Consider the following 60,948-nt stretch of genomic DNA (forward strand, 5'->3'; position numbering starts at 1 on the left):
CTGCACTGAACCTGAACCTATGGCATGCTCCTCTTGGGGAAGCTAGAATTGGAAAGTCTGGAAGAGATTGAGTGGTTTGGCTCTGAAATAGGGGCCACTTTCCCCTCATTGAGTGCCTGACCACATGGACCCCAAGTAGGAGACCCACTAGCCCCATCTTCTCCCCTTGGCAGCCCCACCCTACTTTTCTCACAACCTTTGGAATGGTCAGTTGGTCGCAACCAATCTGGGCCCATTCTAGAGTCTTTTTTGGAAGGATCTGGAGAAAAACCAGGCAACCTCAGTGGGAGGGGAGTAGCTGACAGGTGGAGGTAGACCATAGGCAACATCAAATCTTTTATAGATTTGCCCCCAGCTCTAAACTGGAGGAAGCCAACACTTATACACAGTGGGTTTCTCCCATGCACACCCAGGCCCAGTATACACAGATACAGTGAGTAGTGTGGTAGCTCCAGACAGATAGCCCAAGACTGGTTACACACATCTGACATCAATCTGTACTTGAACCCTGCCCAAGTGGACCAGAATGAACAGAACCAGTGGTGGGATATAGACCACACCAGAGACAAGCAAAATGGGATTCTGACAGGAAGCAGACCCTACCGGGAACAACACCTCAGGGGGCAGCCCCTGCACAGTGACTCATACACTGTGATCAATGTTTATCCTTATACTTAGTAAACTCCACCCACAAAAAAGCCAACAGCATTCAAGACTCAACTATAACAGGGTGTGTAAAACCCACAAGAAATATTCCTGCAGCACTGAGGTTTGGTGATCTAGAAGATTGGGCCCTGAACCCAACAAGACACCTTCATCATAAAACCATCGTAAGAAGTTTGGGAGTCATAGCAGATATACTTCATACACAGACAATATGGAGAGACAAAGAAATATGCCCCTAATCATGCAGTGGTTCTCAACCTTCCTAATGCCGCGACCCTTTAATACAGTTCCTCATGTTGTGGTGACCCCCAACCATAAAATTATTTTCGTTGCTACTTCATAACTATAATTTTGCTACTTTTATGAGTCGTAATGTAAATATCTGATATGCTATAGGTTTTTTCTGATGGTTGTGACCCACAGGTTGAGAACTGCTGTCTAATGAAATGGAAGCAACCAAAATACCAGATGCAGAGTTTAAAATAATAGTTATAAGGATGCTCAAGGTTCCAAAAGAAAGAATTAATGGTCTCAGTGGAAATTTAAACAAAGAGATAGTAAGCATTATGAAGGACATAAACACCATAAAAAAAGAACCAGAAAGAAATGAAGAATACACTGGAAGGAATCAATATCAGGTTAGATAAAGCATAGGATTGGATCAATTATTTAAAGAACAAGGTAACAGTAAGCACTCCAGCAAGGCATAAAAAAAGAAAAGAAAATTTTTTAAAAAATGAGAAAAGTCTAAGTGATCTCTGGAACAACATCAAGAGTGACAACATCTCCTCATAGTGATACCAGGAGAAAATAATGAGCAAGTGTTAGAGAACCTGCTTGAAGAAATAATGGCTGAAGACTTCCCTAACCTGGCAAAAGAAAAGGGCACAGAAATTCAGATATCTCAGAGTCTCCATCATGATGAACCCAAAGAGGCCCATACTAAGACATACTAAAGACAAAGAGAAAATCTTAAAAGTAGAAAGAGAAAATGATCAGTTACCTACCAAGGAGCTCCCATAAGGCTGTCAGTTGAGTCCTCAACAGAAATACTTCAGGCCAGAAGAGAGTGGCATGAAATATTCAAAGTGATGAAAAGCAAAGAGCTGCATCTAAGACTACTCTATCTAGCAATGCTATTGTTCAAAATTGAAGGTGAAATAAAGAGCTTCCTATACCAAAAAACAATAACCAACAACTAAGGAGTTTATTACCACCTAACCAGTATTGCAAGAAATGTTAAAGGGCCTGCTTTAAGATGAAGAAAGAAAAAAAAAGAAATTGAGAAAGAGGGACACAGGTATAAAGAATAAAATAGCAATAAATAAGTACCTATCAATAATAACCTTAAATGTAAACAAATGCTCCAATTAAAAGACAAAGGGTAGCTGAATAGATAAGAAAACATGAACCAAATATATGATGTCTACAAGAGACCACCTCAGAACAAAACATACACACAGACAGAAAGTAAAGGGAATGAAAAATATATATATTTCCTGCAAATGGAAACAAAAACAGCTCGGGTAGCAATATCTTTATCAGAAAAAAATAGATTTGAAAACAAAGGCCACAACAAGAGATAAATAAGGTCACTACATAATACTAATGGGATCCATACAATAAGAGAATATGCACCCAACAAAAGATCACCTAAATATATAAAGAAAATCTTGGTGGACATTAAGACAGAGATTGAAAGTAATACAGCCATAGTAGGGAATTTTAACAACTCAATGACATCAATGGATACATCTTTTAGACAATTAAGGCAACAGCAACTATAAACAATGCACTGGTTCAGATGGATTTAATTGTTATTTACAGAACATTTCATCCCAAAGCAGTGGAATATACATTCTTCTCAAGTACACATGGGACATTCTTAAAGATAGACCACATGTTAGAACACAAAATAAATCTTAACCAATTCAAGAAAATTGAAATCATATCAACCATCTTCTCTGACCACAATGGTATGAAACTAGATTTCAATCACATTTTTAAAAACTGAAAAACATTCAAACACATGAAGACTATATAGCATGTTATTAAACAATAAATGGGTTAATAATGAGATCAAGGAAGAAATCAAAATTTACCTGGAAAGAAATGAAAACAAACACACAACTCCAAATCAATGGGACACAACAAAATCAGTCCTGAGGGGGAAGTTCGTAGCTCTACATGCTTACCTCTACAGGAGAAAAAAATCTCAAATAAGCAATCTAAACCTACCCCTAAAAGAACAACAAACAAAGCCCAGAGTAAGTAGAAGAAAGGAAATAAGATTAGAGCAGAAATAAATGATTCAGAGACTTAAAAACATACAAAAGAAATGGTTCTATGAAAAGATAAACAAGTTTGAAAACCTTTAACTAGACTCTTCAAAAAAAAAAGGGAGAACCCAAATAAATAAAATCAGAAATGAAAGAGAAGAAGTAACAATGGATACCACAGAAATACAAAGTATTATAAGAAAATACTATGAACAACTATATGCCAACACATTGGACAATCTAGAAGATATGAATAAATTCCTAGAAATTTGCAATCTTCCAAAACTGAATTAGGAAGAATCAGAAAACCCAAATAGACCCATTACATCTAATGAAATGAAGCAGTAATCATGAAACTTCCAGCAAACAAAAGTCCTGGACTAGATGGCTACACAGGTGAATTTCACCAAACATTCAAAGAAAAACTAACACCCATCCTTCTCCTTCTCAAACTAGTTCAAAACATTTCAAGAAGAGGGAGGATTTCCAAGCTCTTTTTACAAGGCCAGCATTATCCTAAGTACAAAACCAGATAATGACACTACAAAGAAAGAAAATTATGGGCCAATATCTCTGATGAACATAGATGCTAAAATTCCCAACAAAATATTCACAAACCAGATCCAGTAATACATTAAAAAGACCATACACAATGATAAAGTGAAATTTATTCTGGGGTTACAAGGTTGGTACAATATTAGTATATCAATAAACATGACACATCACATAAACAAAATAAAAAATTATAAACCACATGATTACATTAATAAAAGTGGGAAAAAACATTTGATAAAATATAGCACCCATTTATAAATTAAAAATAAAACTCTCAGCTAAGTCAGAATTAAAGGATCATACCTCAACATAATAAAGACCTTATATGACAAACCCAGAGACAGCATCATGCTCAATGGGAAAAAAAATCATTTTTCCTTAAGATTGGGAACAAGATGGGGATGTCTGTTTTCACCACTCTTATTCAACCTACCCACAGCAATCAGACATGAAGAAGAAATAAGAGGTATCTAAATTGGAAAAGAGGAAGTAAAACTCATTATTTGCAGATGGCATGACATTGTACATAGAAAAGTTTAGAGGCCATCAAAAAACTACTAGATCTAATAAATAAATTTGAGAAAGTAGCAGTACACAAAATTAATATTCAGGAATTGGTGCCTTTTTTATACACCAACTACTGGTCTGGTGCATGGATTCATGCACATTGAAAGGAAATTAATTAGAAGAAATATTTTAATATCACTATTTACCTTTCCCTGTAATAGAAGTGTCAACCAAATTCACAATCGACAATGACAGATCGAAACACATGCGTGTGATTGGCACCAGCGAGAGCTTTATATGTATTGTGCATGTGAGAGTCAACATTTATTTTTAAATTGCCTGTGCACGTCATATGTACTGGCCAGTTGGTTGGTCAGACAGTTGGATGGACAGTCAGTCACTTAGCATTTTATATATATATGGATAATGAACTATCAGAAAGAAAAAATAAGAAAAGAATCTCTTTTACTATTGCAACAACAAAATAAGGTACTTAGGAATAAATTTAAGCAAGAAGGTAAAAGACCTGTACTCCAAAAATAATAGGACATTGAAGAAAGAAATTAAAGAACATACAAAGAAGTGGAAGCATATACCATGTTCATGGATAGGAAAATTTAACATCAGTAAAATGTTAAACTTCCCAAAGCAATATAAAGATTCAATGCAATTTCTACTAAATTACCAATGGCATATCTCACAGATCTAGAACAAATATTCCAAGAATTACTATAGAACAAAAATAAGACCCCAGATAGCCTTAGCAATCTTGAGAGAACAAAATTGGATGTATCACACTACCTGATATCAAACTATACTACAAAACTTAATAGTATTGGCACAAAAACAGGCATATGGATCAATGAAACAGACAAGACAGTACAGAAATAAACTTCACAATTTTATTTTCAATTAATATTTGACAAAGGAGGCAACAACATATAATGTGATAAAGACAGTCTCTTCAATAAATAATATTAGAAAAATTGGACAAATACATACCAAAAAAATGAAACTAGACCACCAACTTACACCATGCACAAGAATAAACTCAACATGGATTAAAGACTTAAATGTAAGTCAGAAAAACATAAAAATCCTAGAAGAAAAAAATGCAATAAAATCTCTCGTAGCAATATTTTTGCCAATGGGAAGCCAAGAAAAAAATAAACAAATGGGACTACATCAAATTAAAAAGCTTTTGCAAGCAAAAGGAACCACCAACAAAATGAAAAGGGAACCCACTGAATGGGGGAACATATTTGCCAATAATACATCTGTTAAGGAGTTGATTTCTAAAATATATAAAGAAGTTATACTACTCAACACCAAGAAGACAAACAACCCAGTTAAAAAAATGGGCAAAAGACCTGAATAGACATTTGTCCAAAGAGGACATTCAGATGGCCAATAGACATATGAAAAAATGCTCAATGTCACTAATCATCAGAAAGATACAAATTAAAACCACAGCAATATATCACTTCATGCCTATCAGAGTTGATATCATTGATAAATCAACAAACAGAGAATGCTGGAGAGGTAGTGAAGGAAAGGGAGCCGCCCCGTGCACTGTGTTGCCAGTGTATTGTAAGATGCTGAGAGGCATCTCTGCCCTCAATCCACTAGGTGCCAGTAGCACTTCACCAGTTGTAACATCCCAATAAATTTGTGGGAGTGAAGATGGGTGCAGCCACTGTGGAAAACAGTATGGAGTTTCTTCAAAAAATTAAAAATGGAAATGCTGTTTGAACCAGCAATCCCACTTATGGGAATAGATTAGAAGAAACCTGAAACACTAATTTGAAATAAAATATTCATAGTGGCATTATTTACAATAGGTAAGATCTGGAAACAGCCCAAGTGCCCATCAGTAGATGAGTGGATAAAAAGCTGTGGTACATTAACACAATGGAATACTACTTGACTGTGAAAAAGAAGGAAATCTTACCTTTCGCAATATCATGGATGAACCTAGAGAGTATTGTGCTAAGTGAAATAAGCCAGTCTGAGAAAGACAAATACCATATGATCTCACTTATATGTGGAATATAATGAACAAAATAAACTAATTAACAAAATAGAACAAAGGCATGGATACATTGAACAGACTGACAGCTGTCAGAGTGGAGGGAGTTTGGGGGAATGGGTAAAAAAAGATAAAGGGCTTAAGCAAAATATGTATATATATATGACATATAGAAATGGACAACAATATGGTGACAGGCAGAGAAAAATGAAAAGGGGGTGGGGGAGATGGAAGTGGGCAAAGAGGGGATAAGTAGGGACAGAAAGAGACTTGACTTTGTGGTGAGTGCATGATGCAGTGTGCAACTGATGTTTATTGAGTTGTACACTTGAAACCTGTATGGTTTAATTAACAAATGTCACCCTAATAGATTTGATGAAAAATAGCTTAGGTGGAAGTTCCCTATGTATAGAATATTAACCAAAGGCCTGAAAGTTTTACTTTCTGTTATGGGAGAAATACTCGAGGCATGTATAATCTGAGTATGCAGAAGCTGAGCTACAGAGCCCAACATTTGACAGTGTAAGGCTAGACCTGAGGTGTGTGAGAAGGTTCTTGTTGAAGAAGGCAAAAAACTACTTATCCCTGAATATAAAACCTACCTTGATGCTTAGAGTGGTCACAGACCAGGACCTACAGCATCAATATTCAGTAGGATCTGGTTTCAAATGATGATTGTCTAGCTCACCCTAGACCAGCCAATCAAAATCTACATTTGAACAAGATTCCAGATTCATGTACATTTTGATGTTGAGGAAGTTCTGGTCTGGAATGGTATTTCTCACCTCTGCACTGTTGACATTCCTGTCGGATACTTCTTTGTAGTGGGGCTATGCAGTGCATTGTAAGATGTTGAGAGGCATCCCTGCCCTCAATCCACTAGGTGGCAGTAGCACCTCCCTAGTTGTCACAGCAAAAAAAAATTTCCAGACTTTGCTAGGTGTTCCCTAGAGGCAAAATGACCTCTGGTTGCCAACCACTGCTCTAGAGCAGAGAACTGGAAACATCTTCATGGAGTTCCAATCAAAGCTCACCCCTTATTCAGTTCATAATTTTGAGCAGATCCCTTCACCCTCTAAATGCCATTTCTGCAAATGTAGAATGAAGTTCATAATAGTACAACCTCAAAGAATGGACTCTTATAAAAATGAAATAAGACAATCCACATAAGAACCTAATTTCAGTCCACGGTGTATAAAAAGATCTGAATATTATCTTATAATGAACAAACATTATTGAAGTGAAGCACGAAATGCCAACCCTTAATTTGTGTTACAAGCACGAATCTCCTAACTGACTTGTCAAAGGCATCATGCAGCCAAGGATTAAGGTACCATGGTATTATAGCAAAGGAACTTCCTTGTCTCTTGAACAAGGAAGAGAGAGATAGCAATTTCTAGAGATATAAAGAGCTGTTGCTCTCCAGCTTTCAATACTTTAGAGGTCCAGACAGGTTCCTCAGTCTCAGATTTGGAGAAAATACTAACATAAATTTGGGGAAAGGTGCAAGGAGGTTAGACTCTGGAAGGCAGGTGAGTTTGTGCAAAAACAAAATTAAGACTGGATTCACCTGACTTCTAATATGGTCTACTGGGAATACGTCAGGACAAAATGTTCTTTCTGTCCAGATCAGTGCCCTAAGGGAAATGATGTACTCAGAGGGGAGGTAACAATGGAAACAGTATCTAATGAGCAGGTATAGGTAGCTGACAATATCTTCTCTGCTGCATGTGCAACCTTGATCTGGAAAGAACATGGTTGCTGCTTTGGATTCCTTAGTTGTTGGAGACCAGTGCTTCACTCCTTCCTGCTCACTTGACTGGGGACAGAACTTCAGTCTCCATCATCGACCATCAGGAGGAATTTGGACTGCCACTTAGAAATTTTTTTCTCATAGCCTCATCCAGGTGAGTCTGAGAGCCCAGTAGGTACTGAAGGAAAGGTTCTGAGAGAATGGAAGGTGAGAATTTCTACCTGAGGTCACCTGAGAGCCTAACCAGCCTCACCCAGAGCCCAGAGATTGCCATTTTTGTTCACTAATGAGTTTAAAAGTTAACATATTTAATATTTTAAAAAGAGAAGGGTTCATTGGACTCAACAATACAAGGACCATTGTTGACAATTACATGGTGGGAATGGAAGTCCAGTCGGATAAGACTGAGGATGGAATGGGGGCCATATCATGGATGAACCTGTGTTCATTCCATTGTGTTAATGTACCAGGGCCAGCCTCATAAAATCAGAACATACACGGGAAGTTTTGAAGTTCAGGAGAGTCGGAAAACAGTATTAGATGTGAATGTGTAAGTAGTGAAGTGAGGGCATTTAAATTTTTTTTCAGGTGGGGTGTATTTGAGCAAATTCTGTATTTATTAAAAGGATCCAGACCAATGTAGGTAGAGTCTATCTTGCAACACAGGATCTTTCAACATATATTTCACAGTATCTCTCATAAGGAACATTACTTTCCAATTATTTTATTTCCTGGGAGGCTGGATATATTTTTTAATTTATAGCCATTTACTTTCTACATTGAAAATTGTCTTTGGAAGCACATTGTTTTTTGTTTGTTTTATTGAATTTATTGGGATGACATTGTGTAAGTACTTTGTTTTCATGTATTGGGGTCTCAATGTTTTTATTGGTTTTTATTGCATTCTTTCAAAAAAAATCACATTTTTTCACCAAGTTTTCTCTTTTCCATTCAATTTTTGTATGTATGTAAAGATGCATTTATGGCATTATGTGAGGGTTTATACATTTTGTATGCTCAAATCTATCCGTTGGTCACATTGTGTTCCCTCATTGCTTTTAAACATTGAAAGCTCTTCTGCATTCTTAGTAGTAATGAATCATTGTGGCATCTAATTTCACATCTTTTTGTTATTTCTACCATTTTTTGTTTTGTGATTAGAACTATTTTCTGAAATAGCGATCATCTTCTGTGATGTTTTGAAAAACATTCTTTTATATTCAACTGAAGATTACCTATATCTTTTTCATAAGTATGATGAGTCCATTTATGTTTATATAGGATGAAATTATAACTTTAGATACTGTTTCCTCCACTGTGTTTTAAAGAATATATTTTCCTAGTCTTTTATCTCCTTTTACCCATTTCATCTTGACTTATAGATGAATTATTATGATTTTCTTTCAGCTGTTCATATTATATTTTTATTCGATTTTATTTGAACTCACTATATATAACGTAGGTTTATTTTCCCTACCAATATTTTATTTCATTAATTCCCTTTTTCTTAAAATTTGTTTCTATGCAAATGCACACCTTTGTGAAAACATATCAGTGAACAAAGGAGGTGAAGTCCCTGCTCATTTGACCTTACATTAAGTGGAGAAGGCCGGGTGCAGTGAAGTAAATGTGCGTATGGTACAATGTCTTCAGTTATAAACATATGAAGAAAGGGGATAGATTATCTGGCTTGTGTAGGACTTTATAAAGTATGATTTGGGGAGGACTTTGTGGACCAGAACAAGGTCTAGAGTGTAACCATTGGGTGTGTCACAAAAGAGAGAATATCCTGAAGTTCAAGAACAACAAAGGAATGATGCCACAAAGGAAAGTAAGAGAAGGGCCAGCCTCATCTACTATTGGGTCATATGAAAACATGAAATAGATGCAGGAATAATGATCAGATCAGGAGGTGAGGGGGTTGCAATGATGAGGCCAGCGGAGCAATAAAGGTCCAGTCAGCGTGTGGCCTCTTGAGCCCTAGGTAACTTCAGCACCCACACTGGCTGCCTCTTCTCTCTAAACTGGCTCTCTGCCGGGTTCTTCACTCATTGTTTTCCTCTCCTTTGCAGGAACTGTTATCCTTTTAAAACGATATTTTCCTTTACTGCATTATTCCTATTTTTAACATGTCTCATAGTATATGCCTTTTCCATTGTGATCAGGCATATGTGCACATGCAAACACACAAATATACATGAATGTACACACAGAGATAAACAACGAGAATTATCACCAGTGACACCTGTATATTTACTAACAGGAAGGAACTGTGGTAAACTTTTGTAGCTATTGACCAAATATGTAGACCACATTAGGGGGATGGACATTGCTGCCCTCTCTATTTGAGTGAGAATATTAACATTTAGAATGAATTGGTTGTCTCTCCAAATTCAAACAGCTAACATGTGGCAGAGCCAAGATTCAAAATTCAGTGACATACCCCAGCCAGCGTGGCTCAGGCTCAATCCCAAGTAGGGGGCATGCAAGAGGCAACCAATCAATGATTCTTTCTCATCATTGATATTTCTAGCTCTCTCTCCCTTCCTCTCTGCAATCAATAGAAATATATTTTTAAAAATATATTACATAGAAACAAAATTAATAAAGTGCAATGAACAACTTTTGGACAAGGGATTCCCTGTGACTTGAAATTTCACATCAGCAGAAAGGCCACCTCATTTGCCCACATTCTCTGACACCATCTCTCATCGCTCCACTCTTACTCATCCTCCCGCCCTCCCCCATGCTGGCTCCATTTTGAACCTTGAATATCTGAAACAAGTGTCACCCTCATGGACTTTGCACTGGTTCTTTCACCTGCAGGGCATATGCTTCATAAAAAAACTATATGTCTCCTGCTTTCTCTTCCTTGAGCTCCCTGTTCAAATGTTATCATGTTCTTAGGTTTCCCTGGACTCACAGTAATTACACCCACATCACTTTCATACATGCTTTTTGTTCCCTCGTAGCATTGTAACTGTAGCATTTCCACCATGTTAGTTATGCCCTTTTATGTGAAAATCAATTTTTTATTCCTAGTCATGACCACCAGCACTTGGTACAGGCAATGATACACAAATTTCAGGATTTCTTTTTCTGGGATTTTCAGAGAAACCAGAATTACAGCCCCTCATATTTGGGCTTTTCCTCTCCATGTACCTGATCACTGTGTTCAGAAACCTACTCATCATCCAGGCCGTCAGCTCAGACTCCCACCTCCACACACCCATGTACTTCTTCCTCTCCAACCTGTCCTTGGTAGACATCTGTTTCACCTCCACCACCGTCCCAAAGATGCTGGTGAACATCCTGAAACAGAGCAAAGTCATAACCCATGTCTTGAATATCTGAAACCAATGTTATCCTCAGAACCTTTGTTCTGGCTCTTTCCTCAAACAGTTTTCTAAATAACCTCATATCTCCCACTCTGACGTCCTTAAGTTCTCTTTTCAAATGCTGCCTTGTTTGCAGGTCTTCCTGAACTATCAGTAAAAAATAACACTCATCCCTTCTCTTTTAAACCTACTCTTTGTAGGTCACCTGACACCATCTAACATTATATGGTATTTATTTTCCATATATTCTTTCACCACCATTATATTCTAGTGAGTCAGCATCCTACACCTTTTTCCTAGAGATGGTCAGTACTCAACATATATTCCTCTAGGACATGAAAGCATTTCTCATTAAAACTGTGAACTACATGACCTCCTTGGGGAAAATAGTCTGAATGTACTTAAACTCCTAAATCAGAGATGTCACAGGGCATGCCTTAAAGCAGGGGTTCTCAACCTCTGGGTCCCGACCCCTTAAGGGGTCGAATGACCCTTTCACAGGGGTCGCCTAAATACATCCTACATATCAGATATTTACATTACGATTCATAACAATAGCAAAATTACAGTTATAAAGTAGCAATGAAAATAATTCTATGGTTGGGGTCACCACAACATGAGGAACTGTATTAAAGGGTCTCAGCATTAGGAAGGTTGAGAACCACTGCCTTAAAGGGTATGATTAGTACTATATATATACTGATTACATTACCACAAAATATAAATTGCAACATTTCAATGGTAAGTAACGCCCATTTATATAAAAATTAATTATAATATTTTTTTCATTCTTAGTCATCACCTCTACCACATGGGACCAGGCAATGACACAGGTAGTTCAGAATTTCTTCTTCTGGGATTGTCAGAGGAACCAGCACTGCAGCCCCTCATATTTGGGCTTTTCCTCACCATGTACCTGATCACTGTGTTGGGAAACCTGCTCATCATCTTGGCTGTCAGCTCAGACTCCCATCTCTACACGCCCATGTACTTCTTCCTCTCCAACCTGTCCTTGGTAGACATCTGTTTCACCTCCACCACCATCCCAAAGATGCTGTGGAACATCCAGACACAGAGCAAAGTCATCACCTATGAAGGCTGCATCACACAGATGTATTTTCTCACACTCTTTGGAGGTTGGGACAACTTCCTTCTAACTGTGATGGCCTATGACAGGTATGTGGCCATCTGCCACCCACTGCACTACACAATCATCATGAACCCCCAGCTCTGTGGACTGCTGGTTCTGGTGTCCTGGATCATTAGTGTTTTGAATTCCTTGTTACATAGCTTAATGATATCGAGACTGTCCTTCCCTGAGGAATTGGAAATTCCCCACTTTTTCTGTGAAATTAAGCAGATGATCAAACTTGCCTGTTCTGACACCTTTCTTAATGACACAATGATGTATTTTACAACTGGGCTGTTGGCTGGTGGTCCCCTGGCTGGGATCCTTTACTCTTACTCTAAAATAGTGTCTTCCATATGTAGAATGTCATCAGTTCAGGGGAAGTATAAAGCATTTTCTACCTGTGCGTCTCACCTCTCAGTAGTCTCCTTATTTTATTGTACAGTCCTAGCAGTGTACCTCAGCTCTGCTCCTACCCGCACCTCACAGTCAAGTGCAATCACCTCAGTGATGTACACCGTGGTCACACCCATGCTGAACCCGTTCATCTACAGTCTCAGGAACAAAGACATAAAGAGGGCTCTGAATAACTTCTTGAGGATGTCTGGTATAAAAGGGACAATTGTTTTGGGGCTGAAAAAGTGTCCTTGATTGAATGGCTCAACACCTTCAAACCAGAAACTGTGAGTGATCATGTGGAAGAGAACTGGGTCCTTCTGTTTATTACCTGGCATGTCCATTTTTTGTATTCAACCTCTGTATATAAATAATTCACTTTATCAAGCTTTTGGTATAATATATAGACAGTTTTCTGTTTTTACCATTTTTATACAGTCTCAAAGTTTTTCTCAACCTTGCATCAGAAATATTTGGAAATTTCAATATCTTTCATGGGACAACTTGGATTTCTCTAAAATAATTTCATCTCATGTGACATATATTATGCTAAGCTATTTTCCTCTGGTTTTCCTGAAAAAAATAATCAGGGTTGTATTACTCATATGGACAAAACTACATGTGGCATCTAAGGACATTTATTTAATTTTATTGTACAGAAAAATATGAAACCAGTTTTCACTTTGCATCTGTCATTCATTTTTACATCACTATCTCTTCCCAATAATGTAGATTTTAAATGTTGTTCCATTTAAGTCTCAGCCTATTGATAAAAAAGATGTTCATGATAAATGCGTGGGGCACTCACGGGGGCCTGGAATTCTTGTGACACTGACATGAGCCAATGTTGCGGCTGAACCAGCCCTTGTGGTTCTTATTATGCTTGCAGCATGCACCCAAGCAGCAACCTTCAGAGAACCTGGTAAAAGCAAGGTTCATTGTTCACAAATCCTGCTCACACACCCTGCCTGAAGTCCACACAGGAGGTCATGGGGAGAGAGAGGGGTTATGGGGAGGAAAGAGGAGGACGAGGAGGAGGAAGAGAAAGAGGGAGGAGAAGGAAGAAGAGAGAAGGGGGGGGAAGGGTAGGAGAGAGAGAACACAACTGTGGTCTCTGCATCTATTACAGTCCAAGGGCAGGATGAATAGAGTTTCAACGTTTCACTCTTTCTTGGTGAATTTAACACTGAAGAGCAGGTGTTAGCGTGTGAAAAGTGAAAAGGAGAGTGGCTCCTGAGGTCAGTTATGTATGTTATCCAGGGCTTTCCATAAGGAGAACTTCACAGGGCAGTTGGCCTGGGTGCTTATCTCATAGCTGTGTCACAGAGGTGGCCATATGTTTATTCAGCATGGCTATCTTTCAAATGAATGCCTTGGAAATTAAGAGTTCAGTGTCAGGCAATTACACTACAAACATGCTACTCTGCTTTATAATGGTCTCCTGGCTTTATGGTGTAGTCAGCTCAGTGTCCCCAATTCCTACTATAGACACTGACAAAAATTGACTATCAAATGTATATCTACTAGTGAAGTCTACATAGAAAGGACAGTTTTCATCAGTTAATCTAATATGGCTTTAATGTCAGAGATGACCTGAAATATGAGGAAGCAAAATTGTTAAGTACTAATTTTGTTACGATGCAAAGTATTGCTATTTCATGCTGTACTCATCGAAGTGTGGAAGATTGATGTTCATGTATAAGGGCCTTATTGCATTAGGGTCAGTGATTGGTTAGTGTATTCTTTCCTTGAATTATATTTTCTTTTCTGCTTGAAAATTCCAGTGTTGTCTACAATTATGACTCCCCCATAGCTCTAAGCAAAATACTTCTCCTTTTCTAAATTTTGTCATGTGGACGGAAAAAGCACCACATACGAAAACTGAAAATCTCAGGGGGGAGGAAGGGAGCTACACAGTAGCCTTAAAAACTCAGAAACCTAGTGCAACCACATAAGATGGTCTGAAATTAAAACTTCCTAACTGAAAGCAGGTTATAGCAGGCAGTCATCGCCTAGGCTAGAATCTCTCATGACAAAAGTCAATCTTTGCCTTAATGAAGAAACCTATTGTCCTTTTTTATTGTTGACAGTATTACAGGTGTCCCCCATTCTCCTCTTTGCCCCCTCTACTCAGCACCCACCCCACCCTAGGCCTTTGCCACATTATTGTCGGTGTCCATGTGTTATGCAAATGTACATATATGTTCTTTGGTTAATTCCTTCCTGCCCGCCCCCAACCCCATTTCCTCTGCCATGTGTCAGTCTGTTCCACGTATCCATGTCTCTGGACCTATTTTGTTAATCAATTTATTTTGCTCATTATATTCCACATATAAGTGAGGTTATATAATGTTTTTCTTACTCTGACTGGCTTATTTCACTTAGCATCATAATTTCCAGGTCCATCCATGCTGTCACAAAGGGTAAGAGATAGTTCTTTTCCACAGCTACTTAGTCTTCCATTGTGTAAATGTAAACTACAGCTTCTTCATTCACTCATTTACTCATGGGCACGTGGGTTGTTTCCAGACCTGAGCTATTGTAAATAATACTGTTATGAACATAGGGGTGCATATATTCTTCCTGATTTGGTGTTTGGGGATTCTTAGGCTATATTCCCAGAAGTGGGATCTCTGGGTCAAACAGCGGTTTGATTTTTTTTTTTTTTTTTTGAGGAAATTCCATACTATTTTCCACAATCGCTGCAACAGTGTGCATTCTAACCAGTAGTGTCCTAGGGTTCCTTTTTTTCCACATCCTTGCCAGCACTTGTTGTTTGTTGATTTGTTGATGGTGGCCATTCTGGCAGGTGCAAAGTGATACCTCATTGTAGTTTTAATTTGCATCTCTCTGATGATTAGTGACCTTGAGCATTTTTTCATATGTCTGTTGGCCATCTGTGGGTTCCCTTTGGAGAAGTGTCTACTCAGGTCTTTGGCCCAATTTTAATTGGGTTATTTGTTTTCCTGGTGCTGAGCTGTATAAGTTCTTTATATATTTTGGAAATTAACCCCTTACCAGATGGATCATTGGCAAATATGTTCTCCCATACAGTCGGTTCCCATTTCATCTTGTTGATGGTTTCCTTGGCTATGCAGAGCTTTTTGGTTTGATGCAGTCCCATTTGTTGATTTTTTTCCTTTGTTTCCCTTGCCCTAGGAGATGTATCAGCAAAAATACTGCTACGTGAGATGTCTGAGATATTACTGCCTATGTCTTTTTCTAGAATTTTTATGGTTTTGTGGCTTACAATTAAGTCTTTTATCCATTTTGAGTTTATTCTTCTGTATGATGTAAGTTGGTGGTCTAATTTCATCTTTTCTTTGTACCTGTCCAATTTTCCCAAATCCATTTATTGAAGAAACTGTCTTGCTGCATTACATGCTCTTGACTCCTTTGGCAAAAATTAATTGACCATAATGACGTGGATTGATTTCTGAGGTCTCTGTTCTGTTCCATTAATCTATGTGCCTTTTTTTGTGCCAGTACCATGCTATTTCAATTACAGTGGCTTTGTAGTATAGTTTGGTATCTGGTATTGTGACCACTCCAACTTTGTTCTTCTTTCTCAAGATTGCTGAGGATATTGAGAGTCTTTTTTTGGTTCTATATAAATTTTTGGAGTATTCGTTCTACATCTGTGAAATATGCTTTTGGTATTTTAATAGGAATTGCTTTGAATCTATAGATTGTGTTGGATAGTATGGACATTTTATTTTTTTTTAATATATTTTATTGATTTTTTACATAGAGGGAGCAAAAGGGATAGAGAGTTAGAAATATCGATAAGAGAGAAACATCGATCAGCTGCCTCCTGCTCACCTCCTACTGGGGATGTGCCCACAACCAAAGTACATGCCCTTGACCAGAGTTGAACCTGGGACCCTTCAGTCCGTAGGCCGCCGCTCTATCCACTGAGCCAAACCAGTTTGGGCATAGCATGGACATTTTAATGATGTAAATTTTTCCAATCCATAAACACAGTATATGCTTCCATGTGTTTGTATCTTCCTCTATTTCTCTCTGCACTGTCCTATGGTTTTCTGAGTACAGACCTTTTGCCTCCTTAGTTAAGTTTATTCCTAGGCACCTTATTTTTGTTGTTGTTGCAGTGTAAATTAGATTGTTTTTAGTTTCTCTTTCTTAAAGTTCATTATTGGCGTATAAGAATGACACTGATTTCTGGATGTTAATTTTGTATCCTGCTACTTTGCCTAATTCATTTATTGAATCTCATAGTTGTTCGGTGGAGGCTTTAAGGTTGTCTATGTACAATGTCATGCAAAATTGAAGATGTCATGGGAAAATTGGAGAGATACATGCAAAAAAATGAAACTAGACTACCAACTTACACCATACACAAGAATAAACTCAAAATGCATAAAAGACTTAATTGCAAGTCGTGTAACCATAGAAATCTGAGAAGAAAACATAGGCAGCAAAATCTTAGACATCTCACATAGCAGAATTTTCACAGATACATCTCCTAGGACAAGAGAAACAAAGGAAAAAAATAAACAAGTGGGACTACATCAAACTAAAAAGCTTCTGCACAGCAAAAACAAACAAACAAAACCACAACATCCTCAAAATGCAAAGGGAACCCACTGTATGAGAGAACATATTTGCCAATAATACATTTTGTAGGTGTCAATGGTAACTCAATGACACTTACATACAACAAGTATTGGCAGGGATGTGGGAAAAAGCTAATACTGGTACACTGCTGGTGCTAAGGCAGACTGGTACAGCCATTATGGAGAACAGTATGGAATTTTCTCAAAAAATTAAAAATCAAACTGCTATTTGACCTCATGGTCTCATGTCTAGGAATATATCCTAAGAATCCTGAAACACCAATCAGAAAAAAATATATGCACCCCCATGTTCATAGCAGGACAATTTACAATAGTTAAGATCTGGAAACAGCCCATGTGCCCATTAGTAGATGAATAGATTTTTTAAAAAGCTGTGGAATACTATGCAGCTTTTAAAAAGAAGGACTTCTTACCCTTTGAGACAGCATAAAGGGACCTGGAGAATATTATGCTAAGTGAAACAAGCCAGTCAGAGAAAAACAAGTATCACATGATCTCACTTATTGGTGGAATCTAATGGACAAAATAAACCCACCAAAACAATAGATCCAGAGACATGGAAGCATGGCACAGACTGATGGATCTCACAGGGAAGAGGGTAGGAGGGGAGGGCAGAGAATAACCAAAGAACTTATATGCTTATATGCTTATATGCATAATCTATGGACATAGACATTAGTGTGGTGAAGGTCGGGGGAGGGGGGGGTGGTGGTGGGAAGGGGACAATGAGGAATTGGCAGACATCTGTAATACTTTCAACAATAAAGATAAAAGATAAAAAATAGAATAAAATGCTAATTTTTTAAAGATGTCTGTAAGGGCATGTTACTTCTGGAATCTCCAGGGGAGAATCCGTTTCCTCTCCTACTCCACTTTCTCATGCCACATGGCCCTTTCTCCATCTTTAAAGCCAGCTGTGTAGCATCTTTTAGTCTCCCTCTGATTCCAACAATCCTTCCTTCCTCTTCCAAATGTTAGAACCACCATGATTTCATTAGTCCCACTTACAGTATTATGGCCAATCTTACCTTAAAGTCAGCTGATTAGCCCAACTATTCAATCTGCTACTCTAATCCCATCTTGCAATGAAAAGTAACATATTATAAGTCTCTGGGGATTATGATGTGGATATCTTTGGAAGCTCAGCCTACTGTGAAAATCTTTTCAATAATGTATTCCATGGTGTCACACAAGGGACCTTATATACAAAAATCAAAAAAGGTATTTTTCAGAAGAATATCATATGACATCATTTATAAATCCTTTTAAAAAATAATTGAACAATGAATTTATAACAGCTTCTAGAATGAGTGGATAGACTATACATTCAAAATTATATGCAAAATGACCTTTGGTTCTAAAAACCTAGAACAATCTACACCTGACTCTAACACAGTCACACCTTTTTAATCAAAGTGTGGTCCACAGACCAGCACCTACAGCATCAACACCACTTGGTAGCTTGTTTGATTCAAAGAATCTCTGGGCCCACCAAGACCTGCATTTGAACTATAATCCTGGTGACTTATATGCACATTGAAGTTGGAGAAGTGCTGGTCTAGAGTAGATTTTCTCACCTTTTCATGTTGGCAAGTAGGGCAGGATAATTATTGGTGTTGGGTATTATGGGTGTTCAGCAGGCTTCCTCCAACACATTGCCAAATATTTCCAGGGGCAAAATCATCTCAGGTAGAGAGAGAACCACTGACCCAGAGTTTGAAAATTGGAAGCAACTTGACAGATTCCAATCAAGGCCCATCCCTTGTTTAGCTCATAACTTTGAGCAAATCGCTAAACTCCTTCAAACTCAATTTCTGCAAAGAGAGATGAAATTCATAATAGAATGGGTATTTTGAAAAATTAAATCAGGCAAAGACTATAAAGTACTAAGCTCAGAATATATGGCAACAACTTTCAAAATGTATCTCATACTTAACAAATATTTTCTAATGAGGTACTAAATGACAGCTCTTCACTTGTGAAATAAGTACAAAATTCCTTATTATTTTGACAGATGTATCAGGAGGCCAACGAGTGTGAAGCCCAGTATCAAAGGAACTCAGTCCTTTTGTTGGGGAGGAGAGTAGCAATTCTCTAGAGACATCAGGGCTGTGTCCCCACCACAGATCAGTGCTTGAGGATCACAGGGACCCAGCCTGATGGGTTCCATAATCTCAGACATTGAAGAACAGGTTCAATCAGTGTTGGAATAAGGTAGTAAGAGGCTAGATCTCTGGAAAGCAAGTAAGATCAAGACAAAGAGTCATAAACACTGAACTCACTTGATTTTTAACCTGCTCTCTTGGGATCAGAGAATCATTAAGAAAAATTTCTTTCTGTTTATTCCAGAGGTCCACAGGGAAATCATGTGCTTAGAAGTTGGAATAACACAAGGGAAAAGTGCCTGATGAGCAGGTACAGAGAGAGCTGTAAATATCTCCCCTGTTCCATCCTCAGCTTGTACAATGTTGGGAGACAGGACATGGCTGCTGCTTTTGATTCCTGAGCTGGCTCAGGGACTGATGCTTCACTCCTTCCTGCTGTCTCCTGTGGGGCAGAGCTTCAGTCTCCATCATCAACCATCCAGGGAGCAATTCAGACTTCCACACGGAGACCTTCCTCTCAGAGACCCCATCCAGGTGAGCCTGGGAGGCCAGTAGGTACATCAGGAGAGAGTCACAGAGAATGGAACCTGTCAGCTTTTATCTGAGTCACTGTGACCCTAGTCTATCCCAGAGACCCTATATCTCTGTTTGTATTCTTGGTTAAGTAAAGTAACTAACTTATACTCAATTCACTTAATATGTTAGTATGTATGTATCTCTTTGAATCTGCAATGTATGGCCCATAGTTGACAGTTGGGTGGTGGGAATGGGAGTCCAGTTTGATGACACAGTAGAATGAGTGAGATGCAGAAAATGGCTCTGGTGAAATGAAAACATATGGAGGAGTTTTGCTGTTCAGGGAGAAGGAGATAGAGTATTGGGAGTGGAGGACAATGCAGTGAAGTGAGAGTGTTTGTATTACATTTCTAAGATGGGCTGTATTTGAAATTGCTTTGTGTTCTTTGAAAAGATTCAGACTAATGAATGTAGATATGAGTAGCTTGAAACAGCAGTTAGTGAGACATACATTACAGTCTCTTCTCTCACGCTGGTAGTCACACGGAAAATATTTAATAAGCCTAAAGAGGAATACTAAATAGTTCTACTTCATTACTGGTGAGGCTGCATATATTTGGGGTTTTGTACTCTTTTACTTTCTATGTTGCACAGTTAGTGGAAATTCCTGTCCCACACTCACCCTTATCCTGCAGTGGTCATTTTTCCATACTTTAAATGAGAAATTCTGCCATGCACTTGGGGAATATAAATTGAGGACTGACCAACCTCCAGCCAAAGAGTGTAGTGTGCTGAGAACCAGTACTTTTTACAGTTCAGTGATAGAGAAATTAAGGCCACACATTGTACCTTAAGTCTTTTTTTTTTGTTTGTTTGTTTTTTTTTTAATATATTTTATTGATTTTTTACAGAGAGGAAGGGAGAGAGATAGAGAGTTAGAAACATCGATGAGAGAGAAACATCAATCAGCTGCCTCCTGCACATCTCCTACTGGGGATGTGCCCACAACCCAGATACATGCCCTTGACCGGAATCGAACCTGGGACCTTTCAGTCCGCAGGCCGACGCTCTATCCACTGAGCCAAACCAGTTTCAGCTGTACCTTAAGTCTTAATGACACAAAGGCATCATAGTTCACAACAGTTTACATCTGTCTAATGAGGACTTCACTGTTCCAGCTAATGGGGTGGAATATCTCTAAATAGTTTTAAAATTTCTTCTTTACTTCATGTGGGTTTTCAGAGTAAAATGCCCTTACCAAGGAACCTAATGAATAGAGAGAATTAAACTCATTTTCGTCCAACATATTTTGCTGAATAAATTATTCCATGAGATTTCCATTGCTGCTATAAAATATTCCTGCAGTCATTGTTGAAAGTTTATATATACAGGTCTGGGTGCCAGAAGCCTGAAATGAGTCTCATATCAAGATGTGCACAGGACTGGGCTCCTTCTAGAGGCTCAGGGGAGAATCTGTTTTCTTCCCAATTCCAGTTTGCATTGCTGACCACCTGCATTCCGTGACTCAGGGTCCTTCCTCCTTCATCAAAACCAATAGTGTACATTTTCATCTGCCTCCCCTTTTGCATCTAGGAGACCATTGTGTTTACCTTAGTTCCACAGGGATGATCCAGGCTCATCTTCTATTTAAAGTCAGCCAATTAGCGTCCTAGCTGGTTGGGCTCAGTGGATAGAGCATAGGCCTGCAGGGTGAAGGGTCCCAGTTCAATTCCGGTCAAGAGTACATGCCTGGCATGTGCTGGAGAGTGGGAGTGCAGGAGAGAGGTCAATGGGGGGAAAGGAGACATATGTAATACTTTAAACAATAAAGAATTAAAGAAAAAGAAGAAAAAGAGCCCATGTCCGGGTTGCCAGTTGAATCCTAAGTGGGGGCATGCAGGAGGCAGCTGATCAGTGATTCTCTCTCATCATTTATGTTTCTAGCTCTCTCTCCCTCTCCCTTCCGCTCTGAAACCAATAAAAATATATATTTTAAAAATAAAATAAATAAAGTCAGCTAATTAACAATCCTGTTCCAACTGCTACCCTAACTTTCCCTTGCTATAAAAAATAACATATTTAAAACTATTGGGGATTGGGATGTGGACGTCTTTTGGAGGTTCTTATTCTACCTACTACAAATCATTTTTCAGTATTATTTTGTGTCACTCAAGGGCCCTTATACAAAGGAAACAAATATTTAATCATAGACTCTAGAATGAGTGAGTAACTATTCCTTTAAAACTCCATGCAAAGACAATACTTGGGTCATAAGACCTAAAACTACCTGCAGCTAACTCTGACACAGAACCACAGCCTTTCTACTCAGAGAGTGGTCCTCAGGCCAGGACATGCAGCATCCCACCACCAGGGAGCTCATTAGAAATGCAGAGCCTCCGAGGCCTCCAGACCTGCTGCATCGAATTCTGCATTTGAGCCAGAATCCTGGGGACTTCATGGGAACATTGAAATTGGAGAAATGCTGATCTAAACTAGGTGTTCTCACCTTTTACCATTGACTAGTGTTTATATATTTCTATTATTTGCTTCTATATTCTTTCCCCCAGATTGAGTTGTAGGCACTTTTGTTCTTCAGCATCCTCTACTCACAGCCCTGACAGTGCTGAAACCATGGTCAGCATTCAATTCATATTCCTGAAATGCATGAAAAATTTCCCATTAAAACTGTAGTGTACCTGACATCTTCGGGAAAAAGCAAATTGAGACCAAAAAAAACCTACTCTGAAATGACACAGGAAGTTCCTAGATGGAACCAAACCCAGACGAAAACACTGAAACTAATTTCCTAATTGCATGAGACACACTGTAGCATTAGAGCCATGTGAGTAATACTAGATTGTGTGAAAAGTCCTCATGCTCTTTTCTTCTTTCTTGGAAGTTACCCCCACCTCATGGAACCAGGGAATCTTACAGGAGCGTCAGAATTTATTCTCCTGAGTTTTTCAGAGGAACCAGAACTGAAGCCCCTTATATTTGGGCTTTTCCTCTCCATGTACCTGGTCACTGTGTTGGGAAACCTGCTCATCATCCTGGCCGTCATCTCAGATTCCCACCTCCACACACCCATGTACTTCTTCCTCTCCAACCTGTCCTTGGTAGACATCTGTTTCACCTCCACCACCATCCCAAAGATGCTATGGAACATTCAGACGCAGAATAAAGTCATCACCTATGAAGGCTGCATCACACAGATGTATTTTTTCGTATTATTTGGGGGACTGGACAACTTCCTCTTGACTGTGATGGCCTATGACCGGTTTGTGGCCATCTGCCACCCCCTGCACTACACAGTCATCATGAACCCCCGGCTCTGTGGACTGCTGGTTCTGATGTCCTGGATCACAAGTGCCCTGCATTCCTTGTTAGAAAGTTTACTGTTGTTGCGACTAACCTTCTGTACAGAGTTGGAAATCCCCCACTTTTTCTGTGAACTCAATCAGATGGTCCAACTCGCCTGTTCTGACACCTTTCTTAATACCATGGTGATATATTTTGTAGCTGTGCTCCTGGGTGGTGGTCCCCTAGCTGGGATACTTTACTCATATTCTAAGATAGTGTCCTCCATACGTGCAATCCCATCAGCTCAGGGGAAGTATAAGGCATTTTCTAACTGTGCGTCTCACCTCTCAGTTGTCTCCTTATTTTATGGAACAAGCCTAGGAGTGTATCTCAGCTCTGCTGCTGCCCAAAGCTCACACTCAAGTGCAGCAGCCTCAGTGTTGTACAGTGTGGTCACACCCATGCTGAACCCCTTCATCTACAGTCTCAGGAACAAAGACATAAAAGGGGCCCTGAAACGATTCTTTGGGGTGGCAGCTATAAAAAAACAGCTGTGCTGAGTCTGAAAAAGTGCACTTGATTTCATGGCTTCAAGAGTGGAAACCAGATATTAAGATCCTTTAATCAGATTGTGTTTGTACAACTTGCTTCTTTTATTCATTTCCTGGAATTTCCATTTATTTGAGTTCAACTTCTCTATATAATTTAAGTAACCATTTTATTACACTTTCTGCTACGTCTATTATACAGACAGTTATTCCCTCTCTCCTTTGTTCTAACCTAACAGCTGTTTCCAACCTTGATCAGAATGCAAATTCCAGTTTATTTCATGGACAACATGGATTTCTGAAGATTAATTTATTCTCAAATGACACACATCATTGTTAGGAAATTATTCTTATTTTATAGATAGAATAGTCATAAGTTGTATTATTCCCTTTGGAAAAAAATTGCTTGGTTACTCACACTATTTATATAATTTCATTCCAGGAAAATCTGACACGTCAATTTTAAGTTCTATGTTTCTCAGTCTTTTTTAAATATATTTTTATTAAAATATATTTTATTAAAATATATTTTAATATATTTTTATTTCAGTGAGGAAAGGAGAGGGAGAGAGAGAAAGAAACATTAATGATGAGAGAGAATCACTGATCAGCTGCCTCCTGCATGGCCCCTACTGAGGATTGAGCCCACAACCCAAGCATGTGCCCTGGACAAAAATCGAACCCGGGACCCTTCAGTCCACAGGACAATGCTATATCCACTAAGCCAACCCATCCAGGGCTATTTCTCATTCTTTATACATCAATACTTTAACTGCTCTTCCTGATAATGTTGACTCTATCATTGTTTCTTATAAGTCTCGGCCTTTTGATGGTAATGCTATAGGCTGAAAATGCCTGGGCACTGGCCTTGGGCCCTGCTACTGGTTCCTCAGACCACAGTCAATGTTGTGGCTGGATGGGCTCTTGTGGTCCTTATTAAAATTGCAACAATCATGAGGGGTCTATGAAATCACAAGGCTTATTACTCACAGGTCCTGGAGGACACACAGCATCCTAAGGGCCACATCAGAAGATCTCAGAACGGGGGAGGGAGGAGAGAGAGAGAGAGAAAGAGAGAGAGAGAGAGAGAGAGAGAGAATAGTTTGAGTTGGGAGGGGACACCTGAGTGCTTCTCTAGTAGCCTTGTCATGAAGCTGGCAATAGGATTATTGGAGATAGATTTCTTTGAAACAGATGCCTCATGCATCAAAAGTTTAATGTCAGGTATTTACACTAGTATCATGCTACTAGGATTTATAACTAATCTCCAAGTTTTATTATCTTATTCAACTCAGTGTCCAGAATACCTACAATAATACCTGGGAACATTGATTATCAAGTACATATGTCCCAGTGGCTTCTATATGGATATGAGGTAGGAGAGAAAGAAACCAAAGCCCCCACTTCTGGGCATGATCAGAGAGAAAACAGTTTATGGCAGGAAACCCCCTGCAGTGGTGAGAGGTCACAACAACAAGGACTGACCAGAACCAGATCATTTCAAGATGGAAGAAAATTGACAAAAGACCAAACCCAAAGCTCATTATACCATCATTACAATGAAAACTGACACCACAAATAGAAAGGTGGCCAAGGGGGACAAACTCCATGGCACTTCCAGAACAACCCTGTTAGGAACAAGGCTCCCTCCTACCCAAAAGGCAGAGTCAGAATTTGGTGTCACAGCACTTGGAGACCAACCGCGCACCACCACCCCCCACCCCCCTCCACCCCCACCCTCGCTTCCACCTTGAACACACATAAAATCCCAGGAACTAACTGGCCACCTGCGCAACTCACTCTCAAGTTGGTCTGCTCATATGGGTACTTTTCTTCTACAGTGGCACCCATGCCCAGGCCTCTTTCTTTGTCTCTACCTGAATAAAACATGCTTTATTCTCACTTTGATTCATCCTTGAAAACTTTCCTGGATGAGTCAAGGATCTGAAGGTCACCTGACACTCGAAAGTTCCAGATTGTGCTGGGGCAGGGCCAGCCCCCAGCACAGAAGTGGTCCAGTAACACATACATACATGAGAGGTACAGAGACAAAGGGGAAATGAGGTATATGTGACATTCTGAGCTAAAGATGAGGTATTGGAGATACTACCCTTTCCCCATTGTATACTCTTGGCTTCTTCTTCCTAAATTAATGACTCTATGTGCATGGGTTTATTTCTGGGTTCTCTGTTCTGTTTCATTGATCTATGAGTCTTTTTTAATGCCAGTACTGTACTGCTTTAATTACTATAGATTTTTATGTAGTTTGAAACCTGTGAGCATGATGCTTCTAGGTTAGTTTTGCTTTTTCAAGATTGCTTTGGCTATTCAGGATCTTTTGTAGTTCCTTACAAATTTAAAAATTGTTTGTTCTATTTCTGTGAAAAAATGACATTAGAATTTTGATAGAGATTGTATAGAATCTATGGATTGCTTTGAGTATTTTTTAATTCAATCTAGTAAATTTGAATATCTAATTTGCTTTAATAACTGATTCATGAATCAGACAGCATCCCACCTAACAAGAGAAATTTCTGAAAGGTTGTACAAAAGTAGGTTTTTACAGAAAAAAAAGAGTAGCATTAGGGAGCTCTGAATAACAGAAAAGAAGAAATTTGGGGGTGGGGCCTTGACATCTTTTGTTTGGGAGAGAAGAACAAGAGAGTTTTCTCATGCAGATTCCTTCTTCTTTCTACAGGGATGGAGAGGGCCCATGTGACAGATTACCTTACTGGTGCTTGATCAAAAGATTCCAACCTGGTTGATTAAAATTGTATTTCTGGGAGATGTAGAAACTTCCATTAGATCCAGTATTAAATCTGGGTTTGGCATCCTGGACTTTCAGCATGAGTGATGCCAATATTAATGCTTCCTATCAGTGACCACAGTATACCTTTCCATTTTTGCATCTTCTTCAGTAACACTCAGCAATATGTTATAGTTTTCAGTGTACAGGTCTTTCACTTCCTAGGTTATGTTTACTCCTAGTATTTTATTCTTTTTGATGCAGTTGTAAGTGGGATTAATTTTTTAATTTCTCTCTCTGACAGTTTGTTATTAGACACCACAGATTTCTGTAAATTAATTTTGTATCCCGCAATGTTAGTGAATTCATTTATTGGTTCTAACAAATTGTTTTTATTTTAAATAACTTATTGGAGTGAATGAATGAAATAAACTGAACATATTTAAAATGCCAACTTTTCTGAATTAAAGGAGCCATACAGAAATTAAGAATACATGTAATCACCCTGATCCTCTGCTTCCTTATTTCTAGCGGTGATGTGAGATGATAAACCTAATTCAGTCAATTTTGTTAATAAATAAAATATTTAGAAATATTTGGTGAGTCTAAGAATTGCTTCACAGGTAAGAAGTAGATGTATGCATATGTGTGTGTACATTTTATCTGAATTTTTTCTAATAAACACACACCCATATATGTCCAACACAGACTCGTTAAAATTTTCATCTTGCATGTTAAAAGAAAACTCGAAAAAAATTGCAGGGAATAGAAGCTAAAAGAACAAATGGTTAAATTAAAGTGAAATTAAAGGAAAGACACAAAGATGTAAAGTAGAATTGTTGAGGAAAATGGCGGCAGAGCTGGTGGAAGTCGCTCTCTCCTCTTCCCGGCCTGGACTTGGAATCACAACTAAAGTATACAACAATCAACCTAAATAACCAACTGAAAACAGCTGAACAGAAGTCTTACAACCAAATATTTGTGGAAGAAGCCACGTCAAGACCAATGCCATCTTTCCTGGGCAAACACTCCCCTCCAATCTGCATCAGCCTAGAGAACTACAAGCCCCACGCTCCAGGTCCCCCTGCCATCCTGTCTGAGCTCACAGCCCACAAAGGACTGTGCTGTCTGAGCCTGTACTAGGAATGGGGAAGCGGTGACCTTATTTCTAGAAACTCATATCAACTGAAAAGACAATTACTTAAACCTGCATAACAACCTTACCCTGTTTACTGTGCTTTCCCTGGTAACCCCCCATATCTGACTCCCCTCCCTCAACACCTTTTTCTGTCTTCAGTTAATGATGGTGGTTAAGGTGGTATTTTAAGGAGTTACTTCGTTTTCCTAGATCTCTACCATATATATAGGAGGTATACATGCTATTAAACTTTTGTTTGTTTTTGTCCTGTTACTCTGTCTTTTATTACAAAGATGTGTCAGCCAAGAACCAGGAAGAATTTAGGTTAAATTATTTTTCCTCCCGTAAAGAACAACAGGTTATATCATATAGCCTAGGCCCTAGGGGAGTAGAAGGCTATACCATCTAGGTTTGCATACGTGCACTTTCTGATTCACACTCAATGACAAAATCACCTGTGGATGCATTTCTCTGAACATATCCCTGTTTGCTAAGCAGTGCATGACTGTACATCTTTCATTCAAAATCTTAAGCAAACACAATTTTGGTGAAGATGGCCTACAACTACCTACCCCTTACTCCACAACAGGACCAAAACTTGCTACTCAAAGAGTGGTCCCCAGACCAAGACCTCAAAACCAGCGTTTTCCTGGGACTTATGAGAAATGCAGGTGCCCTGGGCCCACCAGCACCTCCTGAATCAGTATCTGTGCTTGAACTGGAATCGTGGGTGATTCATATTGATAAAGACTAACAGCAATTTAAGCAAACATAACCAGTCAGGAGGGCCTATGGGAGGAGCTAGCACTAATGGAATTTCTCACACTGTATATAATCGCCAGAGCCCTACAGGAAGAATGCTATGTTTATAAAACCCCATGGTTCTAACTCCCCCTTCCCTCTTCCTTTCCCCTCCATAAGTACCCCTCCATCTGAGCACACAGGTCAGAGTGTGCATGTGGCTTGGCATGGGTTGCAATACTTTCTTTTTCCAGAATAAATCCTTTTGCTGATGAAACACCTAGTCAATGTTATTTTTTTAAGTCAATAATATGCACTGTGAAGTTGGAGAAGGGCTCGTCTAGACTAGGAATTTTTACCTTCTAAATATGACATAACTATTTGTGTTGGGTATGGCAAGTATTTAGCAGCCTATCTTCAGATATTCCCTCATTGGGAACCACTGCACAGTTTGAGAACTGAAAGCATCATGACAGATTCTAATCAACACCTTACTCTGATTATAATGTTGTGTTGGTCACTAAACTTCCTCAATCACACTTCTGCAATGGAGAACAAAGGTCATAATTTTATCACTTCAGAGAAAGGACTTTTATAAAATTTAAATCAAATAATGCGTATAAAGTACTAAACTCAGATTGTATAGCATAAAATTTTATAATTATGTCTCATGATTAGCAAAGGTCTTAGAATATAGGACTAAATAGCAGCTCTTATTTTCTGATGTAAGTATGAAATTTCTCATTGATTTGGCAAATGTGTCGTGAACCCAAGGAGGGTGGTGCACAAGCTTTACATCAAAGTCACACCATCCTTTCCCTTGTTGAAGAGAGAAATAGCAATTTTCTGGAGGTATCATGGCTTGTGCCTCACAACAATTCAGTGCTTTCAAAATTCAAGGTTCCTAGTCAAGCCAGTTTCCTCAGTCTTGGACTTTAGAGAAAATGTAACTCAAAGTTGGGTAAGGTGCTGGGAGATGAGACCTCAAGAGGGTCATGAAGAAGGAGTAACAAAAACAAGATTCACTTAACTTCTAACCTGGTCCCTGGGGAACAAAGAATTAGCAGGAACATTTTCCATTCTGATCAGACCAGTGTGTCCACAGGGAAACCAGGTGCTCAGAGGTGGGAGCAACAATGCCAACAGCATCTAACAAGCAGATAAAGGAGGAGTAATATCTCCTCTGCTGCAGACTGGCAACATGTGCAACGTTAGGCTGGAACAGAACGCATTTGTTTCTTTTGGAGTCTTAAGTCTGACTCTGAGACTAATGCTTGACTCCTTCCTGCTCTTTTCTCTGAGAACAGAGCTTCAGTCTCCAACATTAACCACCCAGGGAGCAATTCAGACTTCTACAAGGAGTCCTTCCTTTCAGAGACCCCCATCCAGGTGAGTCTGTGAGTGGAGCAGATGCTGTGGGAAGATTCAAGGAGTGCATCCCAGAATTTCTCCCTGAGGTAACCTGAGAGCCTAACCAGGCCAGCTCAGAGCTGAGAGACTACCATACCTGTGTGCTAGGTGGGCGAGTATACAGTTAATACATTTAGTATGTTAAATTAGTTTTCTCCTAAAAACATTGCTGTTTGGCATAGAATTCCTTTATATATGTATAGATGGAGTTAGGGAAATGGATGAAAATGTATTAATTTTGTGTGGTCAATTCTATCAGTCTGTCATATTGTGTCTTCTCCCATTACTTTTAAACATAAACAGTTCTACATTTTTCACCTTGGCAGAAATATTCTTTTGCATTCAATTAATGATCTTTTCTATCCATTTTCTAAGCATAATCTATTTATGTTTACATAGGGAGAAATTATAACTGTAGATACTGCTTTCTCCACTGCCTTTTAAAAGTATATTTTTGTATTTTTATTTCCACATCCTTACCCATATATCTGAAATTGGAGACCTCTATTGATGTGATTAAAGTTTTGTGGGGTTTATTTTGGCTTTTCTTTTGTTTTACAATTTTATTCAATTTTACTAATGCCAATATTTGAATACACAATATTCAACAATGTTTATTTTCCCTGCCATTTTTTATATTATGAATATTCCATACCTTAACATTTTTCCATATAAAAGCACACATTTATCAAACTACATAAATGACTAATCAGTGAGCTCCTTGCTCATTTGACCTCACATTATACAAAGAAGGCCAAGTACAATGAAATAAGTGTGCTATCATATCATATTCTCAGGGATAAATATGTGAAGAAAGGGGATCAGTTGTTGTGGCATAAGCAGAATTTTCTAAAAAATGTTCGGGTATGATTTGTAGGTTGACAAAGAACAGAACCAGGACCAGTGCCCACCCATCAGTTGTATCACAAAAGAGATCAAAACTTAAAGCCAAAAATAGCAAAGGAAAGATGCTATTGAGCCATATAAACACCAGAGTGATCTAAACATGGACTAGGAGCAGGAATCACAATTAGATCAGAGGCTGGGAGGAGGCTGTGATGAGGCCAGTGGAGCAGTGAAGTTCCAGTCACTGTGTGGTCCCTTGAGTCAGAGGTAACTTCAGCAGGCACACTGGCTCCCTCTTCTCTCTGCACCTGGCCCTCTGCTGGGCTTTTCACTGTTATTTTTCCCTCATTATCAGGAAATGGCCTTTTAGGCTGTCCTTGCATTTATTGTGTTGGATTCCAGATTTGTTTCACTGTGTCCCAAAATAAGACATGCCTTTTACATTGTGATCCAGCATTTTTGCACGACACACACACACACGCATGCATGTGTGAACAAAGGGAGTCATGAAATGATTATGTATGGACCCTCACTGTGTATGAAACACTCTAATACTTTCTTTTGTGCCTCCTTGATTGCATTCTATTTCATTCTTACAACTGTAATCTGACACCCTAATGGCTCCTGATCTCAGAATATAGAGAGCACTCCTCAAGCATGTCCTCCACACCTAACTTGATAGAATCCTGTCATAGAATACATGTTTATTCAGCCACACTAAATTAAATCTGAAGGGGGAGAGAAGGTGTTGTATAAGATGTTAGATACTCACAGTATAGCAAGGAACAAAGACATGGGATTAAATAAAAATCTTACCATGGGTGCCCTAACACTTAGATTAAGAGCATGAGAAAGTGACCTTTTCCTGTGCTAATGTTAGAAAAAGCAAAAGTTCATGAAGGAGAGGATCCAGTCTCTCTGAAAGAGGAGTTGGAGTTTGAAGGATTGAGTGGGGGTAAAAAAAATTCCAAAAAGACCAGTGGGGAGACCCCAAGCAGAGGAAAGTGAGCCCATAAAGGCTCTGAGCCCCGCAGCTGTGGTGTCAGCTGAAGCTGGAGTCAAGTTCAATGTGTAGGCGACCTGTGTGAGGGAGGCCAGGGCTCTGTGATGGTGGAGCTGGCCCAAAGTTCACAGACACTTGAGCCTCGTGTTTGAAGCTACGAAATTTTGGCTTCTATCTCCAGTGAGGTATCACTAGGGGAAGAATTTTAATCAGAGAGTTCAAGGATCAGCATGAAAGTTCTCTCTGAGTCAATGTGTGCATTTGGCTTGAGGGGTGACCACCTGTTAGATGGTAGAGATGACAGGGAACTGAAATATGTCTATGGAATTGGAGATCGAGGTGTTGGGAAGGATTAGAGACATTTGAGAGGAGGAAGAAAATAATCAGCCTCATCCCATCACAGTGATAACCATTCATTTACCAACAAGCAGGAAGTACACCAAGCTCTCTACATACCGTATATTGATTTTCTGTCCACCATCATAGGCCGAAGGATACTTCAATCCTCACCATCAGGTGAGGGTATTAACAATTATTAGGCTGTAGCCCTAACCGGTTTGGTTCAGTGGATAGAGCATTGACCCGAGACTGAAGGGTCCTGGGTTCAATTCCGGTCAAGGACACATTCCTGGGTTGTGGGGTGGATCCCCAGTAAGGGGTGTGCAGGAGGCAGCCAATCAATGATCCTCTCTCATTATTGATGTTTCTATCTCTCTCTCCCTCTCCCTTCTCTCTGAAATCAATAAAAATATATTTTTTAGAAAAAGACAAAGAGAGAATCTTAAAGCAGCAAGAGAAAAGCACTAAGTTACCTACCAGGGAGCACACATACAACTCTCAGCTGATTTCTAAAAAGAAAGCTTACAGGCCAGAAGGGAGTGGTAAGAAATATTCAAAGTGATGAATATCAAGGACCTAGAACCAAGAATACTCTACCCAGCCCAGCTTCCATTTAGAATTAAAGGTCAGATAAAGAGCTTTACATACAAGAAAAAGCTAAGGGAGTTCATCATCACCAAACCAGTATTACATGAAATGTTGAAAGGTATTCTTTAAGAAGAAGGAAAAGGAGAAGGAGAAAAAGGAGGAGGAGGAAGAGGAGGAGGAGGAGGAGGAGGAGGAGGAGGAGGAAGACGAGGAGAAAAAGATAAAAAATATGAACAATAGAATGGCAATAAAAACATATCTATCAATAATTGAAAGTAAAAGTCCAGGTAAAAAGCAAGGAATCTAATGAACAAAATAAACTGATGAATAAAATAGAACCAGAGGCTTGGAAACATGGAACAAACTGATGAATCTCAGAGGGAAGGAAGAGAGTAAGGAAGAGATTAACCAAAGAACTTATATGCATATATGCATTACCTATGGATAGAATCAGTAGCATGGTGAAGGCTGGCAGTGGGTTGGGAACTGGGTAAAGGGGGTAATGGGTTGATAAAAGGGAGACATCTGTAATACTCTCAATAATAAGAATTAAAAAAAAAACAAAACACCTGTGAAATCCATGACCACCTTGGGGAAAAGGTGCGAGGAGAACAGAAATTCCTAATCAGAGATGTCATGGGTTGGGGTGTGTCTTAAAGGGGATGATATGTTGAAAAAAAAGAAATTGATTACTGCAAAATATAACTGTAGCATTTCAACTATGCTAGTAATAGCCATTTGCTTAAAAACTGATCATGCTACTTTTTCTTTACTACTAGTCACCTACACCACATGAGACGAGGCAATGATACCCCAATTTCAGAATTTCTTCTCTTGGGATTTTCAGAGGAACCAGCACTGCAGCCCCTCATATTTGGGCTTTTCCTCTCCATGTACCTGGTCACTGTGTTGGGAAACCTGCTCATCATCTTGGCCGTCAGCTCAGACTCCCACCTCCACACACCCATGTACTTCTTCCTCTCCAACCTGTCCTTGGTAGACATCTGTTTAACTTCCACCACCGTCCCAAAGATGTTGGTGAACATCCTGAAACAGAGCAAAGTCATAACCTATAAAGGCTGCATCACACAGATGCATTTTTTCATATCATTTGCAATGTTGGATAACATCCTCTTGACCATAATGGCCTATGACCGCTTTGTAGCCATCTGTCACCCCCTACAGTACATGGTCATCATGAACCCCCGGCTCTGTGGACTGCTGGTTCTGGTGTCCTGGATCATAAGTGGCCTGAATTCCTTGTTACAAAGCATAATGGTATCGCAGCTGTCCTTCTGTACAGACTTGGAAATCCCCCATTTTTTTTGTGAAATCAAACAGGTCGTCCAACTTGCCTGTTCTGACACCTTTCTTAATCACATGGAGATGTATTTTGTAACTGCGCTCCTGGGTGCTGGTCCCCTCGCTGGTATCCTTTACTCTTACTCTAAGATAGTGTCCTCCATTTGTAGAATCCCATCAGTTCAGGGGAAGTATAAGGCATTTTCTACGTGTGCGTCTCACCTCTCAGTTGTCTCCTTATTTTATGGTTCAGTCCTAGGAGTGTATCTCAGCTCTGCTGCTACCCACAGCTCACACTCAAGTGCAGCAGCCTCAGTGATGTACACCGTGGTCACACCCATGCTGAACCCCTTCATCTACAGTCTGAGAAACAAAGACATAAAGAGGGCCCTGAAAAGATTCTATGGGATGGCAGGTACAAAAGGGACAATCATCCTGAGGTAGAAAAAGTACTTTAAGACTCAAAAGCGGAAATTGAGATTCTTTCATCAGATTGTAGTTTTCAGACTTGGTCCTTGTATCCTGTCCTTGAATTTCCTTTGTTTGTTTCAACTCTTCTATACAATTTAAGTAACCATTTCATTCAGCTTTCTGCTTTGTCTGTTATATGAAAAGTTCCCTTTTTTTTTCTTTTTACCTTCACAATGTTTTTTCCAACCTTGATCAGAAATGTTTGGAAGTTTTCATTTACTTCACTAGAAACATTGATGTCTTAACAATAATTTCTTCTCAAATGACATATATCATTGTAAGTAATTTGTTCTGTGTTCACCATGTGCCCCTCATTTTTGTACATCAGTACCTTAACTGATCCTCCTGATACTGTAGACTTTATGATTGTTCCGTATACGTCTCAGTCTGTAGATAGTGATGCAATAGGATAGGAACGCCTGGGCACTGGCCTGGGTCCTACTACTTGTTCCTTAGAGCAGAGTCAATGTTTTGACCAGATGGATCCTTATGGTCTTTATTACATTTATAACAAGCATCACGGAACTATGAAAATGTAAGTTTTATTACTCACAGGTCCAGCATGCCCAAATGCCACACAGGAAAGTGAGTGTATGTGTGTGTGTGTGTGTGTGTGTGTGTGTGTGTGTGTGTTGTGTGAAAGAGAGAGACCGACAGGCAGACAGAGAGATAGAAAATGGACTTCGACTGAAGGACTCTGCCTGTATTGTGGCCCAAGACAGGATGGCTAGGGTTTTATGGGTTTACTTTTTCTTTAAAACATAAGAATTGGAATTAGAGCAGGGGATAGAAAAGTGGGTTCACCTATAAGGTCAGTTATCTAGGTTTCTACAAGGGAAATTTTGTAATATGTTAATCTGTGCAAGAATCAATAAAATTCTGTGTTTAATTCCAAATAAACTTTGCTACCTAGATATATCCATTGTTTATGTGAACTTTCTTGCTTTGCTTGCAATGAAATTGCTTGTAATCTATATATATACACGCCTAAGTGACCAAATGACTGAACAACTGAATGACTGGTCACTATGATATGCACTGCCAACCGGGGTCAGATGATCAATGCAGTAGCTGCCCCCTGGTGGTCAGTGTGCTCCCACAGCCAACCTCCTGTGGCTGGCCAACCTCCCAAGGTCCCGCCCCCTGGCCGACCAACCTCCCTTGGTCCCACTATCCAGACAGTTGGCCATCGCCAATTAGCCCCGATTGCCAACCAGACCGAGGGATTCCACCTGTGCACAAATTCATGCAGCGAGCGTCTAGTTAAAAATAAAATTGCACATATTTCAAGTTCCAAATCAAATTAAAATTAAAGGGGAACTTCATGGGTGGCGGCAACATGAGTGCTTATGTAGTAGCAGTGTCATATATTTGTCAAAATGATTATCTGAAATGGATGTCTTTGAAAAAAAGCTTAGTCAGGTACTTGTGATACAAACATGCTACTGTATTTCATACATAATATTCAGGTTTCATTGTCTTATTTAGGTGAGGGTCCAATTGTGGCAACTATAATAAGGACCACAAGGGTCCATCTAGTCACAATATTGACTCTGGTCTCAGGAAAAGTAGTAGGAACCAAGCAAGTGCCCAAGCATTCCTAACCTATTGCATCAGTATCAATAGACTGAGATTTATAGGGAACAATCATAACTACCATAGTTGCTGGCAAAACTTGATTATCCATTATCTATTTCCCAGTGGAATCTACTTGGAAACATACATGAGAGGTTCAGAGACTGAAAGAGACAGTGTGGTACCATTTATATGACATTTTGAGCTAAAGATGAGGTAAAGCACCTGGAGCTACAGAAGGGAGGGAGGACATTGTGAGACAATAAGAAGAAAAGATGTTCAGTAATTAGAAATTTGTCCTGATCTAGGTATCTTATATAATAAAAGGCTAATCTGCAAATCGACCAAACGGAAGAACGACTTGTCGTAATGTCACACACTGACCAGCAGGGGGCATACGCTCAACACAGGAGCTGCCCTCTGGTGGTCAGTGTGCTCCCACAGGAGAAGTGCTGCTCAGCCAGAAGTCAGGCTCAAGGCTGGCGAGTGCAGCAGTGGTGGTGAGAGCCTCTCCCACCTCCACAGCAGCACTAAGGATGTCAGACATCCCCAAGAATTCCCAGGCTGTGAGAGGGCGCAGCCAGGCTGAGGAAACCCACCAAGTGCACATATTTTGTGCACCTGGCCTCTAGTAGGTCATGAATGTTATCTCTGATGATAATTCTTATTATTGGCAAGACTCAAAGTTCAAATTTTTTAAAGGAGAGATAAAAGTTCCTATCTGGCAACTAAAGGGGAGCTCAGAGGGGATGTATAAAAAAGAACTTTTTTATAGGAAAGAGGGAAGGACAAAGGAGCTATTAAAAACGGGGGAGGGGGGAATTATTTGGGAGCCAAGACATCTTTTATTTGGGGGAAGACAGGAGGAAGAATTTCTATCATACAGATTCCCTCTTCTTTCTGTGGGGAATGGGGCGGGCCATGTGACAGATTACCTTATGGGTCCTTGACCAGAAAATTCAGGGCTGGTTGATTAAAACTAAGCTTTTCAGCACTTATAAAACTTCCATTAAATCCAGTATGAAATCTAGATTTAACATCATGGGTTTTTACCTGGAGTGATGCCATTTTGGGCCTGTGGTTTTCTCTTTAACAATAGTATTGTGGAAGGAAGATGGCAGCCGGCAGGACGGTAGTGAGGGAGAGAGTATGAGTGAGGGAGAAAAAGAGGAGTGTGTGGATGTGTAGGGTGTGTGAATGTGTGCATGAAGAGCAGTCAGATTCTGCAGGAATTTGGGGGCTGGTGGACCAGGCTCCCCTAGCTGGGAAGTCTCTGCTACTGCTGCAATCTCTCCTGGGGCAGCCAGCTCTGCCACAGAGGCCACGCCATCTTGAAGGGGAGAGCTGCTGTGACTGGGAGCCTCCACCAGGGTGCCCTCAGACACCACCCGGTACCCTACAGCCACTCCAGCCAGGGACCTGCTGCCTTGGTTGTGGACCCACAAACACTGAGACTACAACCTCCTTGACCACAAGCTCCTCTGAGATCTGGAACATGCTCCTCTCATGCCAGCCATATTCTTTAGCCCTGAGCAGCACAACCATGTGTGCAAACAGCCAAGCCTTACACAGCAACCCTGGGACACACAACTGCACAAATGCCCACCAAGCCCAAAGCATCGACCCCAGGCCTGGTGACCATGTGACCTACCATGGAGGCCGCCGCTGCAGTCACAGGCACAGTGTGACTTGACACCCAGATCTTTCAGTGAGAGCGAAAATGGGGAGACAAAAATAAAACAACCCCCAAAGAAAAGAAAAGGAGAAATCACCAGAAAAGGAGCTAAATGAAATGGAGGCATGCAATTTGTCAGAAAAAGAAGTGAGAATAGGGTCATACAGTTCATAAACCAGATGGATAAGAAAATCAACAACTTATGTATAAATCAAGAATAAATAAAGTGTGATATACCTAAAATAAAGAGCACTGTGGAAGGTTTCAACAGTAGACTAGAAAAAGTGGAGGACTGAATAAATGAATTAGAAGACAGGGCAGAAAAACTCATCCAATCTGAGCTGCAATTGAAGAAAAAAAATTAAAAGGCAGGAGTAGAGCTGAAGGGAACTTTGGTACAACATGAAATGAAGCAACATATGTATAATAAGGGTGAGAGAATGACAAAAAGAAGAGCAAGGGTTAGAAAACTTAATTGAAAAAATAATGTCAGAAAACTTCCTTGATTTGGGGAAGAAGTCACACAAGCACAGAGAATCCCATCAAGAGGAACCCAAAAACACACGAAGACACATCATAATTACAATGGCAAACTTTAATGACAAAGGTAGGGGGGCCAAGAGGAGGGGTTTGGGGTTGGCTGAACCACCGCCCTAGCTCGGGCACCCCAAGAGTGGACACAGGCAGGGAGGCACGGGGGGCCTGGGGTGGAAGTCAGGCCAGGGTCTTGGCCATCACGGCGGTGGTCCGGCCTGACTCCCGAAGCAGCCCGTGGGGTGCCTCCTCACACGGCAGGAGGAGGGGCCTCCTCACACGATTTCAATCACACGCTGGGCCTCTTGTAAAAGATAATTGAACAATGAATTTATAACAGCTTCTACAATGAGTGAATACACTATACATTCAAAATTAAGTGCAAAATGATCTCTGGTTCTAAAGACCTAGAACTACCTACAACTAACTCTAACACAGCCACACCCTTCTACTCAAAGTGTGGTCCACAGACCAGCACCTACAGTATCAACACCACCTGGGAACTTGTTTCATTCAAAGAATCTCAAAAAAAAAAAAAAGGAATCTCTGGCCCACCAAGACCTGCATTTGAACTATAATCCTGATGACTTATATGCACATTGAAGTTAGAGAAGTGCTGGTCTAGACTAGATTTTCTCACCTTCTCATGTTGGCAAGTAGGGCAGGATAATTATTGGTGTTGGGTATTATAGGTGTTTAGTAACCTTCCTTCAGACATTGCCAAATATTTCCAAAGGCAAAATCATCTCTGGTAGAGAAACACTGGCACAGAGTTTGAAAATTAAAATCAACCTGACAGATTCCAATCAAGGCCCATCCCTTGGTTAGCTCATAACTTTGAGCAAATCACTAAACTCCTTCAAACTCAGTTTTTGTAAAGGGAATGAAAGTCATAATAGAATGGACATTTTGAAAAATTAAATCAGGCAAAGTCTATAAGGTACTAAGCTCAGAATATATGGCATAAAACTTTCAAAATGTATCTCATACTTAACAAATATTTTCTAACGAGATACTCAATGACAGCTATTCACTTGTGAAATAAGTACAAAATTCCTTATTATTTTGACAAATGTGTCAGGAAGACAAAGAGTGTGAAGCCCAGGATTCCACATCAAAGGAACACAATCCATTTGTTGGAAAGGAGAGTAGCAATTCTCTAGAGACATCAGGGCTGTGTCCCCACCACAGATCAGTGCTTGAGGACCACAGGGACCTGGCCTGATGGGTTCCATAATCTTAGACATTGAAGAACAGGTTCAATCAGTGTTGGAATAAGGTAGTAAGAGGTTAGATCTCTGGAAAGCATGTAAGATCAAGACAAGGCATCATAAACACTGAACTCACTTGGCCTTTAACCTGGTCTCTTGGGATCAGAGAATTATTAGGAAAAATTTCCTTTCTGTTTATTTCAGAGATCCATAGGGAAATCACATGCTTAGAAGTTGGAATAACCCAAGAGAAATGTGCCTGATGAGCAGGTATAGAGAGAGCTGTAAATATCTCCCCTGTGCCATCCTCAGCTTGTACAATGTTGGGAGACAGGACATGGTTGCTGCTTTTCATTCCTGAGCTGGCTCAGGGACTGATGCTTCACTCCTTCCTGCTGTCTCATGTGGGGCAGAGCTTCAGTCTCCTCATCAACCATCCAGGGAGCCATTCAGACTTCCACACGGAGACCTTCCTCTCAGAGACCCATCCAGGTGAGTCTGGGAGGCCAGCAGGTACATCAGGAGAGGGTCAGAGGGGATGGAACCTGTCAGGTTTTACCTGAGTCACTGTGACTCTGAGCAGCCAAGCCCAGAGACCCTATATCTCTGTTTGTATTCTTGGTTAATTAAGTACTAACTTATACTCAATTTACTTAATATGCTAATATGTATGTATCTCTTTGACTCTGCAATGTATGGCCCGTAGTTGACAGTTGGGTGGTGGGAATGGGAGTCCAGTTTGATGACACAGTAGAATGAGTGAGATGCAGAAAATGGCTCTGGTGAAATGAAAACATATGGAGGAGCTTTGCTGTTCAGGGAGAAGGAGCTAGAGTGTTGGGTGTGGAGGACAATGCAGTGAAGTGAGAGTGTTTGTATTACATTTCTAAGACGGGGTGTATTTGGAATTGCTTTGTGTTCTTTGAAAAGATTTAGGCTAATGAATGTAGATATGAGTAGCTTGAAACAGCAGTTAGTGAGACATACATTGCAGTCTCTTCTCTCACACTGGTATTGACACGGAAAATATTTAATAAGCCTAAAGAGGAATCCTAAATAGTTCTACTTCATTACTCGTGAGGCTGTATATGTTTTTGGGGTTTGTACTCTTTTACTTTCTATGTTGCACAGTTAGTGGAAATTCCTGTCCCACACTCACCCTTATCCTGCTGTGGTCATTTTTCCATACTTTAAATGAGAAATTCTGCCATGCACTTGGGGAATATAAATTGAGGACTGACCATCTTCTAGCCAAAGAGTGTATTGTGCTGAGAAACAATACTTTTTACAGTTCAGTGATAGAGAAATTAAGGCCACACATTGTACCTTAAGTCTTAATGACACAAAGGCATCATAGTTCACAACAGTTTACATCTGTATAATGAGGACTTCACTGTCCCAGCTAAGGGGGTGGAATATCTCCAAATAGTTTTAAATTTTCTTCTTTACTTCATGTGGGATTTCAAAGTAAAATGCCCTTAACCAAGGAACCTAATGAATAGAGAGACTTAAACTCAGTTCCGTCAAACGTATTTTGCTGAATAAATTACTCCATGAGATTCCCATTGCTGCTGCAAAATATTCCTGCAGTCATTGTTGAAAGTGAACTTATACAGGTCTGGGTGCCAGAAGCCTGAAATGAGTCTCATATCAAGATGTGCGCAGGACTGGGCTCCTTCTAGGGGAGAATCTGTTTTCTTCCCAATTCCAGTTTGCAGTACTGACCACCTGTATTTCTTGACTCAGGGCACTTCCTCCTTCGTCAAAACCAATAGTGTAGCCCTGGCTGGTTTGGCCCAGTCCATGGAGCGTTGGCCTGCAGACTCAGGGGTCCCAGGTTCAATTCTGGTCGGGGGCATGTACCTTGGTTGCGGGCACATCCCCAGTGGGGAGTGTGCAGGAGGCAGCTGATCGATGTTTCTCTCTCGTCGATGTTTCTGACTCTTTATGCCTCTCCTTTCCTCTCTGTAAAAAAATCAATAAAATATATTTTTAAAAAACAAACAAACCAATAGTGTAGCCCTAGCTGGTTTGGCTCAGTGGATTGAGCGTCAGCCTGTGGACTGAAGGTTTGATTCCAGTCAAGGGCACATGCTGGGGTTGTTGGCTCAATTCCTAGTAAGGGGCATGCAGGAGGCAGCCAATCAATGATTCTCTCTCATCATTGATGTTTCTATATCTCTCTCCCTCTACCTGCCTCTCTGAAACCAATAAAAATATATTTAAAACAAAAAAATAAACCAATAGTGCACATTTTCATCTTGCCTCCCCTTTTGCATCTAGGGGACCATTGTGTTTACCTTAGTTCCACCTGGATGATCCGGGCTCATCTTCTATTTTAAAGTCAGTCAATCAGCGCCCTCGCTGGTTTGGCTCAGAGGATAGACTGTCAGCCTGTGGACTGAAGGGTCCCGGATCGGTTTCAGTCAAGAGCACATGCCCAGCATGTGCTGAGAAGTGGGGGCACCAGGGAGAGGTCAATGTGGGGAAAAGGAGACATAAGTAATACTTTAAACAATAAAGAATTAAAGAAAAAGGAAAGGGCAAATGCCTGGGTTGTGAGTTCGATCCCAAGTGGGGGCGTGCAGCTGATCAGTGATTGTCTCTCATCATTGATGTTTCTAGCTCTATCTCCCTCTCCCTTCCTCTCTGAAACCAATAAAAATATATATTTTAAAAATAAAATAAAGTCAGTCAATTAACAAGCCTGCTCCGTCTGCTACCCTAATTTTCCTTGCTATAAAAAAATAACATATTTAAAATTACTGGGGATTGGGATGTGGACGTCTTTTGGAGGTTCTTATTCTACCTACTACAAATCATTTTTCAGTATTATTTTGTGTCATTCAAGGGCCCTTATACAAAGGAAACAAATATTTAATCATAGACTCTAGAATGAGTGAATAACTATTCCTTTAAAACTCCATGCAAAGACAATACTTGGGTCATAAGACCTAAAACTACCTGCAGCTAACTCTGACACAGAACCACAGCCTTTCTACTCAGAGAGTGGTCCTCAGGCCAGGACCTGCAGCATCACACCACCAGGGAGCTCGTTGGAAATGCAGAGTCTCTGAGGCCTCCAGACCTGCTGCATCTTATTCTGCATTTGAGCCAGAATCCTGGGCATTTCATGGGAACATTGAAATTGGAGAAGTCAATTCAATTTAGTGCTGATCTAAACTAAGTTTTCTCAACTTTTACCATTGACATTTGGGGAGGGATAATAATTGAAGGGGGTGCTTTTTTGTGAATTGTATTTGTTTAGTGGTATCCCCTCAGACATGCCAGACACCCTCAGGACAAAATCATTTCTTGTTGAGATCCATTGACTAAAATTATACTCAAGGCCCATCACATACTCTGATATTAACTTTGAGCAGGTCACTAAACCCCGTCAGCTCCTCCCTAGGGCTTTGATCTCCCTCCCTCTCTTGAGTTCTCTACTGAAATGTCATTTTGTTTGAAGATCTTGCCTAAATACCCATAAAAAATAGAATGCCCTCGACACTTTCTCCTCTAGACCTGCTCTCATTTTCTTCGTATGCTCTCTCACCATTTGTAATGTTATATTTATATATTTCTATCATTTGCTTATATATTCTTTCCCCAGATTGAGTTGTAGGCACTTTTGTTCTTCAGCATCCTCTACTCACACCCCAGACAGTACTGAAACCATGGTGAGCACTCAATTCATATTCCTGAAATGCACGAAAAAGTTCTCATTAAAACTGTAGTATACCTGACATCTTAGGGAAAAAAGCAGATTGGGACAAAAATTCCTACTCTGAAATGACACAGGAAGGTCCTAGATGGAACCGAATCCAGACCAAAATACTGAAACTATTTCCTAACTGCAGGAGACACACTGTAGCATTAGAGCCATGTGAGTAATACTAGATTGTGTGAAAAGTCTTCATGCTCTTTTCTTCTTTCTTGGAAGTCACCCCCACCTCATGGAACCAGGGAATCTTACAAGAGCGTCAGAATTTCTTCTTCTGGGATTTTCAGAGGAACCAGAACTGCAACCCCTCATATTTGGGCTTTTCCTCTCCATGTACCTGGTCACTGTGTTGGGAAACCTGCTCATCATCCTGGCCGTCAGCTCAGACTCCCACCTCCACACGCCCATGTACTTCTTCCTCTCCAACCTGTCCTTGGTAGACATCTCTGTCACCTCCACCACCGTCCCAAAGATGCTGGTGAACATCCAGACACAGAGCAAAGTCATCACCTATGCAGGCTGCATCAGCCAGACTTATTTTTTCTCACTCTTTGTAGTGTTGGATGACTTGCTCTTGACTGTGATGGCTTATGATTGCTTCGTGGCCATCTGTCACCCCCTGCACTACACAGTCATCATGAACCCCCGGCTCTGTGGACTGCTGGTTCTGGTGTCCTGGATCACAAGTGCCCTGCATTCCTTGTTAGAACATTTACTGTTGTTGCGACTAACCTTCTGTACAGGCTTGGAAATCCCCCACTTTTTCTGTGAACTCAATCTGATGGCCCAACTTGCCTGTTCTGACAACTTTCTTAATAACATGGTGATGTATTTTGCAGCTGTGTTCCTGGGTGGTGGTCCCTTTGTTTGTATCATTTACTCTTACTCTAAGATAGTGTCCTCCATACGTGCAATCCCAACAGCTCAGGGGAAGTATAAGGCATTTTCTACCTGTGCGTCTCACCTCTCAGTTGTCTCCTTATTTTATGGAACAAGCCTAGGAGTGTATTTCAGCTCTGCTGCTGCCCACAGCTCACACTCAAGTGCAGCAGCCTCAGTGTTGTACACGGTGGTCACACCCATGCTGAACCCCTTCATCTACACTCTCAGAAACAAAGACATAAAAGGGGCCCTGAAACAATTCTTTGAGATGTCAGCTATAAAAAACCCAGCTGTGCTGAGTCTGAAAAACTGCACTTGATTTCATGGCTTCAAGACTAAAATCCAGAAATAAGATCCTTTGATCAGATTGTGTTTGTACAAGTTGCTTCTTTTATTTATTTCCTCGAATTTCCTCTTGTTTTAGTTCAACTTCTCTATACAATTTAAGTAACCATTTCATTGCACTTTCTGCCACGTCTATTATACAGAGAGTCTTTCCCTTTCTCCTTTGTTCTAACCTAACAGCTTTTTCCAACCTTGATCAGAATGCAAATTTCAGTTTATTTCATGGACAACATGGATTTCTGAAGATTAATTTATTCTCAAATGACACACATCATTGTTAGGAAGTTCTTCTTATTTTATAGATAGAATAGTCATAAGTTGTATTATTCATGTGGGAAAAACTTTGCTTGGTTACTCACACTATTTATATAATTTCATTCCAGCCGAAACCGGTTTGGCTCAGTGGATAGAGCGTTGGCCTGCGGACTGAGAGGTCCCGGGTTCGATTCCGGTCAAGGGTATGTACCTGGCTTGCGGGCACATCCCCGGTGGGGGATGTGCAAGAGGCAGCTGATCGATGTTTCTCTCTCATCAATGTTTCTAACTCTCTCTATCTCTCTCCCTTCCTCTCTGTGAAAAATCAGTAAAATATATTTTAAAAATAATAATAATAATAATAATTTCATTCCAGAAAAATATGACACTTCAATTTTATCTTTTATGTTTCTCATTCTTTATACCTCAGTACTTTAACTGCTCTTCCTCATAATGTTGACTTTATCCTTGTTCCTCATAAGTCTCAGCCTATTGATGGTAAACTATAGGCTGAAAATGCCTGGGCACTGGCCTTGGGCTCTGCTACTGGTTCCTCAGACCACATCAATGTTGTGGCTGGACGGGCTCTTGTGGTCTTTATTAAAATTGCAACAATTATGAGGCAACTATGAAATCGCAAGGTTTATTACTCACAGGTCCTGGAGGATTTACAGCATCCTAAGGGCCACATCAGAAGATCTCTAAATGGGGGAAGGGAGGAAGAAGGGAGAGAGATAGAGAGAGAATAGGTTGAGTTGGGAGAGGAGACCTCAGTGCTTCTCTAGTAGCCTTGTCATAAAGCTGGCAATCGGATTATTTGAGACTAGCAGCCCCATGCAGGAATTCATGCACCAGTCGGGTCCCCCAGGATTGGACCAACACCAGCTCCCTGACATCCTCCAAGGGGTCCTGGATTGTGAGAGAGTGCAGGTCAGGCCGATAGACCCCACCAATGGATGACCAGGGTCAGGGAGGGATGCGGGAGGTTGGTCAGCTGCAGAGGGATGGTGGGAGGGCTCCAGGGCATGTCCGTTTCATCTTGCTCAGTCCCAACTGTGCAAGCCTACCTACCAGTTGAAGCATCTGCCCCCTGGTGGTCAGTGCATGTCATAGTGAGCAATTGCTCGGCCCTAGCATATCATTAGCTTATTTCACTTTGATTGGTGAATGCATGACTGGACACTTAGCATATTAGGCTTTTATTATATAGGAAAGACGTCTTTGAAACAGATGCCTCATACATCAAAAGTTTAATGTCGCGTATTTACACTAATATCATGCTACTAGGATTTATAACTAATCTCCTAGTTTTATTATCTTATTCAACTCAGTGTCCAGAATACCTAGAAACCTTTCCATTTGTTGTGTCTTTTTTTCATATTTTTTAAGCATACTTTTATTGATTTTAGAGAGGAAGGGAAAGGGAGAGAGAGAAACATCAATGAATGATGAGAGAGAATCATCCATCGGCTGCCTCCTGCTCTCCCCCCGTCCCCCTGGGCATTGAGCCTGCAACCCAGGCACGTGCCCTTGACCTGAATTGAACTCAGGACCCTTTAGTCTGCAGTCCAACCCTCTATCCACTGAGCCAAACTGGCTAGGGTATTTTTTTGTGTCTTCTTCAATAACATTCAGCAATATGTTATAGTTTTTAATGAACAGGTCTTTCACTTCCTAAGTTATATTTACTCCTAGTACTTTATTCTTTTTGCTGCAGTTGTAAGTGGGATTAATTTTTTAATTTCTCTCTCTGACAGTTTGTTATTAGACACCACAGATTTCTGTAAATTGATTTTGTATCCCACAATGTTGCTGAATTCATTTCTTGGTTCTAACAAATTGTTTTTATTTTAAACTAGAGGCCCAGTGCACAAAATTCGTGAACTTGGTGAGGGGCGGTGGTTCCTTCAGCCTGGCCTGCACCCTCTTGCAGTCCGGGACCCCTTGGGGAATGTCCGACTGCCACGGAGGCGGGAGAGGCTCACACCACCACCGCTGCACACGCCAGCCATGAGCCCGGCTTCTGGCTGAGCAGCGCTCCCCCTGTGGGAGTGCAATGACCACCAGGGGCAGCTCCTGCATTAAGCGTCTGCCCCCTGATGGTCAGTGTGCATCATAGCAACCAGTCGTTCTGCCTTTCTAGCTGTTCTGTCAATTTGCATATTAGGCTTTTATTATATAGGATAACTTATTGGAGTGAATGAATGAAATAAACTGAACATATTTAAAATGCAAACTTTTCTGAATTAAAGGAGCCATACAGAAATTAAGAGTACATGTAATTACTCTGATCCTCTGCTTCCTTATTTTTGGTGGTGATGTGAGATGATAAACTTAATTCAGTCAATTTTGTTAATAAATAAAATATTTAAAAATATTTCATGAGTCTAAGAATTCTTTCATAGGAATGGACTATATGTATGCGACATGTGTTACATTTTATATGATTTTCTTTCTAATAAACACACACATGTATATGTCCAACACAGACTCGTTGAAATTTTCATCTTTCATTTTAAAGAGAACTTGAAAAAAAATGCAGAGAATAGGAGCTAAAAAAACAAATGGTTAAATTAAAGTGAAATTAAAAGAAAGTAGAAATGTAGACACAAAGGTTTAAAGTAGAATTGTTGAGGACGATGGCGGCAGAGCTGGTGGAAGTTGCTCTCTTCTCCTCCCGGCCTGGATTTGGAATCACAACTAAATTATACATCAATCAACCTGATGATCCAACTGAAAGCAGCTGAACAGAAGTCTTACAACCAAATATTTGTGGAAGAAGCCACATCAAGATCAATGCCATCTTTCCTGGGCAAACACTCCCCTCCAATCTGCATCAGCCTAGAGGACTACAAGCCCCACGCTCCAGGTCCCCCTGCCATCCTGTCTGAGCTCACAGCCCACAAAGGACTGTGCTGTCTGAGCCTGTACTAGGAATGGGGAAGCGGTGACCTTATTTCTAGAAACTCATATCAACTGAAAAGATAATTACTTAAACCTGCATAACAACCTTACCCTGTTTACTCTGCTTTTCCCAGTAACCACCTATATCTGACTCCCCTCCCTCAACACCTTTTTCTGTCTTCAGTTAATGATGGTGGTTAGGGTGGTATTTTCAGGAGTTACTTAATTTTCCTAGATCTCTCCCATGTATACAGGAGGTATACATGTTCTTAAACTTTTGGGTTTTTTGTCCTGTCAATCTTTCTTTTATTACAAAGATGTGTAAGCCAAGAACCAGAAGGTTACAGGTTAAATTATTTTTCCTCCCCTACTGTAGGGAGCAGCTCTAGGGTTAAGCCTCTGACTGACCTGTGGCAGGGCCACAGACAAGTCCCAGCTTGGAGGGAAGAGCCCTCTTAGCTTAATTAAGCTTAACCTTATAGCTTCCCTAGTTCCTTCCTATGTAGCTAATGGGCTGTGGGAGGTGCAGCAAGTGCTGCCAAAACAAGGTGAAACTCACAAGAACATTGTAAACATGTTGACCACTACCCTTATTTTGATCTGCCTATAGAATAAAGCCTCAGCTTTAAGGCTGGGTATTTCAGTGTCCTCATCCAGGCACAGGAGATCCACTGAGCCTCAGCTGTATTCTATTGTCTGTCTTTTCTTTAATCCTCCACTGCCCCTCCTCAGGTTCACCGAAGCCTTCGCTGTGCTGGTGCGGCACACCCTACAGAACAACAGGTTATACCATATAGCCTAAGGGAGTAGAAGGCTATACCATCTAGGTTTGCATACGTGCACTTTCTGATGTGCACTAAATGACAAAATTGCCTATGGATGCATTTCTCAGAACATATCCCTGTTTGCTAAGCAGTGCATGACTGTACATCTTTCATTCAAAATCTTAAGCAAACACAATTTTTGGTGAAGATGGCCTACAACTACCTACCCCTTACTCCACAACAGGACCAAAACTTGCTACTCAAAGAGTGGCCCTCAGGCCAGCACCTGCAAAATCAGTATTTTCCCGGAGATTTTGAGAAATGCAGATGCCCTGGGCCCACCAGCACCTCCTGAACCAGTATCTGTGCTTGAACTAAAATTGTAGGCGATGCATATTGATAAAGACTAACAGCAATTTAAGCAAACATAACCAGTCAGGAGGGCCTATGGGAGGAGCTAGCACTAATGGAATTTCTCACACTGTATGTAATCGTGAGACCCCAACAGGAAGAACACTATGTTTATAAAACTCCATGGTTCTAACTTCCCTGTCCCTTCCATAAGTACCCCTCCATCTGGCACACAGGCCAGAGTGTTCATGTGGCTTGTCATGTCTGCATGCATGGGTTGCAATGCTTTGTTTTTCCTGAATAAATCCTTTTGGTGATGAAACACCTAGTCAATGTTACTTTTTTAAGTCAATAATAGGCACTGTGAAGTTGGAGAAGGGCTCATCTAGACTAGGAAATTTTACCTTCTACATATGACATAACTATTTGTGTTGGAAATTGCAAGTATTTAGCAGCCTACCTTCTGATATTCCCTCATTGGGAACCACTGCACAGTTTGAGAACTGAAAGCATCATGACAGATTCTAATCAACACCTTACTCTGATTATAATATTGAGTTGGTCACTAAACTTCTTCAAGCCCACTTCTGCAATGGAGAACGAAGGTCATAATTTTAGCACTTCAGAGAAAGCACTTTTATAAAATTTAGAGCAAACAATGCATATAATGTAATAAATGCATATTGTATAGCATAAAATTATATAACTGCCTCATAATTAACAAAGATCTTATAATGTGGGACTCTTATCTGCTGATATAAGTATGAAATTTCTCATTGATCTGGCAAATGTGTCATGAACCCAAGGAGGGTGGTGCACAAAGCTTTACATCAAAGTCACACAGTCCTCTTCCTTGTTGAAGAGAGAAATAGCAATTTTCTGGAGGTATCATAGGTAGTGCCCCACAAAAAGTCAGTACTTTGAAAATCCAAGGTTTTTAGACAAGTCAGTTTCCCCAGTCTTGGACTTTTGAGAAAATGTAATTCAAAGTTGGGTAAGGTGTTGGGAGATGAGACCTCAAGAGGGTCATGGAGAAGGAGTAACAAAAACAGGATTCACTTAACTTCTAACCTGGTCCCTGGGGAACAAAGAATCGGCAGGAACATTTTCCATTCTGTTCAGACCAGTGTGTCCACAGGGAAACCGGGTGCTCACAGGTGGGAGCAACAATGCAAACAGCATCTAACAAGCAGATAAAAGAAGAGTAATATCTCCTCTGCAGCAGACTCCCAACATGTGCAACGTTAGGCTGGAACGGAACGTATTTGTTTCTTTGGGGTCTTAAGTCTGACTCTGAGACTAATGCTTGACTCCTTCCTGCTCTTTTGTCTGAGACCAGAGCTTCAGTCTCCAACATTAACCATCCAGGGAGCAATTCAGACTTCTACAAGGAGCCCTTCCTTTCAGAGGCCCATCCAGGTGAGTCTGAGAGTGCAGCAGGTGCTGTGGGAAGATTCAAGGAGTGCATCCCAGAATTTCTCCCTGAGGTAACCTGAGAACCTAACCAGGCCAGCTCAGAGCTGAGAGACTACCATACCTAGCAAACAGGTATGATAACTGAAAGCATCATGACAGATTCTAACCAACACCTTATTCTTATATATAGTTAATACATTTAGTATGCTAAATTAGTTTTTTCCTAAAAACATTGCTGTTTGGCATAGAATGTATATATATATATTTAGGAGAATGGATGAAAATGTATTAATTTTGTGTGGTCAATTCTATCAGTCTGTCATATTGTGTCTTCTCCCATTACTTTTAAACATAAACAGTTCTACATTTTTCACCTTGGCAGAAACATTCTTTGCATTCAATTAATGATCTTTTCTATCCATTTTCTAAGCATAATCCATTTATGTTTACATAGGGAGAAATTATAACTGTAGCTACTGCTTTCTCCACTGCTTTTAAAAGTATATTTTTGTATTTTTATTTCCACACCCTTGCCCCTATATCTGAGATTGGAGACATATATTGATGTGATTAAAGTTTTGTGGGGGGTGGGGGGGGGTTGACTTCTCATGTTTTACAATTTTATTCATGCCAATATTTGAATACACAATATTTAACCATGTTTATTTTCCCTGCCATTTTTATATTATGAACAAGCCATACCTTAACATTTTTCCATATAAAAGCAAACACCTATAAAACCACATAAATGAACAAAGTCAGTGAGCTCCCTGCTCATTTGACCTCACATTATACAAAGACGGCCCAGTGCAATGATATAAGTGTGCTATGACATCATATTCTCAGGGATAAATATGTGAAGAAAGGGGATCAATTGTTGTGGCATAAGCAGGATTTTATATAAAAAAAAATGTTCGGGATGATTTGTAAGTTGATAAGAAACAGAACTAGGACCAGTGCCCACCCATCAGTTGTGTCACAAAAGAGATCAAAACTCAAACCCAAAAATAACAAAGGGAAGATGCTACTGAGCCATATAAACACCAGAGTGATCTAATAAACATGGAATAGGTGCAGGAATCACAATTACATCAAAGGCTTGGGAAGACGCTGTGATGAGGCCAGTGGAGCAGTGAAGTTCCAGTCCGTGTGTGGTCCCTTGAGTCAGAGGTAACTTCAGCATCCACACTGGCTCCCTCTTCTCTCTGCACCTGGCCCTCTGCTGGGCTTTTCACTATTATTTTTCCCTCATTATCAGGAAATGGCCTTTTAAGCAGTTCTTGCATTTATTGTGTTAAATTCCAGATTTGTTTCACTGTGTCCCAAAATAAGACATGCCTTTTACATTGTGATCCAGCATTTTTACATACAGACACAGAAATACACACACACACGCACACACACACACACACACAGACATGCATGCATGAGTGAACAAAGGGAACCCTGAAATGATTATGTATATAACCTCACTGTGTATGAAACACTCTAATACTTTCTTTTGTGCCTCCTTGATTCCAATCTATTTCATTCTTACAACTGTAATCTGACACCCTAATGCAGTGGTTCTCAACCTGTGGGTCACGACCCCTTCGGCGGTCGAATGACCCTTTCACAGGGGTCGCCTAAGACCATCCCGCATATCAGATATTTACATTACGATTCATACCAGTAGCAACATTACAGTTATGGAGTAGCAAGGAAAATAATTTTATGGTTGGGGGTCACCACAACATGAGGAACTGTATTAAAGGGCCAGCAGGTTGAGAACCACTGCAATGGGTCCTGATCTCAGAATATGGAGAACACTCCTCAAGCCTGTCCTCCACACCTAACTTCATAGAATACATGTTTATCAGCCACACTAAGCTAAATCTGGAGGGAGAGTAGGTGTTTGTATAACATGCTATGTGCCTCAGGTACTCACAGTCTAGCAAGGAACAAAGACATGGGATTAAATAAAAATCTCACCATGGGTGCCCTAACACTTAGATTAAGAGCATGAGAAAGTGACCTTTTCCTGTGTTAATGTTAGAAAAAGAAAAGGTTCGTGAAGGAGAGGATCCAGTCTCTCTGAAAGAGGAGTTGGAGTTTGAAGGATTGAAGGGGGTGAAAAATTCCAAAAGACCAGTGGGGAGACCCCAAGCAGAGGAAAGTGAGCCCATAAAGGCTCTGAGTCCTGAAGCTGTGGCATCAGGTGAAGCTGGAGTCAAGTTCAATGTGTAGGAGACCTGTGTGAGGGAGGCCAGGGCTCTGTGAGGGTGGAGCTGGCCCGAAGTTCACAGACACTTGAGCCTCATGTTTGAAGCTACGGAATTTTGGCTTCTATCTCCAGTGAGGTATCACTCGGGGAGGAATTTTAATCAGAGAGTTCAAGGATCAGCATTGAAGTTCTCTCTGAGTCAATGTGTGCATTTGGCTTGAGGGGTGCCCACCTGTTAGATGGGAGAGATGACAGGGAACTGAAATGTGTCTATGGAATTGGAGACCGAGGTGTTTGGAAGCAATAAAGACATTTGAAAGATAGAAGAAAATAATCAGCCTTATCCCATCACAGTGATAACCATTCATTTACCAACCAGAAGGAAGTACACCAAGCTCTCTACATACAGTATATTGATTATCTGTCCATCATCATAGGCCAATGGATACTGCAATCTTCATCATCAGGTTGAGGAAATTAATTATTGGGCTGTAGCCCTAACCGGTTTGGCTCAATGAATAAAGCATCGGCCTGAGAATGTAGGGTCCTGGGTTCAATTCCGGTCAAGGATGCATTCCTGGGTTGCGGCTCCATCCCCAGTAAGGGGTGTACAGGAGGCAGCCAATCAATGATTCTCTCTCATCATTGATATTTCTATCTATCTCTCCCTCCTTCTCCTTTCCTCTCTGAAATCAATAAAAATACATTTTTTAGAAAAAACAAAGAGAGAATCTTTTTTTTTACTTTTTTTTATTCTTTTTAAAAAAATATAATAAGTATTACAAAGGGTATTACATATGTGTCCTTCCCCCACCCCCCGCCCTTGACAATCCCCTGCCTTCCCTTACCCCCCAGTGTCTTATGTCCATTAGTTATGCTTATATGCATGCATACAAGTCCTTCAGTTGATCTCTTACTCCCCTCCCTTCTGCCCCCCAACCCTCTCTGGCCTTCCCACTGCAGTTTGACAATCAGTTTGAGGCAGCTTTGCCTCTGTGTCTCTTATTGTTCAAAAGTTTGTAATGGTCTTTATTATCCATGAATGGGTGAGATCATGTGGTATTTTTCCTTCATGGACTGGCTTATTTCACTTAGCATAATGCTCAAAGAGAGAATCTTAAAAGCAGCAAGAGAAAAGCACTTAGTTACCTACAAGGGAGCACCCTTACAACTCTCAGCTGATTTCTCAACAGAAATCTTGCAGGCCAGAAGAAAGTGGTAAGAAATATTCAGTGATGAATATAAGGACCTATAACCAAGATTACTCTACCCAGACAAGTTAACATTTAGAATTAAAGGTCGGATAAAGAGCTTCACATATAAGAAAAAGCTAAAGGAGTTCATCACCACCAAACCAGTATTACATGAAATGTTGAAAGGTATTATTTAAGAAGAAGAAAAAGAGGAGAAGGAATAAAGGAGGAGGGGGGGAGAAGAAGAAGAAGGAGGCGGAGGAGGAGGAGGAGGAGGAGAAAAAGGGGATGAAGAAAAGGAAAAAACTTTGAAGAATAGAATGGCAATAAAAACATACCTATCAATAATTGAAACTAAGAATCAAGATAAATGAACAAAAAATCTAATAAATAAAATACAACCAGAGGCATGGAAACATGGAATAAACTGATGAATCTCAGAGAGAAGGGGAAGAGTAGGAAAAAGATTAAGCAAAGAACTTATATGCATATATGCATTACCTATGGACACAGACAATAGGATGGTGAAGGCCTGTGGTGGAGTGGGAACTGGGTAAAGGGGGTAATGGAGTTGAAAAGGGGTGACATCTGTAATACTCTCAATCATAACTATTCTAAAGCAAATAAACAAACAAAAAACATATGTAATGCATGGCCACCTTGGGAAAAAGATTTGAGGAGAACAGAAATTCCTAATCAGAGATGTCATGGGTTAGGGTGTGTGTCTTAAAGGGGATGATATGTTCAAAAAAAAGATACTGATTACTTTACTGAAAAATATAATTATAGCATTTCAACTATGTTAGTAATAGCCATTTGCTTAAAAATTGATCATGCTATTTTTTCTTTCCTTCTAGCAACCTACACCACATGAGACAAGGCAATGATACCCCAATTTCAGAATTTCTTCTCCTGGGATTTTCAGAGGAACCAGCACTGCAGCCCCTCATATTTGGGCTTTTCCTCTCCATGTACCTGATCACTGTGTTGGGAAACCTGCTCATCATCATGGCTGTCACCTCAGACTCCCACCTCCACACACCCATGTACTTCTTCCTCTCCAACCTGTCCTTGGTAGACATCTGTTTCACTTCCACCACCATCCCAAAGATGCTGGTGAACATCCTGACACAGAGCAAAGTCATCACCTATGCAGGATGCATCACCCAGATTTATTTTTTCATACTGTTTGGAGTGTTGGATGACATCCTCTTGACCGTGATGGCCTATGACCGCTTTGTAGCCATCTGCCACCCCCTGCACTACATGGTCATCATGAACCCCAGGCTCTGTGGACTGCTGGTTCTGATGTCCTGGATCGTAAGTGGCCTGAATTCCTTGTTACAAAGCATAATGGTATCGCAGCTGTCCTTCTGTACAGACTTTGAAATCACCCACTTTTTTTGTGAAATCAAACAGGTGGTCCAACTCGCCTGTTCCGACACCTTTCTTAATAACATGGAGATGTATTTTATAACTGTGCTACTGGGTGGGGGTCCCCTGGCTTGTATCCTTTACTCTTACACTAAGATAATGTCCTCCATATGTAAAATCTCATCAGCTCAGGGGAAGTATAGAGCATTTTCTACCTGTGCGTCTCACCTCTCAGCTGTGTCCTTATTTTATGGTACAATCCTAGGAGTGTATCTCAGCTCTGCTGCTACCCAAAGCTCATACTCAAGTGCAGCAGCCTCAGTGATGTATGCCGTGGTCACACCCATGCTGAACCCCATCATTTACAGTCTGAGGAACAAAGACATAAAGAAGGCCCTGAAAAGATTCTATGGGATGGCAGGTACAAAAGGGACAATCATCCTGAGGTAGAAAAAGTGCTCCAAGACTCAAAACCGGAAATTGAGATTCTTTCATCAGATTGTAGTTTTCAGACTTGGTCCTAGTATTCTGTCCTTGAATTTCCTTTGTTTGTTTCAACTCTTCTATACAATTTAAGTAACCATTTTATAAAGCTTTCTGCTTTGTCTCTTACATAGACAGGTGTTCCCTTTGTCTTATTTTACCTCCACAAAGTTCTTTCCAACCTTGATCAGAAATATTTGGAAGTTTTCATTTACTTCACTGGAAACATTGATGTCTTAACAATCATTTCTTCTCAAATGACATATATCATTGTAAGTAATTTGTTCTGTGTTCACCATGAGTCCCTCATTCTTTGTACATCGGTACCTTAACTGATCCTTCTGATACTGTAGACTTTATGATTGTTCCCTAGAAGTCTCCTAGTGATGGAATAGGATAGGGAAGCCTGGGCACTGGCCTGGGTCCTACTACTTGTTCCACAGACCAGAGTCAATGTTGTGACTAGATGGATCCTTATGGTCCTTATTATGATTGCAACAACCATCATGGAGCTATGAAAATGTAAATTTAATACTCACAGGTCCAGCATGCCCAAATGCCACACAGGAAAGTGAGTGTGTGTGTGTGTGTGTGTGTGTGTGTGTGTGTGTGTAAAAGAGAGAGACAGACACACAGACAGATAGATAGAGAGATAGGAAGTGGACTTTGACTGAAGGGCTCTGCCTTTATTGGAGGGCAAAGGCAGGATGGCTAGAGTTTTGGGGTTCACTTTTTCTTTAAAACGTAAGAGTTGGAATTAGGGCAGTGGAAGGAAAGGCAGGATCACCCAAATGGTCAGTTATCTAGGTTACTCAGGGTTTTCTACAAGGGGACTTTTATAATATGTTAATCTTGTGTAAAAATCACAAAAATTCTGTGTTTAATTCCAAATAAACTTTGCTTCCTAGGTATACCCTTTGTTTAATGTGAACTTCCTCCCTTTGCTTGTATTGAAATTGCTTCTAATTAAAAATAATATTCCATATATTTCAAGTTACAAATTAAATTAAAAATAAAAGGGAAACTTCATAGGTGGTGGCAACATGAGTGCTTATATAGTAGCAGTGTCATACATTTGCCAATATGATTATCTGAGTTGGATGTCTTTGAAAAAAACCTACGTGAGGTAATTGTGCTACAAACATGCTACTGTATTTCATACATAATTTCCAGGTTTTATTGTCTTATTTAGCTGAGGGTCCAATTGTGCAATTATAATAAGAACCACAAGGGTCCATCTAGTCACAATATTGATTCTGGTCTCAAAAAAAGTAGTAGGACCTAGGACAGTGCCCAGGCATTCCTGTCCTATTGCATCATTATCAATAGACTGAGATTTATAGGGAACAATCATAACTACCATAGTTACTGGCAAAACTTGATTGTCAAATATCTCTCTCCCAGAGGAATCTACTTGGAGGCATACAAGAGAGGTTCAGAGACAGAAAGAGACGGTGAGGTGCCGTTTATATGACATTCTGAGCTAAAGATGAGGTAAAGCACCTGGAGCTACAGAAGGGAGGAAGGACATTGTATGTCGGACAATAAGAAGAGCAGATGTTCGGTAATTAGAAAATTGCCCTGCCCTCGATATAGGTCACAAAATGTAATCTCTGATGATAATTCTTATTATTGGCAAGACTGAAAATTTAAATTCTTTAAGGGAGAGGTAAAAGTTCCTACCTGGCAACTAAAGGGGAGCTCAGAGGGGTGTACAAAATAGAAGGTTTTTATAGGAAAGAGGGAGGGACAAGGGAGCTATAAAAACAGAGAAAAGGGGGATTATTTGGAGGCCATGACATCTTTTATTTGGGGGAAGAGGAGGAGGAAGGATTTCTATCAGACAGATCCCCTCTTCTTTCTGTGGGAGATGGGGAGGGCCCACGTGACAGATTACCTTACTGGTTTTTGACCAGAAAATTCAAGGCTGGTTGATTAAAATTAAGCTTCTGGGAGAGGTGGAAACTTCCATTAAATCCAGTATGAAATCTAGACTTAGCATCAGGGGTTTTTAACTGGAGTGATGCCATTTTGGGTCTGCGGTTTTCTCTTTAACAGTAGTATGGACATTCACAGTATTAAACACAGAATATCCATAAACCCAGACTATCTTCCCATTTATTTGTGCCTTTTTTCAATATTTTTAGCAATGTATTTTACTTGATTTCTAGGTATTTAATTCTTTTTAATGCAATTAGAAATGGAATTGTGCTCTTAATTTCTCTTCTGACTTTTCATATAGATGCAAATGATTATTATATATTTATTTTATATCATGTATCATTATTGAACCTGTTTATTGGTTCTGAGAAATTTCTAAAATAATTTATTAGAGCATAATCACATAAAATAAAGTGAACATAGTTAACAGCAATATTTCTGAATTAATGGAGTTATGCAAAAATTAAGAGTAATACTGCACAGGTTCATATAAATAACTCAAAAAACTCACAAAACTGCCGTAGCCGGTTTGGCTCAGTGGATAGAGCATCGGCCTGCAGACTCAAGGGTCCCAGGTTCGATTCCGGTCAAGGGCATGTACCTTGGTTGTGGGCACATCCCCAGTAGGAGGTGTGCAGGAGGCAGCTGATCGATGTTTCTCTCTCATCGATGTTTCTAACTCTCTATTCCCCCTCCCTTCCTCTCTGTAAAAAATCAATGAAATATATATTTTTTAAAAAACTCACAAAACCTTTAATATCTTTGTTATATAATTGTAAAAAATGCAATTAGCCTGATCCTCTGTTTCCTTATTTCTGCTGGTGATGTGGAATAATAAACCTAATTCCAGTAGATTTTGGTAGAAATAAAGAAAATGTTTTTTAAACATAGAATATATCTAATAACTCTTCCATAGGTAGGAAGTGTATGTACATATACATGTATGTACATTTGTGTGTGATTTTCTTTCAAATAAACTCAACACACAAAGACATAACACACACACTAATATTCTCACCTTTAATGTTGAAAGAAAATTTTAAAGAAATTTGGTGACAATAGAAAGTAAAGAATGAATGATTCAATTAATATGAAACTAAAATAATTTAGAAATTTAGATACAACAATGTAACATAGAAGGTTGACCTTAATTTTAGTAATGAATTACATTTCTTATATTAATGCACAAACCTCAAAGTCAGAACCACATTTACTTCTGTAACTGAAGAGTTTGTCCACCTGCCACCAGGTGAGTCACACACTGAACATAAGATTTGTAGTGGAGAGATTAGATTCACTTTATTGTTAGCACTGTGCACGGTGAATGGGAAAGCTAGTGCTCAAAACCCAAACTCCTGGTTCCTTTATTGGCAACTGGTTTTAATGGGTGAAATTGGGGGTAGGGTTCTTCAATGGGTGATCAGCTCATGGGTATATTCTGATTGGTTGGAGTTGGTGTTACAATGAAATATTTTAGGAGCTCTGATCATCAGTCATCCAATGTCAGCTAGCCTGGGGTTTATGTGACTGTGGTCCATGAGAGTCAGTGGTTTTCTATCTGGTAGAACATTTTAGTTCTTATAAAACCAACTCAAGGTATGTGTCTTTATGTTATCAAGATTCCAGAGAGGGGACTAGTGCCACAAGACCCTGATTTATGTCTGAAAAAGTTACTTTGGTGAATATAAGGAAAAGGTACTCAGGTCTGTTTCCTTGCAAGTGAGACATTGGGGGGTAGGGGTTGGGTTGAGAAGGGATTCTGGCTTGGTTTCAATTTTATGAAATTGGGAATTCACTAGATCAGTTAATGGAGCAGAATCACCAAATTGACTTTAGATTTCTTTTTCTTCTTAATGTGAAATTTCAACACAAATACCCTTACCAAAGAAAGCTAATAGAACAAATTAAGAGCTAAAATTTCATCTTCTCCAAAATGTTGTTATTTAATAAATGTATTATATTCCTGCTGTTGCTATAACTAATTACAGCAGTGGGGCACAAAAGAAACAATTTTATGCTTTTACTCTCTTTGCGATCAGAAGCCTGAAATGCATCTCAATGGACTAAAATCAAAATGTCCAAAGGGCTTGGTTTCTTCTGGAAGCTTCATGGGAAAAGCCAGTTCTTCTCCCATTCCAAATTCTCATGGCCACCAGCATTCCTTGGCTCATGACCAATTCTCTGTCTCCAAAGCCAGCAGTTTAGCATCTTTCCTCTTATTTCAACTAGTCTTCCATGTTCTATGACCACGGTGATTACATGATTTCCACCTACATAGTCACAACCAATATTCTAATATTTTGGAATTTTGATGAGTTTATTTGAGCCAAACTGACAATTGCTGGGAAGCAAAATCTCAAGGGCTTGAGAAAATGCTCAAGAGAATGGCAATTTTGCAGATTATTTCATACTTTAGAATCAAAGGATGAGATGTCAGGGGTTTATGTGTAATCCATTGCTGGTAGATTAAGGGGATGGGAGAAAGCAAAGCAGAGAAGTCTCTGAGATTGGATAAAAAAGTAAGACAAACAGATACACACTCTTTTCCATTGGTAGGGACATGATAGTTGACTTTTACAGCACAGGGATGGCATGTGGGCAACAAAATAACCATGTGGTCTTGTGGTCTGGTGCCATGGTTGTGCCTTGAGGGGTCTGGAAAAGAAGATTACACGGACATTGCAAAGGTATGCTATCTTAAATGCACAAAGGCCATAGACAATTTCAAAGTTCAAGATTGACTTATGTCAAGGAAGCTACAGGCCTAGGACATGACTACCCACCATGCCCCTATTTTAGTAAAGAATTTTTACATTCAGACCACGTATGTGGTTACTTTGCTCTCTGGGTTTGTAAGGCCCACCATGTGGGTTTCCCCTGAGCTTGTTGGGTTTAGTATGTGGTGCCTTCTTTATCTATACTTATATAAAATAACTAAACACAGCATTTAACACATTCTCTGGGTCATTTCAGTCAATGACAGACCATGTATACAAAGTGGTTGCCAGATGGTGGGGCAAAGATGCAATGGCGACCATAAGGAGAAATTACCTTAAAATGAAGAAACATACCAATGGCCTTCTTCAAAGATCTAGAACGAACTCTCCAAAAATTCATCTGGAATAAAAAAAGACCCCGAATAGCTGCAGCGATCCTGAGAAAGAACAAAGTGGGTGGGATCTCAATGCCAGATATCAAGCTGTACTACAAAGCCACTGTTCTCAAAACTGCCTGGTACTGGCACAAGAACAGACATATAGATCAGTGGAATAGAATAGAGAGTCCAGAAATTAGCCCAAACCAATATGCTCAATTAATTTTTGACAAAGGAGGCACGAACATACAATGGAGCCAAGATAGTCTCTTCAATAAATGGTGTTGGGAAAATTGGACAGATATATGCAAGAAAATGAAACTAGACCACCAACTTACACCATACACAAGAATAAACTCAAAATGGATAAAGGACTTAAATGTACGACAGGAAACCATAAAAATTCTAGAAGAATACAAAGGCAACAAAATCTCAGACATATGCCAAAACAATTTCTTCACTGATACAGCTCCTAGGGCAGTTGAAACTAAAGAGAAACTGAACAAATGGGACTACATCAAAATAAAAAGCTTCTGCACAGCAAAAGAAACCATCAACAAAACAAGAAATCCCACTGCATAGGAAAACATATTTGCCAATGTTATATCTGATAAGGGCCTAATCTCCAAAATTCATAGGGAACTCATATAACTTAACAAAAGGCAGATAAACAATTCAATCAAAAAATAAGCAAAGGACCTAAATAGACACCTTTCAAAAG

At 40.0% G+C, this 60,948-nt stretch overlaps 4 protein-coding genes and 1 pseudogene across 4 annotated transcripts; all 5 read left to right on the forward strand.

The window, feature by feature from the left end:
- Positions 1 to 11,938: 11,938 nt before the first annotated feature.
- LOC139009910 (olfactory receptor 7A17-like) lies at positions 11,939 to 12,921 on the forward strand. Its single transcript, XM_070414025.1, has one exon. The coding sequence runs from the start codon at positions 11,939 to 11,941 to the stop codon at positions 12,905 to 12,907; it is 969 nt and encodes a 322-aa protein (XP_070270126.1). The 3' UTR covers positions 12,908 to 12,921.
- Positions 12,922 to 22,783: 9,862 nt separating this feature from the next.
- LOC139009911 (olfactory receptor 7A5-like) lies at positions 22,784 to 23,675 on the forward strand (annotated as a pseudogene).
- Positions 23,676 to 33,322: 9,647 nt separating this feature from the next.
- LOC139009912 (olfactory receptor 7A5-like) lies at positions 33,323 to 34,276 on the forward strand. The gene has a single exon (XM_070414027.1). The coding sequence runs from the start codon at positions 33,323 to 33,325 to the stop codon at positions 34,274 to 34,276; it is 954 nt and encodes a 317-aa protein (XP_070270128.1).
- An 8,978-nt stretch (positions 34,277 to 43,254) lies between these two features.
- On the forward strand, positions 43,255 to 44,223 carry LOC139011493 (putative olfactory receptor 7A2). Its single transcript, XM_070417015.1, has one exon. The coding sequence runs from the start codon at positions 43,255 to 43,257 to the stop codon at positions 44,221 to 44,223; it is 969 nt and encodes a 322-aa protein (XP_070273116.1).
- Positions 44,224 to 54,205: 9,982 nt separating this feature from the next.
- LOC139009913 (olfactory receptor 7A10-like) lies at positions 54,206 to 55,159 on the forward strand. The gene has a single exon (XM_070414028.1). The coding sequence runs from the start codon at positions 54,206 to 54,208 to the stop codon at positions 55,157 to 55,159; it is 954 nt and encodes a 317-aa protein (XP_070270129.1).
- The last annotated feature ends 5,789 nt before the right edge of the window (positions 55,160 to 60,948 follow it).

This window comes from Myotis yumanensis, unplaced genomic scaffold, assembly GCF_028538775.1.
Source record: "Myotis yumanensis isolate MYYU_CA2020_CCGP unplaced genomic scaffold, mMyoYum1.0.hap1 SCAF_5, whole genome shotgun sequence".
In the NCBI taxonomy this organism is placed as follows: domain Eukaryota; kingdom Metazoa; phylum Chordata; class Mammalia; order Chiroptera; family Vespertilionidae; genus Myotis; species Myotis yumanensis.

Coding starts and splice junctions, on each gene's coding strand:
- LOC139009910 (XM_070414025.1), top strand. CDS start 11,939: ATGGGACCAGGCAATGACACAGGTAGTTCAGAATTTCTTCTTCTGGGA.
- LOC139009912 (XM_070414027.1), top strand. CDS start 33,323: ATGAGACGAGGCAATGATACCCCAATTTCAGAATTTCTTCTCTTGGGA.
- LOC139011493 (XM_070417015.1), top strand. CDS start 43,255: ATGGAACCAGGGAATCTTACAAGAGCGTCAGAATTTCTTCTTCTGGGA.
- LOC139009913 (XM_070414028.1), top strand. CDS start 54,206: ATGAGACAAGGCAATGATACCCCAATTTCAGAATTTCTTCTCCTGGGA.